At 37.0% G+C, this 72089-nt stretch overlaps 1 protein-coding gene across 1 annotated transcript; it reads left to right on the forward strand.

Moving 5' to 3' along the window:
• Positions 1–15905: 15905 nt before the first annotated feature.
• LOC118854943 (leucine zipper protein 2-like) lies at positions 15906–50879 on the forward strand. Its single transcript, XM_036765118.1, has 6 exons — positions 15906–16008; positions 21028–21203; positions 24886–24956; positions 31076–31157; positions 49790–49852; positions 50820–50879. Exons 1-6 carry the CDS (start codon positions 15906–15908, stop codon positions 50877–50879), a joined length of 555 nt encoding a protein of 184 aa, XP_036621013.1.
• Positions 50880–72089: the final 21210 nt, after the last annotated feature.

The raw sequence follows: 72089 nt of genomic DNA on the forward strand, positions 1-72089 counted from the left end.
TTCTAACCATATTACTTCTCTGATCCCAACCTCTGTGGCTCCCTGCCTATAAGAAGACACATAGACTGCTTAACCTGAAACTTTAAGTTCTTAAAGAAGGCTCTAACCAGTCTTATAGATTTATAAAATGTTATTTGCTTTCACTCCCTCTTATTTCCAGCCCAATTGACCTGGTAGCTGTTTTCTCCCTTCTGACCATTCCTTCCCTCACCACCATGTTTCCCTACAGGCTGCATCCCATTCTTGGAATATGTTCCTTCCTCCTCCTGTCTCCCAAAGGACCATTATCTTTAATACTTGGCTCAGTTGCTCTCTCTTTCATGCATCCTACACTAATCCTCTAACTCTGTAAACATTCTTGACTTTTTTTTTAACCTTTCCCTTGAACTCTTCATTCTTTACTGTGCTTTTCAAGTATCTCTGTAAATTTTGTAGTTATTCAGAGGAGGCCAAACTCCTTGAGTATAGGGACTATTTTATTTATGTCTTGATATCCCTGTCATATAATAAATTGCCTTGCTGGTAATAGTAAATAGGTTGGGAGAGAAGGGAATGAGCATTTGTACATAACCTGACTTAATGCCTGGCCTTAGGCTAAGTACTTTGCAAACAGTATCTCATTTGATAGTCAAGATAAACCTGCAGTTCTGGTGTTCTGGTGTTGCTCCTGTTGATGAGTTCATTCAATAATGTCCAACTTCCTGTGACCCCATTTCAGATTTTCTTGGTAAAGATGCTGGAGTGGTTTGCTATTTCCTTCTCCAGCTCATTTTACAGATGAGGAAACTGAGGCAAATAGGGTTACGTGACATGCCCAGGGTCATACAGCTAGTAAGTGCCTGAAGTCAGATTTGAACTCAGAAAGATGAGTCTTGCTCATTCCAGGCCACAATGTCAACTAGCTGCCCAGTCAGGTAGGTCCTCTTATTATCCCCATTTTACAGTTGAGAAAACTGAGTCAAATAGTGGTTAAGTCATTTTCTCAAGATCATGCCTCTTTTTGGTCTTGGAGGCCAGATTTGAACTCAAGTCAGCCTGACTCCAGGTCTAGCACCTCACTACCTCCATTTCAGTGAATGGAACTGAGGGTCATCTCCTGAGTCCTAAAAGAATTGGTATCTGCATTGGGGAAAGGACTATTCAAACAAAGAGAAAAGATGAGATGGTAGGAAATATATTTGCTATGCCAAAAAAAAACCCAAACAAACAAACAAAGCTGCAGAAGTTCCTGCTTGTATTTGCAGACACCTCTCATTAAGTCCCAATTAGACTACCCCTAAATATCAAAATAATTACCTTAAAGAAGGCATATTTAAGTAAAACTATAAAGAGCCACCATTTTGATAGGGTTAAGGAGACATTATCCCATTGAGATATAGGTTATCTTTTTGTTAAATTGTGGACTTGGCCTAAGCAAATTCTAGCTAATATCCTAGCATCATGTAGATTTGCACAGCTAGGGCTAGAAAATAGTCTGACCTTGTATCACCTTGCAAGGCATATAGCCACAGCACAGTTAGCTTATCCAGCTTATAAGTGGTTGTGAAATGCAAGAATGTCGAAATAGGTGAGGAAGATCAATAGCTTCCAAAAAGTGACATCATAACATCTATGAATAAACCAACAAGCATCTATCAAGCAGTCTGATACACACACAAACACACACACACACACACACACACACACACACGTTATAGATATAAAGACAAACATGAAACTGAATCTGCATTCAATAAGCTTATATCCTATTGGAAAGGACAAAAAGTACATAGTAAAACACATTCAAAATAGAGAGAAAGTGAGTAAAAGGTCATTTCTGGTGGGGATTTAGATCAGCTAGGATGATCAAGAACACCTTAATGCATCAGGTAGTATTTGAATTGAGACTTGAAGATACTCGGGATTCTGAAAGGGAGAATCAAGGAGGCAGTATATTTTTAGGTATGGAGACAACATGTCCAAATAAAGAGAGATGGGAAATGAAGTGTTGTGTGTAATGAGCAGCAAAAAGGCTAGGATGCTTGTGAAGTCATGTGAAGTCTGTGAAGGAGAGAAATGTATAACGTTGAAAAGGTAGGTTGGAGCCAGGTCATGAAGGACATTAAATGCCCAACAAGAGTTTTATTTGGTCCTAAATGTAATTGGTAGCCACCTCATTTTATTGAGAGGCAGATGATTTAGGGACAGAGTCATAGATTCAGAGCACAAGGCCAAGCTAGTCCATCCCCCTCTTATAACAGCTGAAAAGAAATTTGATATCTAGAGACATTCAGTGGCATATATCCATGGTCATAGAATTAAGTGGTAGGAATAATTTGAGTTTGTGAAAATGAATCCACTAAAATTTTATTGTAAGATATGGAGGTTGGGAAGGGAAGATGAAAATGTTTGTTTCTGTGTGGTCACAGCCACTCAAACATATACACTATAACCCATTATGTACCTTATCCAAATATTTGCCTCACCCCAAATTCATGAAATCTCATCTATGGAGCCACCATATTTCATGCAATGTTAATTCATATATGATATATTTAAAAACACTCTCCACTGTCAAATTTTCTTTAAAGAGAAGTGTTTTTTTTTTCACAAGAAGAACTAATTATAGAAAAAGTGATTAAGAATTATAATGAATCTTTCATATTAAGAGAGAAAGAGACAGGGAGGGAAAAAGGGGGAGAGAGAGATCAGAAACGAAATAGGAGAGAAAGATAGAAGAAGAGAGAGAAAGGCAGAAGGAAGGGGAGAGGAGAGGGAGAGATGGAAGGAGAGAAAGATGGAAAAAGACAGAGACAAAGAAAAGGAGGGGCAGAGGCAAAGGATTCATGCATCACACTTGTTGCTCAGGTACTGAGCAGATTCTCAGTAAATGTTTACTGAATAGAACTGAGAGAGATTCTTATGACTCTCAAAAATAAGTGATTAAGTGTCCACTATTGGGCAGACACTGTACTGAACACTAAGGATGCATTTATAAAGGATGAGATAGTACCTATTCACAGTATGCTTAAATTCTAATGTAAAAAGCAGGAAATACAGATAAAATATAGCCATTTGTGTATATGCATATATACTATATATACATGTATGTATATACACATATGTGTATGCATATATATGTCATTCAGTTTTTTCAGTCCTGTCTGACTCTTCATGACTCCATTTGGGATTTTCTTGATAAAGATAATGGAGTAGTTTATCATTTCTTTCACCTCATATTATAGCTGAAGAAACAGAGGCATACACGATTAAGTGACTTGCCCAGTGTCACACAGCTAGTAAATATCTGATATCAGATGTGAAATCAGGTCTTCCTGATTCCAGGCCCAGTGTTCTAACCATTGCACCACTTAGCTACTATCTATCTGTCTATTTATATCTATCTATGTATCTGTCTATCTATCTATCTATCCATCTATGTCTATGTCTGTCTCTATATTTATATCAATTACATATGTATGTGTATAGATACAGATACATATATATGTATGTTTATGTATATATATACACACACATTGACAAATATATTCAAAGTACTTAAATACAAGAATACAAGTTAGTTTGGATTGGACAGCACTAGTAGCTGAGGAGATCAGGGAAAAGCTCCATATCAGAGTATGCCTGAGCAACATCTTAAAAGAGAAATTGGATTCTCTGAGACTGAGGAAATTGGGGTAGAAAATTTCACTCCAAGCAAGAGAGATGGACCATGCAAAAGAATGGGGGCAGAAGAGAGAAGAGGAAAATTTGGCCGGTTTGCACAGAGTGTAGAATGGAGACTAATTTAATGAAATTGGAAGGATAGCTTGGGGGTACATTGTGTAGGGCTTTAAAAGTTAAACAGAGGCCAATATCAAAGTTACCACTGAGGGTGGAATATGTTTTTTAAGGTGGCTTTGTTGATTGCCTAGTGTGAGTAAAGTCCCTAATGTCGAGGGTAGCCAGTGCTTATATATTATATTTGCAGTTGATGGTATTTCAATGACTTTATAATCTCATACATAAATGATTTTATAATCTCATACATATCAGAAATCTCTCTGTTAATGTTGCTCACCAGCTCACCATGCCTCCTCATACTGATTTTCATTCTTTGTTTGTCCAATGAGCCTCAATGAAAAATCAATCTAAAATGTTGGACACCTCCTTCTAGTGTGTTTTACCTTCCATGGGTATCAGTGTGGTAGTCAGGCTGTCCATGTGTTATCCTTCACTCTTGTTGCAAATCTGCCCATCTCTTCTTTTTAGCATGCGTGGATTGATTGAAATCTGTTTTTCTACTTCTTACCCTTGGTTCACCTTTGAAAGTATGTTATGCTTATATCACTCAAGCCTATCATTGTCCATCTGTGGTGCTTATCCCAAATATATGTATTATACTCACTAGATGGACCTTTTAACTGCAGAGCATCATCTGGTCATTGGTCACTTATGTTCATTTGTTTTTTCTATATAGATTGTTATGCTGATCTCTTTTGAATAGTCATGGATTTCAGTGCAGAAGCCCTTTAATATTCTGGGACTTCATCCAATTTTTCCACTGTCATTCATGAAAAGGAATATGTGGAGAAGCTTGCAATATAATAAATAATATTCAATATAATGTCCCATAATTTATTCCTCCTACTACTATTTGGAACTTTTCACAGAGAAATCTTAAAGATGAATTTTAGCTTTGATCCAGGGTGGTTCCCAATTACTCCAATTTATTTTTTAGGATTGGTTACATCATAAATAGTTTTTTTAATCTAAAAATAGTTAAGTTGCCTTGGCCAGTTTGGCAGAAGCCTTGGTTTTTTGGCTCTCTTTCTTCTTTTCCTGGCCTTAACATTTCCAGAGAGAGAACTTGGAAGACACATGGATAGACCTCTGAGGCTTAGGGACTATTGACATCCTGGCTATTTCCTCAAAAGAGCAAAGCTGCCTGAGGTAGAAAACTAGAATATGCGTTAGTAGGAAGACAATAAAGAAAAATGCATGTTAGGAAGAAGTCAGTAAACTTGGTTGGGGAGGGCAGATTCTAGCAGTTCCTTGGAATGAATGGCTGCAGAGAGACTAGGGGAAGCTGGCAGGGAAGAACCCCAAATTCCCAGGAATAGCAAGGCTTTCTTCCTTCATCCTAAATCTCATTGTTTTTGTCTCTGAATGTTACTGTCTAATTTCACAAATATACCAGATTTTAATAGAAGCACAAACATATGAAATTCTCAAATGGTGATACCGATCAAAGTTGTAGTGGTCTGTGCTGGTTCTTAAGAGAGAGAATACATTCCATTCCTATGATTCCATTAGGCTGCCTAATATTACAGGCAAAAATATAAAGAAACCTTTGGTCTATGAGAATTAAGGTAAAATTTGGACACCACTTCAGGTAAAACATATTTTGGACTGATGAAAAAAATTATACGCAAGTTTAAAAAGGTATAATTTTATCTCTTTCAAGTCAAATTAGTAGTAAAATGATGTAAATAAGATATATTTTAGGGACCTGCTTTAAGGAAAAGATAAAAATAAGTCATTATCATCATGGGATTTATTAGTATTTATATAATATAGAAACTGATCCCCCCTAAGAAGTTTAAATTTTAGAATTCAGTATTGTATCTGCATTCAGACAAGTATCATCAATTTGTTGCTTTATTTAAAATAATCTATCTGGATCTAGATATTTATATCTGTCTATAGCAACATAGATATGTCTGTCTATCTATCTTTCTGTCCATCTCTCTCTCTCTCTCTCTCTCTCTCTCTCTCTCTCTCTCTCTCTCTCCCCCCCCCCCCCCCCCCCCCCCCCTCTCTCTCTCTCTCTCTCTCTCTCTCTCTCTCTCTCTCACCATTCTTTCCCCAGCTCATAGTACTAGGGTAGAATTGTAAACTGCTGGATTTCAAACTTATTAGTGCACAAGTGCCATCTTTTGGCAAAGGAGGGTAACTGCAGAGTGACTCAGTGGAGGACTATGTTCTAACTCCTAGTGGGGGAAATAAAGAATCTTGGAACATCTTGGTTTGCCATTGAGTTAATACAATATGGAATTCGATGATTGCAAATACCATTTTGTTTATTTGTTTCTAAGAAAACCAGTATTTCAAATATGTTGGATGGAATTGAGCACAACTTGGAGTTAGAAGAACTTGGAGATCATAGGATTGTGGATCTAGCATTATAACATAAATTACTTGCTGTTTTGTCCAGCTCTCTTATTCTGTACTAAAGGTGGGAAAAGAAAAAAGAATTTATATTTATAAAGACCTTTCAAATCCATTTTGTTATTGGCTTATTTCAGTAACTTTAATATATAGCTATGGAAATTTTTGTTTTTATTTTTATCATTATTTTTAATTAGGTAACTAAGGCTCTGAGATTTTATTTAATTTTGCATGGGCACACAACCAATAAGTATCAGAAGCAGGATTTGAACCCGTTTTGTTCTGAATCTCCCTCTGGTACTCTATACTACATGATATATTTGCTATACACCATCAATAGAAGGCAGAAAGAAAGAATTAGAAGAGGTGTAATTTTCATCTCAACTCTGCTGCTACTTAGTTTTATCATTTTGGTCAATTCACTGAATTTCTTCTAAGCACTTTGTCTTTCTTATCTGTAAAATAGGAGTAATGAAAACTTGTACCCCAGAGACCATTTGTGAGGAAAGCATTTTGTAAATTCTAAAATGCTGTCTATTATTGAACTCTTATTGTCATTTACAAGTGTCATTGTCATTGGCCTTCAGGAAGAAGCATTTTGGGAGGGGCAGTGCTGTGGAGCAACAAGAGGACTTACTGATTCAGGACTGCAGAGTATGAATCCTGACTCTGCCTCTTACTGTGTATATGACCTTGAACAAGTCACCCTGACCCTAAGGTCTTGAAATATCCTCATGGTTAAAATGAGGACGGTTGAACAAGCTGATTTCTAGCGTCTCTTCCAACTCTGTAGTCTAGTCAAGAGTTTTGGGTCAGAATTGTATTCTTTAAATCCAGCAACAAATTAAATTCACTTTTGTCACTTGCCTTTCTTGGCTGCTGCTGCTGCTGGAGTGTTCAGATTCTTGGAACATCACACTATTCAGTAACCATGCTCTAGTATCCAATTCCTTTCTTAAATGTTCAAACGTTGGGAAGAAATGGAAATGCAGGCATCTGAAAAAGACCATTTCAGCCAGATAACTAGGTTTATCATTTGCTGGAACCCTCCACACTTAACATTTTAATAGGCTCCTGTCCCTGTCTTAGCGGGATACAGTGAGGATAAGTGAGATAGCAAATGTGAACCACTTTGCACTCTTGAAACTAAAGGATTTCTGTAAATGCAAGTTGTTGTTTTTTATTATTCTAAAGGTTTCTCTGCTGTTTCTCTCCTGCTGAAGCATAAGGATCATGCAGGCCTTTTATATTGCTTTCTTATTCTGTTTAAGGCTTTTGCCATTGACTCCAGATACTATTCAAAAGATGACAGGAGCTGAAGTCATGGAGCAGAGCAGAATTGTGAAATCAATAGAACTCTCATCAGTCAGTCACCTAGCCCAAGATTCATTTCATGAATCAAACAAAATGCAAAGGCAAGGGCCTCTCTCTTTTCCCTCAATTGTGTCTTTGTCTGGACAAATTGAGTTAATCAGAGACTTAACAAATGGATCGGGTATTGGCATGGCATTTTTTTTATCTTTGGGATCCATTCCATTAACTATTGAAACTCCTTTCAGAAATTCCCATGTTCTGTTTTGAAACCAAGTCAGGGCTTCCTTTTCCACTAGATTCCTACAGGAAGGTGGGTTTAGTGTTTACCCTTGGCTCTGAATTGTGTGAATGACATTGCATGAGGTGCCACACTTATTTTTTCTTTCACTGGAATTGGCTTTCTGTTACCTGTTAATGGACTTTTATTGCTATCCCCTCTGCCCTCAACACCAGATTCACCACTGTTGTCTTTTGGAGCATACGGTAGGAGAGGAAAGGGTGAGAATATAGTAACTGCTGCATAAGTGTTAGCTATTATTATCATCATCATTATTATTTTCATTTTTCCAGTCCTCTTAAGGTAATGTGAGACAGTTCTTACAATATATAAAGAAGCTTGGAGTTCATTTTGAAATGTTCACATTACAGGTCATCAAATCAGAGATAATGGATCATGGAATCAAGGTCAGAGATTGAGTCCATCCCTCAAATTATAGAAATGAGGAAATTGTATCTGAAGAAGGCAAAATGACTTGGTCAAAATTACAAAAGTTGTAGGTAGAAGAGGAAATCGAGGAGCTGGGTGGGACTGGATTGAGCCCTCTTTGCTTCAGTTTCCTCAGCTGTAAAATGAGCTGGAGAAGGAAATAGCAAACCACTCCAATATCTCCACCAAGAAAACCCCTCATGGGATCACAAAGACTCAGATACAACTGAAACAACTGAACAACAACAGAAGAGAAAAGGGACAAAGCATTTAATGCCTACTCTGTGCCAGGCACTATGCTAAGCACTTCATGATTGTTATCTCGTTTGATTATCACAACACTGAGAGGTAGGTGTTATCATTATTTCCATTTGACAGATGAGGAAACTGAGGCAGGTGAGGCTAAGTGACTTGCCCAGGAACACACAGCTAGTAAGTGTCTGAGACTAGATTTAAACTCAGGTCTTCCTGACTCCAGGCCCAGTGCTCTATCCACTGTATTACCTAGCTGCTTAGGACTGAGGTTTGAACTCATTTCCAGACTCCATATTCAGTGATCTTTCTGCTATACCTTGTAAACGTGATAGGGAAGTAACACTTTTTTTTAATCTGCCCCTTATTTCTACCCCATCTTCTCTTCCCCATTACAAACTCCCAAGCCTGGTACTCATTTCTAATGTTCCACTCCTCCCTCACCTTCTCTCCTGAGACAGACCATCATATAACCCAGGAGTGCTAGTCTGAGCTGCTTCCACTGGGGACACTGCCTTCCTACCACACCCCCCCAACCAATCCTCCCTCCTTCTCTCAGGCTGCCTAACATCTCTCAGAGATTGGATGAGAAGGAAGTCAACAACTCTCTTCCTTCTTATGATCAAGAGGACTACCACACTTGATTCGCTTCTCTGCCATTGCTTCCTAAGCTCCTCCAGGATTTAGCATTTGCCTTGCTTCTGTGCTCTACAATTCCACAGCATTGTCATCTGACCTACTCCAGTACTCAGTGTTTGATGATTGATGAAGCAATCAAAGAACCCCACATAGTAGCTGAACCCTCAGGAATTCTGCACTTGTGCATCTGTCCTGCCACTGAACTTGCTTTTGTGTGTTGTCTCTTATAATTAAAGCGTAACCTCTTTTAGATCAGAGGGATAGATATGTATTCCTAGTGGAGAAAGATGCTGAATGGGGACATTTGCTTAGGTATTGGAGAAATGCCAGAGACTATATTTATGATATCAGGTTTGAAAATTGGGAGGGATTGGATCAGGCATAGAAAATGGATTGAACTACCATTAGGTCATTCATAACCAAGTCTGCCCACTATGGTCATATCAGACATCTTTAGGGCCAAAACAAGAGGCAGTTCCCATGTTGCTGAGCTCCTCTCTTCCCACATGCTTTGAGAAACAGTGATATCCTGCCTTTTCTTTCCTGGATTGTAAAAAAAATAATGTAAAGTTTTCCTACTCTTTAAAGTTATGTTTATTATAGATTTAGATTCACTAACTAGTTAAATAATGGGTCCTAAATAAACTGTTTCATTAGTTTTAAAGGAGCTGAAAAACAAATTAAAAACTGGATGAATAAATGAACATAGATTTATTATTGTCATTATTATTATTTTTAAATACATGACTTGAAATGAATGAGAAATGAAGGTACAGAGATTTAAAACTTCTGGCCAAGTCATCAGAATTCTAACTGGTCTGGGGACTTCTAAGCTAAATAAGATAGTGTCTTATATATTATGGTATTTTATAATCTTTGTAAAGTAATGATAACTGGGATTTCTCCTTATTAAAAACCTGAGTCATAATAAAGAAAGAAAGAAAGAAAGAAGTAAATGAATGAATGAATAAATGAATAAAAGAAAAAGAAAAAGAAAAGAAGAAATAAAAAACCTGAGTCATGTGTAAGAAAATTTGAGTGGTAGAAGGGAGACTGGGTGAGTACAAAACAGAAAGTTATTAACTCAAAGAAAAGTGCTTCCCCTAGTTTACTCGATTCCATTTTTTCTCATAACCTGATGTGCTCAGGAATGAGGAAGGGAATTAAGGCCTTGAATAAAGGAACCAATTCTGTGGGGCATAGCTGAAAAGAGAACTTGAGGAAAAGTGGTGGCTCCTTCCCAACAAAGTAGGGGGCAGTTAAGGGCAGGATTACCTAGTTTTCCTGTTAAACTTGCCACCTCTTATCCTCCATCTTTGTCTACATTAGTTTTGTGGTTGTTTGATTTTAATCATATGATTTTTTTAGTGTCATCCCAATGACTCATGGGAAAAGTTCCTCAAAGCACAGTAAAAGATGCCAGTGCCTGGAAACCATTGCAGGGCAGTTACTTTTCTCATACCTTCGCCTCCAGCCATGGCCCTTTTTTTTCTGGGCTTCATATACTCTTACATGACAAGGTGGTTTCTAAGAATAGAGACTAGCTCCATGATTTCATTTGCTCAGGCTACTTAAACTTTTTCCCCTCCTGCCCCTTTTTCCTGGTTCAGCAGCATTGCACAGCTTGAGGGCATGCACATTGCAAAGTACACATGCTTTCTGATCAAAACTAGGGTTGCAGTGAAGTTGAGCAAGTCAATACAAGCATGTGCTACCAGAAATACCTTGTATTCATTACAGGTTTGATTTTCATTTAATTTTTGGTCATTGGTCAGAAACGTTTTACTGTTGCTAAATTTTTCATGACCCCATATGGAGTCACAATGCACAGTTTAAGAAGCACTGGATAGTTAACCCCTGATCGAAGAAACTACCCCCTGTCCATGCTAGGTAACACTTTGAACCCAAAAGGAACTTCTGTGCACGTGAGTAGACTGTTATATAATAATAAGAGATAATCCATTCATGTGCTCCTCCTCCTCTTTACTGTCATCTTCCTCCTTCTCCTTCTCTTCCTCCTATAAGGGATAGAGTCAGAGGTGTCCTGGAGCCAGCTTGAATCAGATGAGCTAGCTCATTAAATTTTCGGTATGAACATTTGTACCTTTGTAATTGGAAAACAGTAAAAGTCAGGTCTTGATTTCTTGTTTTACTGATTGTCTAGACTTTAGAAAGTATTGGTGAAAATGTGAATAATTCAGATTAAACTTAAATTTAAGCGTGCTACACATACTTTTTTTTGGGGGAGGGGCTAATTATTGCATATTTCCCATTATACCACTAGACTAATTGATCAATAGAGAAACATTTAACAAGCACCTACTATGTGCTTGGCATTGTAATAAGAACTGGGTATAGAAAAAGAGGCAAAAGATGGTGCCTGCTCTGAAGGAACTTACAATCTAATGCAAATCTAGCATTGGTAGTCCTATGCTTTTCCCTGATTTCAGGAATTCCTAGATGAGGAAACTCCATTGTACCATTGTAGGTTACACCACTCCCCTGTTGCTCCAGAGGTAACAACTCTTAGAAATATTCATTCTTCTTCTGTGAAATATTTTCTCAGTTCTCTGCTTGTCTGCCTGAAGGCACTTTACCTAGACAAGATTACTGTGTCTGGTTTTGCCCTTTGTGATGAAATTGAATCATCCCATTGCCATCCTATATTAACATAGTGTGAGCATCTTATCTATATGTACAGAGTAGCATTTTACCCCAGTGGGGGCAATACTCGTCTTCCAGAGAAATCCCATCCCCCTCCCATTTTCTGGCACTGTTACACAGAATGGAAACAGCACCGTTCCCATTCTGAATCCCTTTGTTAAGGACCTCTCCCAAAGTGGACATCATTAAGCTATATGACTCAATGTATAGAGTGGTAGGATATGGGCTCCAGAACACTCGAGTTCAAAACCTGCCTCTGACACAATACAGAATAAGTTATGTAACCTATCCCGGACTCAGTTTTCTTATATGTAAAAGCTGATAATATCATCTAACTCAAAGGGTGGTTGAGAAAATCAGTTGGGATATTTGATGGAAAAAGCTTAAAAACGTAGAAATCTTAGCTATCTTCATCCTTATCACCACTGTCACTGTCATTGATGTTGTCATCATCATCATCATCATCATCATCCTTGTTATTGTTATTATTATGATTAGTTCCATGAATCTGCGACAAATACTAGATGATAGTGTATGTGTGTGTGTGTGTTTCTTTTTCTGTATTTAACTTTCAATTATTCACCAAATATCTAACTAAGGAGGTCCCATGCCCAATCATAGTATGACCCTGACCTTGGTGTCTAAAGTGCTATGCCAGAAGACTACAGATTCTGGCAAGTCTTAGATTTGGACAAAACAGAACAAAGTTGTTAGAATCTTTCATTTTTTAAGGTTTTAGTTTCTTCAGCTATAAAACAAAAATAAAAATATTTACCTTCCCTAATTCGAAGGTCTATTGTGAAAAAAATAACATTATAAAATGGATGCGGTATGTGCATGTGATTTTTTATTATCATTATAGTTATTGATATTACAATTGTTACTATTGTAAACATTCTAGAAGGACAAAGTATTAAATGTCTATTTCATGCTAGACATTGTAATAAGCATTGTACAAATATTAACTCATTGGAGTTACAGCCCTGAGTATCAAGTGGTATTATTATCCCCATTTTATAGTTGAGGGAATTCAGGTCAATTCAGTAAACAATATTAAGCACCTACCATGTGCCTGGCACTGTGATAAGCACTGGAAACTAAGGCTGACAGAGTTTAAATGACTTCCTCAGGATCACATGGCTAGTAAGTGCCTGAGGTTGGATTTAAACTTGGGTCTTCCTAAATACAGACCCCGTGCTCTACCCACTGTGCCACATGGCTGCTAGATTGTACATCTGCTTGAGGGATGGCTAAATTAAGCACAGAATTTCAAGACTAGAAGGTTGGGAACAACTGATAACTTATTTTGGCCATAGCTCCTCCCGCATTCTCAAGAGGTTATGTCCTCCCAAAATGTAGGGACCAATGAAACCACTGACTTTTTGACATCTCAAAATAAATCTCTGAGCAGGATGCAGAGAAAAACTAAATATATAAAATGGTCACATCTCTCCAGAACTATCCTATTTCTTTCCTTTTTTTCTTTTTTTTCTTGGATAAGACTCATCTGGCAATCAGTAGAATGTTGTGCTATAAGGGTGCTTAGAAATTGTCAAAGCATAGAGCCTTAAGTGACTTGCCAATGGTCATAAAGCTGAAACTAGAAAACCGAAGGTGAGATTAGAACCCAGATCTCCGGACTGCTAGTCCAAAATCTTTCCCCTGAAAAACACTTGTAAATACATTTGTCTTTTTTTAAAGTCTTACTTTACTCTAGTATTTTTTCTCTTATTTTAGAGATAGTGAAGTGTAGTGGAAATACTATAGAACAGGAGTTAAAAGAGACTAGACCAGGGGTGGGTAATCCATGGCCTCAAGGCCACATGTGGCCTTCTAGGTCCTTGCATGCAGCCTTTTTACTGAGTCCCAGTTTTACAGAACAAATTCTTTTTATTAAAGGGATTCATTCTGTGAAGTCTGGATTCAAAGGGCCATATTTGAGGACCTAGAGAGACACATGTGGCCTCAAGGCCACAGTTTCCTCACCCTTGGACAAGACTTTGAAGGCCACCTCTACTCCTGACTGCAAATGACAATAGGATTACCTTTTACTTAGATATTTATTGTAGATATGCTTACGTGTGATTGTACATGTAAGTAACCCAGCTCATGGAGGAAGAGGACAGGGAATCAAATGGTAAAATGGTAGGAATGTAGAGAACACAAAGAAGAAGAGAATTTTTGGAGAAGAGGCTTTATTTGGGCTTAATATGAGATAGTAATTCTGTATAGGAAAACAGAGGGAGAAAGCAGAAAAATTGTACCTTCATATTCAGAGGCTATTTGAAAAGAAAAACAAAGAGGGGCGTATATATTCTTCACATCTTTGTAAACTCCAGGGTCTCCCAGTTACCTCCAAGATCAAAATAGAAAATCCTTTGTTTGACTTTCAAAATCCTTCATAACCTATCATCACCCCGCCTTTCTCATGTTCACATACCTTACTGCCTCCCTCCTCTCCCACACACTTTGAGATCCAAACACACTGATGTCCTTGCTCTTTGATTCTCAAGACACTCCCTCCCCTCTCAACATTGGCCATTTTCACTTGCTTTACCCCATGCTTGGAACTTTATCTTTTCTCATCTCTGCCTCCTGGCTTCCCTAGACTCCTTCAAGCCTCAGATAAAAGCCCACGTTCTACCAACAACCTTTCCTGATGCTCTTTAACATTAGTGCTTCCCCTCTCTTGCTCATCTCCAATTCATCTTGCATAGATTTAATTGATGCAGAGAAATTTACATGCTTTCTCTCTTTTAGACTGAGCTCCTTGAGATCAGGGATTGTATTTTACCTTTCTTTGCATCTTTGGCGCTTGGCATGTTACCCAGGTGCAGTAGGCACTTAATATTTTTATTGGCTAAATAATACCATCTAAGCTTTATAAGCCATATTAAGGATTAAAAGTGATTTATATGTGTTTTTGCATTTGATTGGCCCAATGCTCCTGTGAAATAGATATCATAAGTGGAAAGATCCCTACATTTATAGATGAAAACTGAAATTCGCTAAAGATAGATAACTTTACCACAGCTACACAGATAGTAAATGTAAGTTTGCTCTAAAACCCTAGTCCTCTCTGATTTCAATACTTTTCTACTTTCCTTGGCTGGTTCAGAGATAATGGGAAAACTTTATTTCTATTGGTACTCATGGAAATGAAAGTTCATTGTATTTCTTGGTGTGGACATATCTGGGCAGTTGTATTTTACATGATGAGAGTTAGCAAGTGGCCAACCATGCCACTCACCCATGGAAAATGATAGGTGGGCTTTGTGACCACATTTGCTGAAATGAATTTAATATTATAGATGTCCTGAGTTTCATTTAGGATGGATAAGAATTGCAAATACTTTTAGGCTGATAACTCCCTGTGGTTACAGTTGAAATATTGCTTCCCATCCATTAGATAAAAAAGATACCATTGCTAAATTTCTTTGCTTATGAATAAATGAGAGTGATTTGACACTTGGAAATAACCTGGACAGGCTGGGGGAGATCAATTTATTCTTTTGCTTCCTTGACTATTTTCTTTAAGGTGGATATTTTTCCTCTCAAAAACCAGGGCAATATTTATCCAACTTTGCACTGAACCTGTATATTGAATGTGATTCTGCATTGAAAATTCTAGTCATTGTCCTATTCAAGACTGCAGGTATCACAACAAACATATATCCATTTACCTTGACCTGATACACCTAAGTGTCAAGGTCTATGGAGCTCTTACTGTCAAGGAGATATTTACTGTTGTGGTAGGGAGAAAAAAGAACAATAAAAGTTTCGGGCCTTACCACAGATACAGTTTTTGCTCAACTTGGTATAGCTTAGTCACTACCAAAGGGTTTGGTTGTAATCTGGCCTTAGCCATGAGGCTACTCAGAAGCATGGCCTGACGTATAAGATATTTTGTAGGGAATGCACATATTATGAGTGAGTACACTCTCAGGGAGAGGGTAGTAAAACCTCAGTCATTGTAGCCATGCATCAATGAGATCCTCCCTTTTTTTTGGCCTTCAATAATGTTTCATCTGAATTACTAAGGTTAGTCTATACACCAATAGGGAAACTCTGCTTTTACCTATTTATATAGTTGGTTGGTTGGTTGGTTGGTTGTTGTCCTTCCTTCTGGAAGAGGACCAAAGTGACATCACTATGCTTGAGTCAAGATTCAACGTGTCCGACTATGGGTGATCAGGCCAGTACACGCTCGGAGTGCTCCACTACAGGTTTGGCACAAATAGTTTGTGTGAACATTCGAGGTGGATATTCCAAGTGGGAGAGAAGAGGTATTAGACTGATTACTAAACTGAAGGTGTACAGAGCTATGGTGTTGACTTCATTGTTGTATGCTGGTGAAACCTGGATAGTCTTCGAGTGCCATACCAGGAAATTGTCTTAGGAAGATTCTGAAGATCACCTGGCAGGATCAGGTACCAGACACTGAGATCCTTACTCTAGCTAAACTGCCAAACATTCAAACTCTGCTTCAGTGAGCACAACTCTGATGGGCTGGCCATGTTGTTTGAATGTAAAATATATACTTGCCAAAAAGACTATTTTATGGGGAATGCACACAGGGCAAGGATTCACCTATTTATATAAACACCCCAGGAAAGGGTGGTGCTTTCCTTAAGGATATTAACTTGGCTATTATCATTTAGGCTTCCAGATCATGCCCATATTTAGGCCACCATGCCTCCAGGTTGCACTAATACCAAGACTGAAATTTCTTGGAAGGAATTGCTTCATAGCTCATAAATTGAAGTGGAAATACATTGAAATTATATCATTACTGCAGTAGAATTACAAATATGAAAGTCCCTGTTGAATTGTCAGTGGTAAAGAAACTCTATTGTTCAAGGTTTCACAATTTTCTTTTTCTGTACAAAACAGTCCTAGAGAAGGAACTCATAATCCTTTATCTACTTAGATCAAGGGAATACAGGGGATTGTGTTTTTTCTTTGTCTAACAGTAGTGGGGCTTAAGCTATAGCTCCTTCTTTAGGAACTCAGGCCTGCCAGGTGTCTCACAGAAGCCTGGATCTACTTAGCTCCTTCTCTTCAAATCTCCTGGCTCATAAATACAACTTCAGGGTTAGAAAAAATTCAAAAACTTAGAGGTAGAGTCTAGATATTAGGGAGAATGAAGACACAGACTCTTCCAACTAATGTTATCATAAAGAACCTGGTGATGATTTTCATTCAAGAAGTGGAATTAAAGGTACCATTCAAGAAATGTGTAATTATACAAGGAAGTAAACTGGCTAACTCACAAAAAATATGTAACGGATAGCCTAAGTTCTCTATTGGTGTTTACAGAGTATTAAAAGGAATACTGGAGGGAACAGGGTAGCTCCTCTTTTAGGGCTTTATGGAAGTATGGAGCATTTTTATGGAGTTTGGATGCATGGAGTAGGGAGTTTGATGATTGTCAAGCAGAAAGGAAGAATATGGCTGGCCTGTGATCTGCCCAACTAGAAGAAATAATAATTATAATGATGATGATGATGATGATGATACAACTAACATTTTCATAGCACTTCCTATGTATTAGGCACTGCATGAAGCACTTTACAATTATTCCATTTGACCCTCACTACAACCTGGGGGTCAGCTGCTATTTTTAATCCCCATTTTACAGATGAGAAAACTAAGGGAAATATGGATACATTGACATGGCTAAGATGCCATATCTATTGAAGGGTGCTTTCCTAACCACCCCTGATCCCAGGAGATCTAGACAGCTATGTACTTCTGGGATTGGATGCGTCTTTAATTCTGCTTTGCAACTACTGTTCTTGTTTGGTGGGAAAAGCAAACATTTTTGAGGTTTGTAAAGCACATACTCTGGAGTCTTGATTTTTATGGGGTTTAAATCCAGAGTCATCTCATATGCTCTTGTGACACATTTTGATAAAGCAAGCAACCGTGGGAATGTAATGAAAACAGTAAACAATTTCCCCGGGATAAGCAACATTGATTTTCAGCAGCCTGAGTTAAAAGCCCTACTGTTCCTAGTCAGAACCAACATACATTGCATTTAATGGCAGGAAGGCTCAGTGGGCTAAGCAATACACACCCCACCCATCTACAGGTAATAATTATATGCCTGTTTATCCTGGTTTCAAGAAACCTCCTCTCGTTGGGGAAATAAGATATGTTAACACACAGGAATGAAGAGACATACAAAATCCTCTATAACTGAATTCTAAATTGTGTTCCAGATTTTGCAGGCTACAAAAGGAAGGTTTGTGTTGCTTTATTTGGTTCTGTTTTTGGTCCCATCTGTGATTTCACTCATTTTCAAAGTGAAATCACTCCATTAGATTGTAAACTCATTGAGGGCAGGGTCTGTCTTTTGCCTCTTTTTTTTATATCCCCAGTGCTTAGCACTGTGCCTGGAACATAGTAAATACTTAATAAATGTTGATTGAAGATTAATATCGGTTAATTGATTTAGGAAACTCCCAGTGAGTAAACCCCTTGCACCAACAGAGGATTACACTTATTACAGTATTTATAGTCTAAGCAAATTTTTGGAGCAGTGAGAATGTAAGTCTTTGAAAACAGAAATGACTTCATTTTTACCTCTGTAGCTGCAATGCTTTCACAGAATAGCTATGACCTATTAGATACTTAATAAGAACTCCTTGATTCATTGTTGGTTTTTTGTTGAACTTTGTTCTTAAAGAGGACCAAAATGACATCACTACATTGGAGTCAAGGTACAACGTGTCCAGCTGTGGCTGATCATTAAGAACTCAGAAGTCTCTACCACAGGTCAGGCACAAATATTCCACAATGAACATTTGGAATAGAGATTCATTGTAAAGTTAAATGATTTACCCAAGGTGGTAAAACTAAGATAAAAGAGAGGATTTGAACCTAAGTTTTCCTAACTCTTCCACCAACTCTCTTATCTACATTAAAGGAGTGTGTATGTGTGTGTGTGTGTGTGTGTGTGTGTGTGTGTGTGTGTGTGAAATATATACTTATGATATGGGGACTCGAGGAGATGAGGCAAGAAGGCATACATAAAGGTGGAATAGTTAAAAGCAAAAGGGATGAAAACTCATAGTTCTGAAATTTTCCCTTGCTTCCACGGTTCTGCCAGTAAGAATAAGAGGAAATCAGGGGACATTAATAACAGTCTGATTGCCAGCTAATGCACTGTTCGGCAGGGTAAATTACAAGGTCAGACAGAAGTGCTATTTTCCTTTGTAGGAAACTATCCTCATTCACCACAAAGAAAGAGAGAGAAAGAGGGCGGAAGGCTTTAGTATCCTTCTGCATAAAAAATGGGCTAAGGAAAGAATCATCAAAGAAACTCATTCTGGACAGAAGCCACTTGCTAATAGTACTAAAGATTTTGCATGTGGGAAATACAGCTTCTTTACTTTTCTTCGGTCTGGCTCAAAGGCTCCTCAAACTTTGTAATTATTCATGCTATTTAGATTTATTCAAGTATGTTTTTTTTTCCTCCCAGGGAAAGGATTGAATAGGCAAATCTGTCTGGGAGACCCTCAGATAGACAAACAGAAGCAATGGGTTTGAATGGACAAAGGATCCAAAGGATCAGGGTCTGTCAGAAGGTGCCACAGGTGGAAAAGAGGAAGAAAATGAAGCAAAAATGTTTACTTATCACTGCACATACAATAGGAATTTACTTAGAAAAATAGGGATTTGTCTTGTGATTTGATTGGTATGGAGAATTTCAAGGTGAGGAAACATCATCTTACCAAAGGAGGACTGCATCTTCTAAGAAACATAATCTTACTTGCCTAGAGCACAGGTGTCAAATATGTTGGCTTAAGGAGTTGGGGTACAATACTCCAGAGTGATGCTGGAACCAGACTAAAAGTCTGATTAGGAAATATTTAACAGAATAAATACAAATACAATTGTTCAGTTGTTTTTGAGTCATGTCTGACTCTTTGTGACCCCATTTGGATTTTTTTTGGCAAAGATACTACAGTGGTTTGTCATTGCCTTCTCCAGTTCATTTTGCAGGTGAGGAGACTGATGTGAACAGGGTTAATTGACTTGCTCAGGGTCACACAGATGACAAGCACCTAAGGTTGTATTTGAACCCAGAAAGATGAGACTTCCTGACTGCAGGCCCAGAAAGCTATACATTGCATCTCCGAGGTGCCCCAAATACAATAGAACCTAGATAATAATGTGTGGTTTTCTAAGTCAATATGAAGCCTACAGAGATCATTAAGTATAGTTTAATCCCCCTCCCTCAACTTCTATTTGAGTTTGACATCACTGGACTAAGAGCCCTGTGAGGGATTAAGATCTTCCAGGGCCAAGGTCAGTGTCCTATCCATTTTGCTATGTTGCCTCTCTGGAAAAATGAAAGAATGAATGAACAAAGTCTTTAATAAATATGGATGAATAATTAAATAAATAAATCTTAGCTATGAACTGGATATTTATTTTCTTTTCCCAGGGTGGAGGAAGAGGGAGAGTAGGCTGTAGAAAGAGTATTAACTGTGAATCAAGCACTTGTTATTTCAGAATTGGGGGAAATACCTCTAGCAAGACAGATTGAAAGCAACTGTCACTTAAAGTCTTACCAGAAGTGGGGAACCCATGGCCTCAAGACCATATGTGGCCCTCTAGGTCCTTGGATACAGCTTTTTGACTGATTCCAAGTTTTATAGAACAAATCTGTGCCCTTTAGGTCCTCAAGTGCGGCCCTTTGACTGAATCCAAACTTCACAGAACAAATCCCCTTGATAAAAGGATTTGTTCTGTCAAACTTGGAGTCAGTCAAAAAGCTGTACCCAAGGATCTGAAGTGTCACCTGTGGCCTGGAGGCAAGTTCCCCACCCCTGTGAGTGCTCCCTAAGGTTCAGAGACATTAATTGACTTGAGTGAGATCACAAAGCTTTTCATTATTGAAGTAGGGGACTTTCTATGGCCAATTCCAGAGTTCTGCCCACCACACCTTGCTGCCTCTGTGAGTAAAGAATACTGGTTTTGGCTTCAGAGGAATAGTGTTTGAAACCTTGTGTGACATTGAATATATTCAGTTCACCCCTTTTAGCCTTAGTTTCCACATCTGCAAAATATAGGGGTCAGAGTAGGTGACCTCTAAGTTTTCTGTTAACATCAGAAAAGGCGCAGGTGGCTTTTTTGTTATTGTTTTTGTTTCTTGTTTTAATGAGGATCCTAGGATGTATTTCAGATTAGTACAGATTTTACTGACATAATAATTACCCAATGCAGGTGAAGTTAGATGCTTCATTGGGGAGTGATGAAAAATTTGTCGGAACCAAGCCTCTGATTCCTATCAGCCTCAATGCACTGGGGCGGCATTGTGAGAAGACTTCATGCCTGCTCTTTCTGTGTTAGACAGGGCTATGAAGAGCTGGAGAGACAACTGAAAGAAGTCTTCAAGGAAAGAAGCAATATCCTCCGACAGCTGTCAAAGACTTCCAGGGAACTTGATGGAATTAAAGTAAACCTTCAGGTAACATTAATATTCATATCCCCAGTGACTGCAGGCCATTCACCAAATTACCCACTATTCATTCTGATAACAATATAGATAGATACTTTCTGTTTTGTTTTGCTTTGGTTTTGCATCCCCAGTGTCTAGACCAGTGCCTTGCACATAGCATCTTTTTATACATAGTAGGTCCTTTAATAAACATCTGTGAAATCAAGTTTATTTGAATTTTAGGCTGCATTAAAAAGGTGCCTATTCTTGAATATAATAAAATGTTATTTATTACAATGTGAGGTTTGCAAGGAAATGCCATTTGAACAGGCAGCCTGGGAATTTGCAGTTTGCAAATGGATAGAATGAGAAAATTTTGTGATTTGCAAAGCCATCAGTCCCTCAGAGCTCCCAAGACAAATTTGACTCCACTGTTTTTCCTATTACAAAATAATGAAAAGCAATAACGAGAAGCAGAGAAAATGAATACAGGAGTTATCTAAAAGAGAACATTTTAAATTCCCACTGGCCTAGGGTCTGAAAATTTTCTGACAAACCCTGAATCAGGGAAAGGCTGAAGGGAGGAGAATTATTCCTGTGTAACCATAATTTCTATCTTGAGAGTATTTGAACAAGAATCTGATGAGGGGTCTGATCAGAGGAAGACTTTGTCTAATATCTTCAGGAATATGATGTACCATGTCTACTGATCTCAGAGGGAAATGTAGAGGAGCCTACCCTATGACATCTCTCCAACCTTTAAGTCAAGAATGAAGTTTGTACTTTAGAAGGGGCAAGAAAATGGGCTATGATCTTCTATCAGGCCTTTAAGAAAATGTCATAGCGAGAGATGGGCCCAAGACTTGAGGCTATGATTTCCTTCCAAAAGAATTTCATTGCCTACCTAGGTGTTATAGAGTGTTTTTGTTTGTTTGTTTTGGTTTTGATACAAAACTAAAAGCTGAGGGAAATTGAGATGTCCTTTAGTTCAATATCCTCTTTTTACAAATTAGGAAACATATCTTTGGTGAATTAAATAATTTACCCAAGATCACATAGTGAGTTCATAGTAGAGCTTGGCTAGACATAAGGACTATAGGCATTCAGTCCAAAATTTGTTGGTTTATGCATTTTCTTCTACTAGACAATTCTGTTTTATGACAAGGGGAATGTAATTCAATTCAGTGAATATGTATTAATTACTTCTTAATAGGCATGCAGGTACTCTGGATTAAAAAAATGGAAAAACCTGTGGATGTACATTCTAATGGGTTGCATAAACTAGAACCTGCTATTAATACTATAGCAAAAATTAAAGCATCTGACTAGCTACACAGAGACCAAGGCCTTGAGGAAATGTAATTCACCATGGAGAATTTTGATTGGTTGGCGAAGAGAGGCATTAGAAGAATTGGAGAGTGAGGAGAAGTAACTAGAACAAAAGACTAGCTTGGGGATGAGAGGAGTTCCACAAGATAGTGAGAAAAGTAACTGGTAGAAAATGAAGGCCCAGTGAAGTGTGTACATGGGAACTCTGAATGAAGATTATCTTTCATGATATTGAATAATATAATTCACTACATCCCCTAATGGGGCAGCTAGGTGATACAGTTGATAGAGTTAGGGGCCTGGAGTCAAGAAGACTCATCTTCCTGAGTTCAAATCTGGCCTCAGACACTTACTTCCTGTATGACCTTGGGCAAGTATTTTAACCCTGTTTGCTTCAATTTGCTTATCTATAAAATGAGCTGGAGAAGGATGTGGCAAACCGCTCTAGTATTTTTTCCAAGAAAATCCCAAATAGAGATGAGAAGAGTTGGACATGACTGAAACCACTGGATAATAACGACACGTCCCCTTGTCATAGAAAACTATTGATCTGGCACAAGACTTATCCTAGATAGAGACTGTCATTGTGAACACTAATTATTGCATTGTGTTATAATATAAAGATGAAAGGAATTAACTTATCTTTCCTCTAAGGTCACTTCTTAATTTAAAATATTAGAGTCCATGATCTGGGATGAACTTAGGATCCCATGACATGCATACACGTTGTAGATTAAAAAAAATCTTTATACGTTTTTATAGTTTTTTTTTTTCTTTTTCTTAAATCTCCTTCCATCCTGAAAGGATTTTAGCTCTCTTCTCCTCTTAGGCAATGCATCTGCCATCAGTAACATTCTTGTCCAGGGGCAGGGAACCTGGGGCCACATGTGTCCTGGAAGCCACAGATTCCCTACCCTTGGTCTTGTCTTCCCAACTTTGAATCTATTGCTTTTCCTCCATAGAGGGATGGAAGTTCATAGGATTAATGATGAAAAGGAGAAAGAGACATTAGAGATACTTAAATTAAAATGCGCCCCCCCACACAATTTATAGAAGAAAGTAAATCCCATAGATATCAAGTGAATGAATGGATTGTTCAAGGTCACACAGTAAATGACAGAGCTGGGATTTGAACCAAGCTCCTCACCCTCCAATTCAGTATCCTATTTAGTGCACTGTTATACCCTTAAGCTTGTTAGAATGATTTCATAATTAAGAATTAATGGGCTCGCAATGAAGATCTCTGGAGGTCTCCTGCAAATTTATGTTCAGTATATGGATTGTGCTCTATCTATGGTGACATCTCATGGGTGTTTTTACGTCTTTCTTGGTGTTTGCTTGTGTTCTAGATGGATGAGTTGGCTGCCTCAAATCCTGTTTGAAACAGATGGAATATACATTATACATTCAAAAGAAGTTCAACAAAGTAGTTGAGTTTGGTGGATAAGGGATTTTCCTAGAACCCGAGATAAGTGGGGACACCCTGCACTTGTCATTGCAATATTAAAATATTTTCCCCTGCATTACACAGTCATCTTTACAGAGCATGGGAGCTTAGGGTTTTATATTCCTTGATTCGTTAAGATGAATAATGATTTTAGGGGGCCAATCTTCTCTTGTTCTTTGGCTGCTTCAATTTCAGGACAATGGTTTGGTGGGACACTGTGTTTGTTCCTTCCCTTCCTTTCTCTCTCCCCTCTTGCAAGGCAAATAGGGTATATATGCTGAGGGCTGTGAACAAATTGACAGCCTAGAAACAGAAGAAAGGGATGGGCCTTTCTGTCCTTTTCTATGGAGAGACCTCAAGTTTGGGCAGCACTCTCTGTTTCCATTGTACCTACAAAGATTAGCTCTTTCTTTCTGAACAATTTGGGTGCTCCAGTTTGGAACTCTTTCTCCTTACTTCACTTTTCCTGTTGTTCAGTCATTTTTCAGTCATATCCAACTCTTCATGACCCCATTGGAGGTTTTCTTTGCTAAGATACAGTTGTGGTTTTCCATTTCTCCAGCTCATTTTACAGATGAGGAAACTAAGGCAAATAGTGGTAAGTCACTTGGGCAGGGTCATACAGTTAGTAAGCTTGTGAGTCCACATTTGAACTTATGAAAATGAGTCTTCCTGACTCCAGGTCCAGCACTCTATACACTGTACCACCTAGATACTTGTTTCTTTAATATACACTTAAAGCCATCCAAAGGCAGTATGACTTCATTAGAATCCTTCATTGGAATCCCATGCTACTTACTGAGTGTTCCTGCATGTAAGTGGCAAAATTTGGTGTTCTATGGAAAGAGGAATCAAAGGAGTCTCTGATCACAATCTCATAGCCAAGTAACACTGATAAGATCTTCCCCCACCCTTTTCTTTGCCTTTCCTCACCAGTCTTTGAAAAATGATGAAGCATCAGCCAAGAGTGATGTTCAGAAACTTCTGGAATTGGGCAAAAAACAAAGGTAAGACTACTCTGCTTTTTTTTTTGTTTTGTTTACTTTTCCTCTTTTGGTCATTCCCTCTTGAATAGCCCAATTCTGAAACTGTGACAATCCATTATGGTAAGGCTCGAGTTGGCAAGGTGGAAAGAGGTAATTATGTAGAGACACTATCAACAGTGACAATTCGGGGTGGAAGAAGCTGTTTTGTTTCAGCTACACGTGAAGTGCTAGCTGATAGACGCCATCTTTCATGTAGCAGCTGGAACTTGGCAAGATTAACTAAAGATAAGCATTTAGATTGTACAGCGTCTATTAATGTTATTGAATGTGGTTCAACCCCATCAATTAATACATTTTAAAAGCAATTCCATAGCATTTTAGTTAAAGAGACCCTGATAAATGGCTACAGTAAGAAGTGAACGTGACAATGGGTTTCTCAAAGCACAATGCACTTAATCATAATCCAAATTATCCATTGTGAGGGGAACCTGTTGTTACAGGCAGCATCCCTAGAGTGAACGTTCAGTGGTAGAGTTTTGGTGTTCTTTGTTTCTTTTCCCCCACTATTATGTTGTTTAATACCTTTAACTTGTGACCACAAGTTAGATATGAAATCTTTTCAACAGAGCTTGGAGAATAGAAGGTCATATCCTAAATGATCAAACTAGAGACTGTTAGAATGCTTGATAGCAAATCTGTGATTGAGAAGGGATAATGTGTTAATTAATCTCATTGTCTTAACTATGCAACATCAACCATGTCTAAGACAGACTGAGGCTTTGCACCAAGGTGCCAAATGGAGAAAGCACCTACAACACTTATGGCTTTTCAGTCAAAAAAAAAATCAGCTTAATATCTTGATCACAAGAGGAATTCATTAAAATGGAAAGCTTTAGATGGAAGCTTCCATTCCTATTCAACACATTCCAATTGAGCTCTGCCCCATTTCTGGCTTTGTGATGGACTCTGTCCTTCCATACCAGTAGCCATCCCAGAATTGGCCTCATAGTCTCCTCCCACACAGACTTGTGTTGTTGTCCTGATATCACTAATATCTCAGTCACTGAAGGTGCAATTATATAAGTCCCTGATCTGTGCTATATCATACTGGGTGCCAGGGATAAAGAGATTTTTTAAATGAAACACTTTCTTAAAGTGCTTATATTCTAGCTAAAGGTACATTGTAGACATGCAATATATGCAATATATATTATTATATATGTGCGATCTATATACAATGTGCTATTACGTACATATATGCAATATATATTATATATGCAATCTATATGTAATGAATTATTATATGCATATATACAATCTATATTATATTATACATATATATACTATATATAATTATATACATGTATAACGATTATGTATAATTATATATGTGCATATTATATACATGCATATATATAGATTATATATACATAGACACACACGTACGTTTATTCAAAATAAACATGAGATAATTAGGGAAGGATGACCCTAGGCTGGGAGATTTGGAGAGGTTAATGGGCAAGGGATTTCTCTTCAAGTAAGGCCTTGTTGTCTATAAATTTCTGAGGTCTCCTAACAAGTCCTAATTACTTACTACTTACCAAAGGTATTAAAACTGCTAGTTGTAGCTCTGACCATTTAATCAGAATTATCCATAATAAACTTGCCATTTGCCAACTGTTAATTAATGGTATGCTTTAACTGGAGTTTAAATGTTCACAACCAAAATGAAAATTTATATATGCATATTGAGGCCAAGGAGGAACTTGGGCTACCTCCAAGGAGCTAGGATCAGCCAACTCAAAATTTAAAGTTGCTTTTGGTCACTACCATCATCAGTTAACACCCCCTACTACTTTTGTTTACACATAGTGCTCTTTAGTTTACAGTAGTCTTTCACCATTTTTTACCATAGTCACAGTGGATAAAAAACTGGCTTTTAAGTCAGAAAGAACTGTATGTGTTTAAGTCCTCATCTGAAATTTCCTCCCTAGGATGCCACTCAGCCTTTTAGTACCCCAGGCAGTATTATCTGACTCTCTGTTACAGAGCACGTGTTTGTGTCTGCATAGAGGTGCTTTCCTGATCAGGGCTAATCTAAACTGATGAAAAACAAACTAAGCAAAATTCTGGTTGATGAACATGATGAAATGTGTTTTAAGTATTTTAGCATAAATTTGACTCAGTCCCATCCCCTCTACACATACTATCACCCCTCCCATCTATCCATCCATCCATCCATCCATCCATCCATCCATCCATCCATCCATCCATAATGCGATATTCCGGACACTGCCTCTCCCTCTCCCTCTTTAAATATACCTTCCCATCCAGTGAGTCCCTGGTGTTCCAGATCAGGACTTCTTAAACTTTTTCCAATCAAGACTCCTTAATCACTTCTTAAATTGTGGGTCATGTCCCCATATGGGTTCTAGATCAAGCCAGGACTGGAATGTTGACTTCAGCAGAAGACAGCTAATCCAGCACGAAAGAGCTGAGCAGCAGTGTTCTGGTAAATTTTAACAGTCACCTCTCAAAAAAAGCCTAAATGACCTAATTTTCAGTTTGATCAGCATTATTAGTATTTTCTCCATCACTTTCTTAAATCAAGGCAAACAACAAAACAATGAGGTAAGCCCTGATTTGTAGCTTTTGTTGATTTCCTGGATGTAAATGTTCACACTGAAAATTTAACAACTGGCTCTCAGGAGCATATATGATTGGCTCCATCACACCCCCTAATCCTAAGCACCTATAGGGAATAGGGAGAAAAGATATTGCAGGAGTGGGTTTGATTTATCCTTAATAGAAGTTAAGGGATTGAGAAGATCAGCCTCGAACTTTACAGTTCAACCAAGGCAGGCCCTGTTGCTTCTAATTATAAAGCAAGGAAAAAGTATAATCTACCTTTGTTATATCTCTTTTATGGATTCTGTAGACCTCCTGTTCCTTGGGCTTATTTCCAGGAGCTGTAATGAGCAACAGCACAGGGGTTTGGTTGGGAAACTATTAAGAGGGCTTTTTGTCTACTATTTGAAAAGTAACCAAAACAAAATAAAAAAGCAATAAATGTAACATGTATTAACACGAATGAGCCTGGTGGGAATTTGGTAAATTGTTTATGCTTGTTTTCTTTCTCCCAAGTCACTAAGTAACATCTTATCTTGTTGACAACTCAGTTGTGAGAAAATATCACTTAAAATACCATTTCCCAAGGGATGCAAGAAATTAAAAAAAATAAAATAAAATAAAACACATATTTCAAAAATTCCAAGCAATACAGTAATTCTAAGGAATAAGTTTTCTACTGATGTCCTAGAAGTTTTCATTCAGTTCACTAAAACCAGCATTTTCTCCACAGTCAGAAGACCTGGCTCTAAGGCCTACTATATATGCAACCTTGGATAAGTCACTTAACTTCTCTCAGCCTCAGTTTCCTGATCTGTAAAATGAAGAGGTTAGATGAGAAGGCATCTGAGACCTCTTTCAGCTTAGATCTTTGATAATGGAAACCAGTCCTGGAGTTAATAAAGTGATTGTGGATTACCTACTGATTCAGGAAAAGCATTAGTAATTCAAATTTTAGACAATCATAGATGAAATTGAACCTGGTTCATAAATGGTATTTGGGGTACCAAAATTTGACTGTCGTAAATATTTACCAGATACATAGAGGTTCAAAGCCAGAACATTCTGGTTAGGTGTTCCACCAAAAGAATACGAGATTTTTGTTATCATCATCATCACCCCCACCACATGCATTTCTATAATTTGCATAATACTTTTAATCTTTTAAAAGAGACTTTCCTTAGTGACTTTGTGCTATAGAGAACAAGTAGCCTTTTCATTCTGAACATGAGGGAACAGAAAACCAAAGTGTTTAAATGGCTAACCCAAGGTCACACAGCAAGTTAGTGGCCAAGACATTTTAGTCACTCTATAGTTTACTGTGATTTATTGTTTACTTTTCCTAATCATAAGCACAGAAATGATTGCCGCCATCAAGTATAATAGAATCTCATGATTCTTTGACCCTATAAGACTGATAATATGCTTTCTCTATGTTGGTGGGGGAGGGCATAAGCATTTATAGAGTACCTACTATGTGCCAGAATCTATGTTAAGCACTTTTTAACAAATATTATCATTCCATCCCTACAAGGTCAGTAGTATAGGTGTTATTACCCAATTTTATAGGTGAGGAAACTGAAATTTCAAAGCTGTAACTTGTTCCTGATGATATGCCAAGAGTGTGACAAAGGATTTCAATTCAGGTGGCTCCTGGTTTTAACTTTAGTTTTCTTCCTACAACACCACACTTCAACACTAATTCAGTTTTTGTCTTTTTAACCAAGTCAATTCAATTTAACAAACTTTTATTAAATGCTTCTTGAGTGCCAGCCATGATACAAGGATGTGGAAATACAAAGGTTAAAATAAAACAATCCCTGCCTTCAGGCTTACAGTCTACTGGAGTGAGGACAAAAGGTGAACACCATTTTAGGTTCATTTGGTGGGGGGTGGGGCAAGTGGAGTCAAGCATTTGAGGAATATGATAGGGCAGTCACATTCAAAGTGAGAAGGCACCATCTAAAGACCTTGATACCCATATCTGCCAAATTGGAGAATTCTGGGAGTTTGATTCTCTCCTCTCTAGTGTTGGGGACATGAGGGGATACACCTGAGAATACAGCTCTCCTTTCCACAGGACGTTAATCATAACTAGTGAGCAGGAAATATTTATCTGCTGTAAATAGGATGGATGTATTGGTGAGGTGGAAAGAATTAACTGCCTCCAGTCTCCTCAGAATGAGGTGAAAGAAATGTAGGCTGAGGGGAATCACCAGACCCTTAGTCACACATTTAATGCTTCCTTAACAATTACTTAGCCCCGGTGAGTGTCTCTTACATTTGAAAATCACTTGATTTTTTTATATTTGATTTTTTTATATTTTTATATTTTCATTTTTATTTATATTTGTTTTATATATTTTATTTATTATATATTTTATATATATATATAATATATATTTATATTTTCATATTAACTCTTTTTGATTACTAGAATACCAGAATGCTTTGTAGAAAGAGCACTGAGAGAGATTTCTGATTTCTTATCTTCATTTTACTGACTAGTTTTGTTACTTTGGCCAAATCCCTCTTCCTCTCTCAGCCCCATTTTTCTCATCTGTAAAGACAGGTAATTAGAAAAAGATCTCTCCAGTCTCTTTGAGCTAGGAATTTCTAAGCTTAAGCTATTTTGGTGGTTAATAGAAGTGTGTATGGGAGGAGCACAGTCTAAAAAAATTACTTCCACAATAATTTTTAAAATGTCTACAGTGATAATTAGGTCTTGGTCTTATAAATATGGCTTATGTGATTAAAAAGAAAACCAAGAAGAATTTAACATTCTAGAAAAAAAAGCATAATAAGAAATCATTGATTTTTAAAATGCCATGTGACAGATGGATAAGTTCAAGAAGGGTGCATTGACATTTTTGAGAATCTTTGCATTTCCACTAGTTTAAGAAGGATTCATGTTAAGTGCCTAGGTTAAGTATTATTCATGAAGTATGTGTGTGTGTGTTTGTGTGTGTTTTCCTTTTTATCTCAAAATGATGAGGTTATCCTTTAAGCAGAACTTTCCACTGAAAAACACTTCAGAAAAGCTCAGATCTCTGAAGCATTGTGGATAGCATGATGATATTAACCAAGGGGAGTCACTTAAGAGGTACAGAAAGAAGTTGGAAAATCTGGAGTAACTTTCTGTAAGTGGTGGGTTCCCACACTTCCATATTTTTCTTAGTAGAATTAGCTTACTGGTTTGCATTATTATATTAATTTGATTTGCTACCCATTACACAACTTGCAGATGTTTTACACAGTGGGATCCTATGCTAGATATGATGGCAAGGCAATTTCTTTTAAATTCAATTTACTTTTTACATTTGCATCCGGAGACAAAGACCTCTGTTAAGGGGACCCTTAGATAGACGCTGACTGCTTCAGGTTGGCCCTACATAGTTCAAGTTGTCTATTTTCTAAACACAAGTAAACAAACAAGCAACCTCTTTCCTCATGGGCAGAAGGGACTGAAGAAATTGTATTATGTCTTTTTTTTTTTCCTTGTACTAAACTAGGGAAGAAATGAAGTCTCTCCAGGAGGCCTTTCAAAAGCAACTTAATGAGGCAGCTGAGAAAGCAGAAAAGCAGCAGGCTACAGTGAGTGTGTTTCTTGTTTTCTCCCTTGTCTTGAGGGCTGGGAAATAGTAATTCATTACAAAGTTGCTATGGAACCTTTGTGAACTGACTTAACATAGAGTCATTCCAGTATCTCTTACCAGCCACAGCCATGATTAGGTCCCATTGCATTATAAATGCTGCTGCTATTACTAATCACCTACCACCACCACCACTCCTCCCACCACCAGCCCTACTACTTCTACCACTCTCTCTACCACTATCACTACTACCACCCTTACCACCACCACTACCACCACTACTACTACTATTACTGCTGCTGCTGCTAGTGCTGGTACTACTACTATTCTCATGCCACCACTTAACCTGAAACCCAGTGCTTATTTCTCTTATGATAAAGATATGGATGGGTTGGGACTCTGGCATCTTTCACGGTTTACTTCAAGTGTTACCTCCTACATTCTTTCCTGATCCCCCTAGCTCTTAATGTGCATTCCTTCCTCTTCAATTTATTATGTATATGATTATATATTTACATGTTACATCCTTTCTCTAGAAAGTTAGCACCTCGAGGGAAGGGACTGTTTCTTATTTTGTTTTTGCTAGAGTATTTTGCATAGGTACTAAATAATTGCTTAGATTGGGTTGGGTTGGACTCTAAAGGCCCAAGAATTTATTTTGGTTAAGACATTCACTTTTGAACCCTGAACCTTGGGAGTTAATATATTAATTCTAGCGTAGATGATTTTTTTTTTAACAATCTAATGTTTTGTTTTGTTTTGTTTTTTGATCATAGTAATTTCCCACTGTATTCCACACCTCTACTGAACCCCACCTGGTTACAAAGAATACCATTTAGACAAAACAAGCAAATGAAATCACTTAATCTGAAAATATGTGCAATAATTTGTTAGCTCCTTTCCTTCTGTGCTACAATGAAATGTTTGATTACCTGTTTTCTTCTACAAGACCATTGCAGATCATCTGAGTTTGGCTGCTTTGTAGCATTTTAATTTGCAGGTTTTTAAATGTTATAAGCATCGGTGTCACATATAATTCTGCTTTCTTTTTTGTGCATCAACTGACATAAATCTTCGCATGTTTTTCTGATTTCCTCATAACTTTCATATCTTAAGGATAATTAACAATCTATTATATTCATATGCTATAATTTGTTCAAACATTCTCCACTTGATAAGGAATCATTTTGATTCCATTTATTTGTTGTGAGGTTGTTGTTGTTTTAAGAGTATGACTATCCTCTTGGGGAAAAACCTAGGATCTATGTTGGGAGCTCAGGATATAATGTCTCCTTATCATTTAGTTGCATCATTTAAAAACAAAACCAACAAAAAAATTTGTACCTGTGATTCCACTGATTTGAGGAACTCCTATGTGGATATTGCTTTCACCAGTACAGATTAGCAATGCATCTAAAACATAGATTCTTAAAGAGTTTCCTTGTTCTCTAAGAGTCTCATGACTCATTTATGGCCACACAGTATGTGACAGTAGCAAGAATTAAGCCCACATGTTTATGTCTCCTCTACTTGGCTGTGGTATCTCTTAGCTACAATGTCATGTGATAAAATCAACAAGAGGACATGGCAAGATCAGACCAGAAGAACAACTCAATATCTTATGTATCTCCTTTTCTCTTATGGGTGAGGCATCAGCATTAGAACATCTGGACAACCAGTAACATCACCCTTTATTTCTCAACGTTCCAATGAATAGAGGTCACACCATAGTTGTCGATGATTTTTTTTTTGCTTTCTGTGGATGGAAAGACACAGGTTCTCCTGCCTTTCATGCCCAGGATCCAAGTCCTGTGCCATCTCTGAGTGGAAGACTCTGTTGCTTTCCAAACAATTACATTGGATGGCTCTGAGATCTACAGCTGAAGGTGGAATTTTAGTCACTTCTATGTATCCGCATTTAATTGTGATGTCCCGAAAGCCCTAAAAGCTTCATAGGATTTTATAGAGTTTGGCATCAAGTTAAAATACTCCAAAAATGCTACACTTTTTCTAGGCACATAGAGAATTCCATTAAGCTTGAGTCCCCTCCCAAAAGAAAAGGAATCTGAGAATCATGCAAAAGGGAATGGAGAGGAGCATGGTGACTGTGAGTGAGCAGGCAGTAATATATTATAAATGAGGAATTTTGATGGAGAACTGGGCAAATATATGCAAGACCTCATCAAAGTAATGAAAAACTAGGAAAAAAGAAATGGACAAAGGAGTCACATAGAAAGAGGTAGGCCCAGCTAAGTGGTGGATAGACCCCATATGTCATTGGTATTCACACAATGTGAAGTGAATGTCAGGAAGGCTCTCGGGATTATAAAATATATTCTCTGCAGCAAATTTAGGGAAGGGTATATATGGATAAGTGGCACAAATAATAGACCAGCATGAAGTAGCAGCAATCTGAATTATAGGAGAGAATTCCCTCATCGGTGAGATTACAAATCCACTGGTATAGTTGTCATAAAATACTGGGACTGTTAAAACTTTAATTCACTTCAACAAATGTTAAAAAGATCTCCCTAATCTTCCACCTTGTTATAAAAAAAAGGATTCAAGCAGATAAAGCTCAGGATGGTTATTTTCCTCTATCTATCTATCTACCTATCTATCTATCTATCCATCTATCCATCTGTCTATCCATCCATCCATCCATTCATCTCTTTAAATATCTACTCACTTATTTGGGATTCTATAAACATAAGAGAGACATAGTTTACAAAAACGGGGAGAGGAGGAAGGAACAAGCTTTGATATCCCTTCCCATGCCTAGTGATCATACTCTTAGTTCTACACAATTTATGAGGGCAGCATCATGCTTTGATATAACGTGTCTTCATGTATTTTCTTTCTAGACAGTTAATTGTTAGAAAAGAGTAGAACAGGGATAGCTCTCTCCTCTGAGCTGGCAGCTGCTTATGGAGAGGCAGCTTGCTGACCTAGTTGAGCTCATCAAATGAGGGACATTGTGGAAACCCACAGAGGAACATTCTTGAGATTCAGGCTTCCAATAGACTGGTCTCCTGGGACACTAGGAAAGAACACGATTTTTGAGAAGAGAAGGAGGAAGACATTAGCAATGGCTTTCTCAGCATCCTCTCTCTTCAATATCACTCCGTCTCTATGCCAGATACCTAGCATTTTGCAATTATAACTTTATTATTATTATTATTTTATTCTTAGAGAAGCCTTTTAGTATTCAAGTTCCCTCTTCATTTGCAAGGGAGGCAATAGGTGGATAACTGGGCTTGGAGTCAGAAGATCTGCGTTCAAATGTGACATCAGATATTTAGTAAATATATGACCCTGGGTAAGTCACTTAACCTCTACTTGTTTCAGTTCCTCATCAGTTAAAATGGGCACACCCTGCAGGAGGAAATGGCCAACAACTCCAGTTATCTTGGCCAAGAAAAACCCTATGGACAAATATCCATGATGTCACATAGATTTGGAACCATTAAACAACAGTTCACTTGCAAATAATCTCTCTTGACTTTAAGTTGGACAATAGAAAGAATACGGTATTTGGTATTAGATTACTCAAGTTCAAATCCAAGCTGTGATCTTTACTAACTTTATGGCCATGAGCAAATGTCTGAATATCCAGTTGGAATATTGGATAGAGCACTGGACTTGGGGGTCAAAAAGACCTGAGTTCAAATTCTTATTCACTTGTTAGCACCTGTCACTAGCAAGCCATTAACTTCTCTGAGCCTTAATTTCTTCCTTTCTGAGATGAGGTCATCTGAGTTGATTACCTCTAAGGTCCCTTCCAGCTCTAAAGCTATGATCCCCTGTTTTTTCACTTTTGTAAAACAGGCATCAAAATATCTGAAATAACTACCTCAGGGGCTTGTAAATAGCCAATGAAAATATTTTTGTGAATAAATTTGTGGTTACATTGCACTATCATTCACATTTATAAGATGTCTTGAATTCTTTTTAATTGATACTGGAGTAGGAATTGACAATGATAGGGCAAGTATATGGTGGAGACAGAAGAAGAGTAGGCTGCGACAAAGGGCAGGAAGGATCTGAAAAGGATCTGAAATGTCATAGATAAATTCTCTCTACCTCACAATTGTGTTTGTTTGTTTATTTTGTTTTCTTTTGTTTTCCCCAGTTAGACCCTGTAACCCACAACCATAGACTTGAATATAAAGTTCCATGAGAAAGAGCTTTCCAGCCATCATTGGGTTTTCCATTTCCAACCACTGTTCAGAAAAGTTGATTTTAAGTTTTTAGAGCTCTGTTTATATTTCCTCAGGGGAGACAAAAGTGTTGTGCTCTTATGGGGAAAATGAGCTTTTTGTTTGTCTCTGGAGATTTCTAAGCTAAACATGGCCTTCTTGTGGCCCCCTTATGACTAATAACAAATTGTATATTTGGATGCTTCTCTGGTAATTGGACCCCATTCCCAAGAATACGGGCAGGTTGGCAGTGTTTGTGTTTTCATTTAGAATCAACAGTGATTGCAGGCATAATGAATCCTTAGGAGGAAAAAAAAAACAAGTAGCAAATCAAATTTGGACCTGACATCTACCAGGATGTTGTCACAAAAAGGAAAATTATACGGGATTGAAAAAAGAAAATGATATATAACAAAGAGATTTGCAATTAATGGTGGTATCTGTATCTAAGATATGTTAGATTTGCATAAAGGAAGAAAACAAGAAAAAGTAGAACCTATGATTTGATGACCAGGGATTGTACACAGCCCCTTAATCTGCCTCACTGTGAGAATCTGCTCATTGCTTTTGTTTTTTTGCGGTCACATTTATTTCTGCCGAATCTAAATTCCCTTCCTTGTTTAGCTGAAGAAATATGAAAATCATGCAGAACATTGGACATGCTTTACATTTTTGATATCAGCTGTTTCCTAAAACCATGTATCATCTATGAGTTGGTAATGTAAGTGAATATGTTTCTCTGCTTGCCTTCTGTTCTAGACTCTTAGAAAGAACAATGAATGGGGGAGTCATAAGAACTAAGTTGAAAACCTGACTGTCATTATATGTCTTGTGTAATCTCAGGTTAGACAATTAACATTTGGAGCCTTTTTTCCTACATCTCTAAAATTAAGTAACAAAATTAAATGTCCATTTCGACTCTAAATCATTGATCTTATATGTATATATGTGTATATTTGAGGAAGGAGCAGATTTTAATTTAAACCTTTTTCCTGACTTATTCTTTTCCAGTGTTTTCTTTCTTTACTTTTGTTCCTTGCTTTCTTTCTTTTCTTTCTTTCACTTTCTTAATTACTTTTTGTTTTTTTTGGTGAGGGACTAGCCAAATAAGGAATGAGGTGTAATCTAATCTTTAATTTCCAATACATTCTACACAAAAGACCTTCCTAATTGAGCAATTTGTGTACACATAGAGCATTAAAAGCAAACCCAGCATGGTTGTACTATTCCCATAGAGCTGAGCATAATAATGCAATCACATCCCAAATTATTCCATATTAGTTGATTGGCAAATTATCCCTGGAATTTTATATGTAGTAAACAAAGAGCACCTGTACATGAAGTGATGATTCCCCATATTAACCTATTTTTATATCTATGAATTTAAAGCAATTAAGAAAATGAAATCATATTTTAAAAACCCACTCTAGTTTGATCTAGGATAAAGCTAAGTTTGGCCCTAAAAGAACATTAATTATAAAGGGTGAATAGTATTTGATCATCTTATTGGAAAAAATGAGTAAAACAATTTTTAGTTTTATAAGTAAAATCTACCACAGAAGATAGCATGCATATGTTTTTAAGAAGCATAAATTGTATGTTTTATTTGTGTGAATCATTGGAGTCTTAGGACCTTCAGAAGTAATCATATCTCATTGATCATTCCAAATCTGCTGAGAAGCACCAAACATTCAATTGATGTGATGAGATGTGGGTTTAGACTTGGTCCTCCAATTTCAGTTTCCACATTTATAAAGTACAGGAGTTGGATTAGCTGTCCCTTTCAATTCTAAATCAATGATCTTATATTAAGTGTGGGATGTCCTGTTCCATACCTGCAAGATATGGGACCCTGGGCAAGTCATATTAACTTAAGCTCCAGTCCACTCATTTGTAAACTGGGGACAGTAGTATTTGACTTCAAGGAGCTTACATTTTGGGGTATGTATGGATATGGCATTAATATTCACTGTACAATGCTTAGAATGGTGCAAGAGTGATGGAAGGTGGACAAATATTATAAGTTTCAAAGAAATGGGAAATCCAGATATCATGGTGTAGTACATGGATATCTGGTCTTAGAACCATGTGTAATACCAATTAAGTTGGGATGTTTTTACTGTTTTAGAATGATAAATTAAGTGTCCTCGATTGAGCCTTACTAGGTGCAAAGCCCCAGGCCCAAACCCCTATCTACTAGTTGCTAAGCCTATGTGGGGGTGAAGCCCTCAGGGTTCTGAGGGGAGTTGCTAAGACCAGAGCAAATAGTAGGAGCCTAAGTTCTGGTCGCTTAGATGACATTTGATGACAGCTAAACAGTGTATAAAAAGAGAAAACAGAGCTATTTGCAGGGGGCTCTCACTCTTGGAGGAGCATTGATACAGAGACTCTGGGCAGCTGTAGTTAAGAGCCCTCCAGCTGGTAACCCCAGACGTTTTCCTGGTAACTATGAATTTTATTTGGTCTGTTTATAAAGTATGTTTGTAATTTGTGTTTGCTCTGAAGTTCAGGGTGCTGGCTTTTTCCCCTGAACTAAGTGAATGATATTTGTATGTTGGATTGAAGTAAGATTATTAACTCCTTATCATTACTTTTCTTAGTAAAGCAGATCAAAAGATCCTGCGCTGGCAGTTTTCTTGTTGGTTTGTGTTGGTCTTTCACCCCCACAGCAGCTGCTAGGTGAATTGTTGCTACACCATGGAACATGGGTTCTTGTTCCACCTGTAGCATATACTGATTGTGTCACCCTGGATGATTTCCAATCATTCTGAACTATATATTGCCCCTGGACCAAGATGGCTCTGGAGGAGAGAGTGAGGCTGGTGATTTTGCCCTTGCTCACTTAAATTCAATTCAATTGGCCTTCAAATCATGGAGTCACCATCCTGATGCTATGGTCCCCTTTGAGAACAAAAGACAAGCAACAATCTGGAAGTAGTAGGAGCTGCCCTACTGGAGACCCAACTGACCAGTTCCAGTTAAGCAACACAGCTTTTTCCTTCCTTCCTTCCTTCCTTCCTTCCTTCCTTCCTTCCTTCCTTCCTTCCTTCCTTCCTTCCTTCCTTCCTTCCTTCCTTCCTTTCTTCCTTCCTTCCTTCCTTCCTTCCTTCCTTCCTTCCTTCCTTCCTTCCTTCCTCCCTCTTCTTTCCCTCCCTTCCTCCCTTTCTCCTTCCCTCCCTCCCTCTTCCTTCCTTCCTTGCTCCCACCTCTCCCTCTGTCCACATAGGGTATCATACCCTTACTTGTGGGGGCTCTGCTCAAAGGAATATGAATTTTGATCCCTGAAATTTCATAATATATCTTGGGGCTTACTGGCTAGATTTCTGGCTGGGAACCTTTGTTGGCCAATCAACAAGAGCTGGGTTTAAGGCATGGCCAACAATGTGTCCCAACCCATTCCCCACTTGGTCATTGTTAGCTCAGAGTGAATGTAAATAACAATTATTTCTGTTTTGGCCAGAAGACCTGAGCATCTTCCATTCCCAGATTGATCTTTTTTCCACTAGGTAAAAGAGGCCATTCTTTGTCTCAGTTCTTACCTAGCCTGAAAGGGCATTGCCTCAGTTAAATTGAGACTTGGGAAAGACCTTAACTTAAAAAGACCAAGGCCTCCTACCACATCCAGGACCATCTCCAGTCACTCTTGTCTATATCTTGCCACTGGACCCAGATGGCTCGAGAGGAGGGAGTGAGGGTGGTGACTTTGAACAGCCTTCTTTCACTTAAATCCAATTCACTTGCAAGTCATGGCATCACCCTCCCGATGCGCTGGTCCTATTTGAGAACAAAGGACAAACAACACCAATAGCATATACTGGTTATGTGACCCTGGACCCATCACAATCTCTCTATGCCCTAGATGCATATCTGAAACGATAAATTGTAGAGGGAATGCTGGCATGCATTACTAGAGGGAGCTGATTAGGACCTGATGAATGCCAAGCCCATCCTGTCATCTACTAGAACTGGCCTAACTGGGGTATTCTATATTCTATCTCAGCAGTTAAGTTGATAAAGTGAAAATTACCTGTGGCCTGTTTCTTCTTTAGGGCAATCCTCAATATAATGATCATACTCTCTGGTATATAACTGCTAAGTGTCTAAATTCTTTGTACTTGAAGTCACTCTCAGATCTCCTTCTCTTTTCTCACCTACATGAGGTGAGTACCCAATTCCACTCCCCACGAAGCATCGCTAGTGATAAACATATAAAAGGAGCATTTAGTGAGATAGGGAGAGATCCAGAATTAGGAGCCTGCTCAACATGTTTGCTAAAGTGGTACTAGATTCAGGAAGGTTGGTGTATGAATTCTGCCTCTGACAATTACTAGCTGTTTGAACATGATGTTTTCTCATTCATAAAATGGACATAAGAATATGTTTAGCACCAGACTCACAGGCTTGTTCTGAGGATCCCACAAAAGTCCATACATAAAGCAATTGGTAAACTTTAGAGTGCTTTGTAAATGTCTATTATTTATACAGGATAACTCACTGATATCCACAGCCATCTATGACTCATAATACACCTATATTTTCCTTCATTGCTCCTGGGAACACCAATTTTCTCAACATCTTTATTAGCTCCTCTTTGTACAAAAATAATATATCCACATTTCTTTCAAAAGGTCAATAATGAGGTATGTTCCTAAGCTACATTTTTTAGATGGTAAAACTTTTCAGTAATATTCATATGACAAGAGATGATTTAACTAGAGCACATGGCTTCATCCCTTTTGGAGTTATTAACATTATGCTCAAATAGACCTCAGAATTTATCTTGACTAGGTCGCTGATCACTATGTCTTTCCTACCAAAGGGAAGAAAAGATACATATTTTCTGCAGGAGGCGATAAATTTTTATGGAAGTCCTCAAGGCATCAAGTTGAGTACATAATAAAATGTATTTTTACAAGTAAAGTCACTTTGAGTTTCAATATCACCCAAAGTGAAAAGGGGCAGGTTAAAAAAAAAGACACATTACTTTTAAAAGCAGTAAACTGCTTTTAGTCTAATTTTATTTAAAAATGTTCATTTCTGATATTTGCATATTCTTATTTTTTTCACCTGAGGCAAATTATCAGTGCCACAGCTTGTGAAAGCAGAACTCCTAATGGAGAACCCTGATAGCTTACTAAAGCAGGACTGAGCACTCAGGTATGGCACAGTAATTAAAGATATTAATGTGGATTTGATGCATTTCACTACCCTGGTTAATTTTTATGGCTTAACTTGCCCTAAGTGAGACATAATCAGTATAAAAGTAAGAAACAGCTGCAAGCTTTGATTCCGCACCAAGGATTTTGTGCCAGTGGGCTCATCCATCCTTTATATCAGGTAAATAACTAAATGTCACCTGCCTCTCAGAATTAGGCATGGGCTTCTGCTAGGGGCAGCAGTTATTTCAGTGGGGAAAATACAGTTCAGTCATTTCAAAGTCACGGATAGCAGGAGGTTATTGGCATTGGCTTGAATATTTTGGTGGAACTATTGTCATCATATTAGGAAAGAAACAGCACAGGCCATCCTCTGCCTCCTCATCACAGTGCCCTTGTGTGACATTGAAAAGCTTCCAGTCTTTCATTCTAATCTATTTTCATTATAATTTAATTATAGTTGTTGTTAATTATGAACAACAGATATTAAACAGCAGAAGGATTTAAGGATGTGGGGGGAACTGTGTAACCATCACTGATTAAGCAGGTTTATTCAGATATGCAAGGAAGCTCCTCATTCTTTTGTATCTTTTAGCAAGGGAAGTTCTGGAGCAAATTCTTAGGAAACACATTTTGGATCAATGTGGAGAGCAACTTGGTCACAGTTAATGCTCCCCTAGACAGAACCTGCTCATGTAGTTTGGGGATCTAGGATCTGATTAGAGACTTTTGATTCCATCTTATCCTGCTCAGGACCCACCCAACCACTTAGCTGTCTCTAAACTATGCTGCCTGCATAACAAAACTCCTTCTCCCAGAATTTAATCAGTGTCAGGCTGTTGAGGACCAATGTGAAGCTTCCTGACTGACACTAAGCTAGGCCACCTACTTTTTGACTTCCTGCTTTGCTTGTTCTCTGCTTTGCCCCACCCTTCTATTTGCTTATTCAGGCTCCCCTATACATGTGGTCCCTTTTCTTAGCATGTAAGTCCCTTACAGGTATTTACTTATGATCAGTACTAAATATAAGGTCTTAATAATTCCCCCCCACACTAATTCAGCCATCATAACATGGCAGCATTGACAGGTGGCATGTTTCTTGGGAAATTGGGTATTCAGTTCCTTTTCATTCACTCATCGAGGTTATCAGGCCTTAGGTAGACAGGACTAGGAGTAATAGGCTGAAGTTGCAAAGGGGTTAGACTTAGGTTTGATGGAAGGAAACTTTTCCTGACAACTGGAGCTATGCCAAAGTGACATAGAATATCTTGGGAGGTGGTGGATTTTCCGCACTGCAGGTCTTTAAGTAAAAATGGTATGGCCACCTGCTTGTCAAGTAGAGGAGCATCATGTTCAGGTGTCATTTGGGCGATTCAGAAACTCATTCAGTGGATTAGACTTGGGATCCACTGAAACTCCTTTCAATTTTGAGGCCATGTGCTTCTGAGGGTTCCACTTAACAAAGACAAGCAGATTGGTGGCATTAAATCAAGATGGGTTTGTATCTTATCTCACATTTCAGTGGTTATTGTGCTAAATTAAGCCTAAGCATCTTCGCCAAAGTAATCCCACCTCTGAATTATTCACTACATGTGTGATATTGGCCAAGATACTTAACTTCTCTGAGCGTCTTTTAAAAAGAGAAGGATTAGATTAGATGATGTCTAAGTCTCCAGTCAGCTCTTAATCTGCCTTCTGTTTTTCTGCTACCTATGACTATATGGGTGATCAATGAAATTTTTGAGTCTTAATTTCCTTACCTGTACAGTTGATAAATATATGCGTTACCTACTCCACTGGATTGTTGAGTTAGAATGGAGAATAAATGATATAATTTATGTAAATCACTTCTTAAATCTGCCATATAAAATGATGCTTTCTATATGTCTCTAAAATTGAGTTGTTGTTTTTATTTTTAAACAGTGCTCTTGGGGGAGAAAAAGGTCAATAATGGTGGTATACACTTATAATCCTTGCTGCTAGAGAGGCTAAGGATGACAGATCATTGGAGCTTAGGAGTTCTCAACAATAGTGTCAAATTTCATGAATATATGTGTGTGTGTGTGTGTGTGTGTGTGTATACACACTCAGATATATACATATATCTATATCGATAGATTTGTATATGTACGTATACATGATGTGTATGTATATACATGAGTATATACATACATATACACATATGTATGTATGTATGTACACATAGAGTCCAGCACCAATATGTTGATCTTCCAGGAGCTGAGGACCACCAGACTACCTAAGAAGGAACAGAGTTCCAATCTAAGAGAAATAAGAAAATGAGAGAAAGACAGGAAGATGGAGACAGACAACAGGAGAGAGGGAGCGAGGAAAGAGGAAGGATGGAGGGAGAGTGGGTGGGACATCATGAGTAAGACTGAAAATGACTATATACCTCACAATTCAGTAGTTCCAAGAATCATTTTGAATTTAACTTGGTGTGATCAGTTGATTTGAGTGGTATCCTTGGTGATACTATTAGAAGTTCTTCTAAATCTCTCTCAACACTTATACCTTGAAATTAATGTATTACCCTATAGCTGATATGGTTTGGGGTTGCAAGGACCCCAAAATTCTGAGGTTGACAGTGGAGTTGTCTGAAAAGAATTCATGGACTCAAGCAGTTTTCTGGTCAGGTGGCAAAAAGTTTATTATGACATTAATAAATAGGTAGAACTCCTTTAGGGAATTCACAACCTGACAAGAGTGATGCTAAAGCACAGTGAATTGTGTGGCAAACATGCTAATTAGGTAGGGAACATACAGCTTCTGTACCTTGGTCACAGAAGTCATTCACTACTGGAATCCCTGGGTTGGGGGGAGGCTTCTAATATGTATGTCTGTACATCTATGTCTGTAATGAGATAGCCTTGGGAGTTGACATCTGGCTCAAGTCTGAATTGTATATATAATAACTGTGGGCATCAGTACCTGATAATTCTACTGGTATAAGACCATCGTGTTCATACAAGGGAAATTCTACAGAAGTCAGCTTGTTCTTGTAACAGGGAGATAGAGTTTGCCTTGCCGGGGCCCACTCATGAGTTATTGCCAGAAATAGGGTGTTTGGGCTGGGGAGAGGTATGGTCCTAAGGCTTGTGTCCAAGCACAAGCACCCCATCATAACCATCACCAGAAAATCTATCAGAATGCTATTACCTCATTGTGTGTAGCTTCAACTTTTAAAGAAAGGAGGGTTTGTACAGGCTTCCTAGAATGAAGGCTGAATAAGATTTTACATCTAAAAGCAGCTACCTTTTACTACATCAAAACTATAAGAAATTTGAAAAATGAAATAAGAAAGCAAGGAGTAAGAGAAGAGGAAGAAAAATGGTCACAAGCTAAACAAATTAAAATTTTTAAATAAAAAAGATATTGAAAACAAATTGAAATGAAAGAAGGAAAATTATCAAAAATCATTATGGCTAGTTAAAGGCCAACAAAACTAAAGCATAAATAGAATGAATCAAGAAAAAAAAAAAGTAAAATCCCAAGATTAACAAAACAGAAACTAAAACAATTTAAGCAACTCAAACTGAGAAAAAGAAGTTAATCAGTCCATAAATGAATTTTCAAAGACAGGGAGAGGAATAGATTTCCCAAAGGATTTATAAGTATAATTCATATTTAACTACTGGCTTTCTAAATATAAACATGGTTCACTTTTTAGTTTGACCTGCATATTTAACATTTTTCCCTATTTCTTTCATAAGTCTAGACAAGTAACAAAAAATGATTACTCCTTTATTTGTAACATTTGCTATTTTCCAGAGTTATAAATGATCACACCAAAAATTTAATAGTTGGCTCTCCTGAGCTAGTTTGATCTGGCTCCAGCGTGGCAATGAATTTATCAAATATTAAGGAGCAAATAACCTCTATGCTTCAAATATATTTCACAAAAAGGGAAAAATACCTCATATTCTTTCTACAAGATAAACATTGTCTTGATACTCAACTAGTGGGGAAAAGATGATATGCTGAAGACTATAAAACAATATATTAGTAAAATTTGATACATTATTAAAATACATTTTAAAAAACTATATCAATGCATTCACTGTCAGGTGGTAGAATTTATACAATGATGGGAAAGATAGTTTTTAGCATTTGGAAAGTTCAAACATAAAACAGAAACTACAAAATTTTATCAATATAAACAAAATATTTTCTAAAAATGCAGCATTTATTGTACTGTTGGTGGAGTTGTGAACTGATCCACCCATAGTTTGCAACTATGCCCAAAGGGTTATAAAACTATGCATACCCTTTGATCCAGCAGTAAAACTATTAGGTCTGTATCCCAAAGAGATTATAAAAAAAGGAAAAAGATCTACATATGCAAAAATATTTATAGCAGCTCTTTTTTATGGTGGCAAAGAATTGGAAATTGAGGGAATGCCCATAAATTGGAGAATAGTTGAATGGGGAATATAATGGAATACTATTGATCTATAAGAAATGCCAAGTGGAGAGATTTCTGAAAAACCTGGAAACACTTGCATAAACTGATGCAAAATGAAATGAGCAGAACCCGGTGAAGATTGTACATAGTAACAACAACATTGTGCAAGGATCAGCTATGATTGACTTAGCTCTTCTAAGCAATGCAATGATCCAGGAAAGTTTCAAAAACCTCATGATGGAAAATAGCATCCCATATCCAAAGAAAGAAATGATGGAGTCTGAATGCAGATCAAATCATACAATTTTAACTTTCTTAATTTTTTGTACTTTTTTTTCCTTTTATTCTGTTTCTTCTTTGCACAATTGTACATTTATAACCTTTATCAAATTGCTAATCATCTTAGGGAGGAAGGAGAGGAAGAAGGGAGAAGAATATTTGGAACTAAAAATTTTATTTTAAAAAAAGAATGCTAAAATTGCCTTAACCTGTAATTTGAAAAAAAAAATATTATTTAAAAGAAAAAAATCTAGTACTTATGTAATGTAAAAAAAAAAAACATAAAGCAGGAATAACAGGTTTTTTCTTTACTGTAAAAGAAAGTACATATCTACAAAAACAAATCCTTGTATTATTTGTAATGGAGAAACAATGGAAGGTTTCTGAGTAAGAACAGAGGTAAATCAAAGATATCCATCGTCCCTGTTATTATTTGTTTATAGTGATAGAAGGGAAGCTAGGTGATGTACTGGTTAGAATGCTAAGCATGAATTCAGGAAGACTCATCTTTCTTAGTTCAAATCTGGCCTCAGAGACTTATTAGCTGTGTGATCCTGGGCAAGTCACTTAACCCTGTTTGCCTCAGTTTCCTCATCTGTAAACTTAGCTTAGATGGAAATGGAAAACTACTCCACATCTTTGCAGGAAAACCCCAGATGGGGTCTCAAAGAATCAGACATGACTGAGATGACTGAACAACAGTAGTGATAGAAATAGTTAATACAACAGCCCCCCCCCACCAAAACAATCTTAAGTACTCATAGGCGGAGAAGAGACCACATTATCATTATTTATAGATGGTATAGTTATATTTTGAGACAACGAAAAACTTCTGTAAAGTATTTAGATACAACATAAATTAACAAAGGAAATTTGCCTTTCTCCACATCATTAACAACCTAGTAAGAAGTGAAAATTTACTAAATATATAACAAAAAATGTATCAAATATCTAGAAATTGAACTACAAAGAATGCAACTGATAGTTTGATCAATGCTGTATATTTTTAAGAAATAAAAGAACAAAATAATTAGAAAGATGGTGAGTTTTCATGGTTGGATTGTGCTATCTTATCAGAAATGGTTAAACTAATTTGATTTTCATAATAGCAGATTTAATTTCATATCAATCAAATTTCTAAAAGATATTTTAGAAGGGTTATTTAAAAATTATTTGTGGGAATACATTGTCAATTAAAATAGCAAGGAAAGATATAATGGGACAAAGAAAGAAATGGGGAGAGTAAGGGGCTTTGTTCCATGAGATCTCAAATCATAAAACAAAAAAGTGAAAATCAAAAATATATGGTACTGGACAGATGTAAAATTTATCAGTGGAATACAAGATAAATAGGTTTCTGAAATAAATAATAATGGCAACCTTGTTTTTAATAAGTTCACGAACAGACAGTGCTGACAAAGGAATGCTCTATTTAACAGAGAGTTGATAGGAAATTTAAAATAGATCAAAATGTAAATAAACAAACAAAAATGAAAAGTATTTATCTGTAAGTTTGTGGTACACCCCTGAAAATTCAATGCAAATGAATTAGTTAAATATTAAAAATAATAGCTACAAAAATTATATGAGAATGAAAAGTTTTATCTTTCACTGTTATGCCTAAAGGGCCCATAGTGACTTCCTATCATGGAGCTGAAACCTGCCATGTGTGCTTTCTTCCCTTATTGGAATTAGAATGAGAGCTCCTTGAAACAGAAAGTTCTGGCCTTTTCTCTTCATATCCCCAGTCTTTGGCACATAATAGGAACTTTAGTTATTTTTCTTCTTCCTTCCCTCCCTACCTCCCACCCTCCTTCTTTCTCTCCCTTCCTCCCTCCCTTCCTCCATCCCTCTCTCCCTCCAGCTTGCTCTTCCTCTCTCACTTCCTTCCTTCCTTTCTTCTTAGATATAACAGCAAACTACAGCACTCGAGGGAGTTTCCACATCAGGAGTTTTGCACCCTGATGAAAGCACAAGTTCACAGCAACGCACATGCGTGCACACATGCAACACACAAGCTACTAATTTTTTTCATGTGAGCCAGGGATCCCAATAAGAATGTAACACACATGCATGTGTATGTGTGTATATATAAACACATGTGTGCATGTATACATAAATACACATATGTGTAAATACATATATATGCACCGCATATGTATGTGTGCATATGCATATGCACATATACATATACATATGTGTATAAGTGTGTGCGTATATATGTATATAGTTCAGTCATTTCAGTTGTTTCTGATTCTTTGTGACCTCATTTGTATTTTTGTTTGTTTGTTTTTGGCAAAGCAACGAGAGTAGTTTGCCATTACCTTCTCCAGCTCATTTAGTACATGGGGAAATGGAAGCACACAGGGGTAAATGATTTGCCCAGTGTCACATAGCTAGTAAGGGTCTGAGGTTAAATTTGAACTCAAGTCTTCCTTACTTTATTCCCAGCACTCTGTGCCACCTAACTGCATGCACACACATATACATAAATAAATACATACATTATATATATATGCACATATCCATATACATGCTTTTGGATAAAACTATTTTTTTCTCTATGAGCATGACTTGGGGCTATAGTTGTCTCAGATACTCTGATCCTAGCTTAGACTCCAATTAAACTATTTTGAGGCCGGGCTACTTACTGAATGAATTTCCCAACATTATGTGATAGTTCACACGTACACACCCAATATACAAAGATATGCCATGTCTAGAATGTATTCCTTCCTCCCTTCCACAAAATAAAACACCTTGTTTCAAAAACAACAACAAAAAACCTAAAACAAACAAGGAAAATAAAAAAATAAACCTTCTCAGGGACTACTCTAAACACAAAGCCATTCTTGACCACACCAATTATACTTCATCTCACTTGAAATTACTTCTGCAAACTCTGTATTTCCTCACCTATCTATCTATCTATCTATCTGTCTGTCTGTCTGTCTGTCTGTCTGTCTGTCTATCTATCTATTGTATTGCAACAGAGAAATAGTAGTTCCACAAGATTAAGGCCTTTTATGCTATTATCTTTGCAGCCTCATGAAAAGCAAGTGGTTTCTTATACAAGGTAGACATTTAATAAATGATTGCTCTTTAAAAGTGTATTGAACTTTATTTGTCTTTTCTATAAACATAGATCAAGGAGTGGTTTAATTTTAATGTTACTTTATTCCCAAGTTATTAATAAGTCATTGGGAAATTTATAATTCTCTAGGTGGTATGTATGTGTGTATGTAGAGGGTTACCATTATCTGACTTTGGTTCTGTGTGCCATCTATCTTTCATTATTGCATAAAAAAGGGGATTATTTGACCCATGAGGCACCTGATTCTTTGTTGAATAATGTCTTGTGTTTTTAGCTCTTTGATAGATCCTATTCTCTCTGCAACTTTTTGTATGTGTCTCACAATATTGGTAAACAACATGTTAAATTATTCCACATTATTCCTTTGCCACATGAGGATTTCAGCACTGTTTGAAGAGAAACATTTTACATATGACATTTTATAATGCCTCCTTAGTTGAGATGCTCTAGCTTGAACTTCCAAACTGCTTTTGAAGAGTAAGAGCAGAGTTGGTGTTGTTATATTTTCATGTTTTCACCTTTATTTCCTTTATGAATCTTTACTCTCATGGCTGAGGAGGTTCATAAGTAACTGATCAAAAATGAGGGGAAAGAATAGAGAAATAGCAAGGAACCAAAAAAAAATATCCAAGTAGAGTTTGGGATGCAAATCTGTGTTTTCTTTTTAGTATAGAAGAAAACTTTTCTTTTTGTAGCTCTTTGTACATTTCAAGGCTCTGTTGTATCTATTATGTCATTTAATCTTCGAGAGAATACTGTTACATGGATAGGGCAAGAAGTAGCCCATATTTTTACAGATATAGAAATAGATTGAGTGACTTACCTAGGTGCACAGAGAGTAGTTTCTGAGCTACCTTGGTAGCACAAAAGCTGGAATACTGGACTAGATTCAGGAAGACTTGAATTCAATTTCTGCCTCAGATATTTACTTGCCATGTTACTGAATCAATTAATTACTTAAACTATGTCAACCTCAGTTTCCACATTAGTGAAAATGGGGGGAAAATTGCACTCTCGTCATTGGATCATTGTGAAAAGCAAATAAAATGACATGCAAAGTGCTTTATCAAACTTATCATTATATATAAATTCTAGGTATCATTGTTATCATAGACATTTCACTTAGAACTTTTTGAACTATACCAGACTTTCATCTAGGAAAGCAAACTATTGAGGCCTGGGGTATTATTTCCTGCAACAAATCTTTATTTCAACCATAAATGTCTTTTAATTGAGTACAGTAACAATCTCCCATTAAATATAAAAAAGAACATTTTCACATTAATTAGAGGTGTGTTTATGGGTACATTAATGATCTCTTTGGTTAATAAAAATTTCCATCCCTTTTTACTTTCTCAGTATTTTATTGATAACTGCAGAGGTAATTGCTTAATTATACATTGAAATCACGAATGGTGAGTTAGAAAATGTGGGGATAATTTTGAAATGTGTCTACATAATTAATATTCTGTTCATTTACAGATTAATTTTTTAAAGACTGAAATGGAAAGAAAGAGCAAAATGATCCGAGATCTCCAAAATGAGGTAAGAATCACTTTAAGGAAAATTTTATATTAAAACCAAAGAAAATGTATATCCAACAGCATTATGCCTGAGTCATGGATGCCATGCCATTTTGCCTTCCATTTATCTTCTGGCATAGAATAACAAATATATCATGGATAATTTCCTTCTGGATAGCTGAGAAATGCAATGTAAATTCAGTCTTCAGCCACATTATTTATAGTATCTCCTATTTAAGATTGTTTACTTTGCCCCATCCTTTTCCATGTCCCTCTTTTTGAGTAGCCATCTTTATTTTCCACAGTGGTCCTACCCTCTGCTCCTTTGCTTCTATTTTTCAGCCATTTTTATTGACTTTTTATAACACCAGAGGAGAAGGCAAGTCCCCTGTCTAATTTAGAAGGAGCATCTTGTGAGACACACACAAAGAAAGCCTACAAAGGCATTGCAGCTACCTCCTAATGAATAAATATGCTATTTACCTGGATTAGACAGCAGATGTACCTTAAGCACTTATTCTCTTTGCCACTTAAAATAAATGGATGAGTTAGCTATTAACTAGATTACCATTCTTTGTGCCTATAAATTCAGAATGCACTGTGTACTAGCCAATATATAATCATATTAAATTATTCCCCTAATCTGAATGAAGAAAAAAAATTACACCACAAATTTTCTTACATTTAGCACCATTTACTTGGTTTGAGAAAAGAAAATTGGGGAAAGGGAGGGAGGGAGAGAGAGAGAGAGAGAGAGAGAGAGAGAGAGAGAATACATTAAACACTTTGTTGTTCAAGACATAAATCAGAACAAATGCATGTGAGACATAGAGAAAGAGAGAGAGAATTTACAACAGAATTTGGCAGGAGGGACTTCTTTCTTGTGTTTCATCTTAATGATTTTCTTTTCGATCCATTTAAAGAATTGTACTGAACTTGATTGTTTAGATTTGTTACTGAAATACTTCTGGTCATAATTGTCATTTTAGAAAACTTTAGCAAGGATATGTTTGAGAGTGAATGATCTCGTTGATTCTCTGACAAAGTGATGGTTGGCTATTTTTAGGGTCATGTGGAGTAGAGAGCTAAACATATTCTGCACCTTTTAGCCCATCATTTATCATACAAATGAAATCATGTCACATTGGATGTCATTTGACAATTTTAATGTAGAAGAGAAGTTACCAAAGTGCTACCAGCAAGGGAAAGGATGGGGATCTTCCAGGCTGATTGCTTATTTGGATCCTGTCATTCTATGTCTAAGGATATGGGCTGTTAACTAATATAGATGTTCAGAATTCACTTATTAATTTAGATTTAAGAAAGATATATACAGAAGATGGAAGCAAAGATAGTTGACATGATGAATGCAAAAGCATGATACATCCTATAAGAGTAGGTTGAGTAGTGCCAAAGTTCACTGGAGAGAGGTTTTGAAAGTGAACCACTAAAAAGGATGTCATTGCTATTGGGAGAAGGGGTTGGGAATAAAAAAAAAAGAGCTAGAAGTTCTACACAGAAGAAAACAAGATGGTGATAACTTTTGACGGAGAAGACAAAGCTGCGTAATTGTTCTTTTGCATTTTCTTTCTGCCAAAGAGAATAATCTCTCAACCTGTGAGGACAGATTCAATATAACTAATCTGACTTTGGTACTTAAGTAAGAGAACACTTAACCGACCTAGATTAGTACAAATGCATTAGTTCAAATGGACTATATCTTTGCCAGGATGGAACAGACATATTAAAAGCGCTCATTATGTTTTGGGCACTGTGCCGAACACTTTACAGACGTTATTTTATTTGATTCTCACATAAACCCTATGAGGTAGGTGGTATTATTGTCCCCATTTTACAGTTGGGGAAATTAAAACAGAAAGCTATAAAGTGACTTGCTGAGGGTCATACAACTAGTAAGTGTCAGAGGCTGAATTTGAACTTGGGTTTTTCCTGATTCCAAGCCCAGCGCTCTAGTTAAGATGCCTTAAATATTAAGTGAACTAACAGGCATGCTAGCTAAGTCAAATTTGGTTGTGATTGGTGAGGGGTCTTTCAAATATTATGAAGAGTGAAAGAAGGGCAGAAGAATGCAAGAAAATATTAAGGAGAAATTGAACAAGGGCAAATGTCCTGATTTAAAAAAAAAAGGAAAGAGACTAGTCTGCAAAGCATAGTTTGTAGTGAATTGTAGCCAAGGGACTTTGACTTTGATTCCTGGGAAAATTCTACAATTTATTATTTAAAGTCATGGTGGGTGAACATAAAGAAAAGGAAACTGTTTTCACCAAGATCAATATCTTGATGCCCCCCTGGAAAGAGAAATCCATTAGAGGGCCCCAGGTATCTGTACTTTACTCTGTGCAATTTAACATTTTTATTGGCGTACTTAACTAAAGGCAAAGAGACTTTCACATAAGATTTGGGCACAGGCTGAGCACTTTAAAGATATCATCTCATTTGATTCTCACACAACCCCTATGAAATAGATTTGTAGAAGACACAAATCAGACGATAGAGGTAGGATTCAAGAACACATCAATAGGCCATGGAATTAAGACAAACAGACCAAGATGGAATTGAATAGAATAGTTTACAATCTTGAATTTCCTTTAGAAGTTCAAGATGGATAAGCATAGCTTGATAGGAGCTCATTGGAAAAACAAAACAAAACAAAAAAAAAAAACACCTGGAGAATTTCAAGCTCTTTGTTGATCATTGTAGTAATATGACAAATAAAACACTAATGCAGGAATTCTTTTTCATTTGGCTGAACTTTATGGTCTTTCTTTTACTTTCCCATTACAAAATTCTGTGAATTAGTGACTTTTCCATAGATTTTCTTTCTTTTAATCTAAGATATATAATTAGGGACAGGCAGATTTCCAGATAATTCATACCATGAATCATTTTTAACAAATTATCTTAGGGAAACTCTCAGATGGTTACTAAATACTTCATCAGCTATTGCCCTTTATTCTTACTTTGTGCTTTGTCTTTCCTGCTAGGCCATATTGCTGCAAAATAAATTAGCTCCAAAAAAAACCCCGAACTAAAAAAGTGAATAAACTTAACCTTGGAGTCCACCGTATTGAACTTATTTATGTTCATTGGAGCCAAATGACAAGACTGATTTAAAAGAAAATTGCAGGCAATTATATTTTTGTCTTGTTTTGTTTTTCAACTTGGCTATGAGGCTGATTAGATTGTTCATTATTCCTAATATTTTTTAATGGTTGAATTCTCTCAAATGCCTCCCACTTTCATAACATAAATATGTGATTTTTTCTACCAAAATAATATCTGAAGGGCAAAGTAAAACTATAGCAGGCTTTTAAGGTGTGTTATATCCATTAAAGATTCTTCCTCTCCACACTCACAACTTGGGATTTAGAGGTCTACTTTTTGATGTAAAAATTGAGAATCATTGTTACAGGATCACAGTATTTAGACCTGGGGATGATCATAAATGTTATCCATCTAAACACTCATACTTTATTATTGAGGAAATTGGAACACAGAACAAAGAGATAGACTTCCAAGTCTCACTGATGCTAAGCAGAAAAGTTCTGATTTAAACCCACACCTCTCAAACATAAAGTAAATTTAATCTTTGAGAGAACATACATCACATAGCGGACACTAAGGCATTCCTCAAGAAATTCCTCTTGGATGAATTCTTCCTATACTTTCTCCCTTGGTTAGTTCATTCTTTCAGTGACCTCAAATTTCACTACTGTAGTGATACTACCAAACCTGTCTTTCCAGCAAGACCTTAGTGCTGAATTCTGGAATAACATGTATAACCAGGTGTCTCCCCTTTGATACTCTACCCAGCCTCCAAAATTCCTTGGTAAGTTAGCTCTTCCTCTTGACTTACATATGTTTGTCTATTTTATTATCAGTTATATCCTTCATTTGGGATGAAAATCTGATGATACAGTTTTACTCCTCCCTTATTCCCCATATCTTTTTTTTAATAAATTTCTTTATTTATTTTTAGTTTACCACACATGGTTCTACATAGTTTTGAGTTCAAGTTCATCTCCCCTCCCTCCCCAAGATGGCATGAAGTCTCATATAACTGTCATGTATAACTTCGCATTAAATTAATTTATGCACTAGTCAAGTCGTGGAGAAGAATTTTGACCAATGGAATGAATCATGAGAAAGAAGAAACAGAACCAAAAAAAAAAAACCCCAAAAACAAAAACAAAAGAGAAGCAGAAAAGGCGAGCATGTAGTGTGCCTCAGTCTGTATTCAAACTTTGCAGTTCTTTGTCTCGATGAAGATAGCATTCTCCATTGTGAGTCCCCTGAAGTTGTCCTTGCCCCTTAGGTTGCTGAGAAAAGCGCAGTATGTCAGGGTTGGTCCTCACGGAATCCATATATCTGTGGCTGTGCACAGCGTTCTCCTGGCTCTGCTCCGTTCACTCAGCATTATGTCGTGTAGGTTTATCCAGGTTGTTATGAAGTCTGCATCATCCCCATTTCTTATGGCACAGTAGTATTCCATCACCTTCATATACCACAGCTTTTTCAGCCATTCCCCAATTGATGGGCATCCCTTTGATTTCCAATTCTTGGCTACCACAAAGAGAGCCGCTATAAATATTCTTGTACATATGGGTCCTTTTCCCGCTTGCGTGATTTCTTTGGGATACAACCCTAGAAGTGGTATTGCTGGGACAAAGGGTATGAACATTTCTATAGCCCTTTGGGCATAGTTCCAAACCGCCCTCCAAAATGGCTGGATCAGCTCACAGCTCCACCAGCAATGCAACAATGTTCCAATTTCCCCACATCCTTTCCAGCATTTATCATTCTCCTGATTTGTTATTTTAGCCAATCTGACAGGAGAGATGTGGTATCTAAGAGTTGTTTTGATTTGCATTTCTCTAATCAGCAGGGATCCAGAGCATTTTTCCATATGCCTGTAGATAGCTTTAATTTCTTCCTCTGAAAACTGCCTGTTCATATCCTTTGACCATTTCTCAATTGGGGAATGGCTTGTATTCCTATATATTTGGCTCAGCTCCCTGTATATTTTAGAGATGAGGCCTTTATCAGAGATACTAGCTGCAAAGATTTTCTCCCAATTTTCTGCTTCCCTCCTAATTCTTGTTGCATTGGCTTTTTTTGTACAAAAACATTTCAATTTGACATAATCAAAATTATCCATTTTGCATTTTGTAATGCTCTCTGTCTCTTGTTGGGTCATGAATTCTTTACTTTTCCACAAATCTGATAAGTAAACTATTCCTTGCTTTCCCAAATTACTTAGAGTATCAACTTTTACTCCTAAATCATGAACCCATTTTGACTTTATTTTGGTATATGGTGTAAGATATTGGTCTATGCCCAGTTTTTTCCCTACCATTTTCCAATTTTCCCAACAGTTTTTGTGAAATAGTGCATTATTAGCCCAGAAACTGGCCTCTTTGGGTTTATCAAAGAGTAGATTGCTAAACTTGTTGATTTCACCTACTTGTGTACCTATCCTATTCCACTGATCCACACCCCTGTTTCTTAACCAGTACCAGGCAGTTTTGATGACTGCTGCTGTGTAGTACAGTTTAATATCTGGTGTGGCTAAGCCACCATCTCTAGCATATCTTTTCATTAATATCCTAGATACTCTAGACCTCTTGTTTTTCCAAATGAATTTTGTTATTATTTTGTCCAGCTCAGTAAAAAAAAATTTTGGTAGTTCGATTGGTATGGCACTGAATAGATAGATTAATTTAGGTAGAATTGTCATTTTTATTATATTAGCTCTGCCTAACCATGAGCAACTGATATTTCTCCATTTATTTAGATATGATTTTATTCACGTGAAAAGTGTTTCATAGTTATGTTCATATAGGCCCTGGGTTTGTCTTGGCAAATAGACTCCCAAATATTTTATAGTGCCTTCAGTAACTTTGAATGGAATTTCTCTTTCTATCTCTTGCTGTTGGGCTTTGTCAGTAATGTATAGGAATGCTGAGGATTTATGTGGGTTTATTTTATATCCTGCAACTTTGCTAAAGTTGTTTATTATTTCAAGTAGTTTTTTACTTGATTCTCTAGGATTCTCTAGATAAATCATCATATCATCTGCAAAAAGTGATAATTTAGTTTCTTCTTTTCCTATTCTAATTCCTTCAATTTCTTTTTCTTCTCTTATTGCTACAGCTAATGTTTCTAGTACCAAATTGAATAATAGGGGTGATAATGGACATCCTTGTTTCACCCCTGATCTTATTGGGAATGCATCTAGTTTATCCCCATTACAAATAATGCTTGTTGATGGTTTTAGGTAGATGCTATTTATAATTTTGAGGAAGGTTCCACTTATTCCCATGCTTTCTAGTGTTTTTAATAGGAATGGGTGTTGTACTTTGTCAGAGGCTTTTTCTGCATCTATTGAGATGATCATATGGTTTCTGCTGGTTTTGTTGTTGATATGGTCAATTATGCTAATAGTTTTCCTAATAGTGAACCAGCCTTGCATTCCTGGAATAAATCCTACCTGGTCATAGTGTATTATTCTTGTAAAGAGTTGCTGCAATCTTTTTTGCTAATATTTTATTTAAAATTTTTGCATCAATATTCATTAGAGAAATTGGTCTATAATTTTCTTTCTCTGTTTTAACTCTACCTGGTTTGGGTATTAGTACCATATTTGTGTCATAAAAAGAATTTGGTAGGACTCCTTCTTCACCTATTTTCCCAAATAGTCTACAAAGTATTGGAATTAGTTGTTCTTTAAATGTTTGATAGAATTCACATGTAAAACCATCTGGCCCTGGAGATTTTTTCCTAGGGAGTTCATTGATGGCCTGCTCAATTTCTTTTTCTGATATGGGGTCATTAAGAAATTTCACTTCCTTCTCTGTTAGTCTGGGCAGTTTATGTTTTTGTAGATATTCATCCATATCTCTAAGGTTGTCAAATTTATGGGCATACAGTTGGGCAAAATAATTCCTAATTACTGTTTTGATTTCCTCTTCATTAGAGGTGACCTCACCCTTTTCATTTTTGATACTGGTAATTTGATTTTCTTCTTTCTTTTTTTTAATCAAATTGGCCAAAGGTTTGTCAATTTTATTGTTTTTTTCATAAAACCAGCTCTTTGTTTTATTTATTAATTCAATAGTTTTCTTGGTTTCAATTTTATTAATCTCTCCTTTGATTTTCAGTATTTCTAATTTGGTATTTAATTGGGGGATTTTCAATTTGCTCTTTTTCTAGCTTTTTCAGCTGTATGCCCAGATCATTGATCTCCTCTTTCCCTATTTTATTCATGTAGGCATTTAGAGATATAAAACTTCCCCTAAGAACTGCTTTTGCTGCATCCCACAAGTTTTGGTATGTTGTTTCATTATTGTCATTCTCTTGAATGAAATTATTAATTGTTTCTCTGATTTGTTCTTTGGCCCACTCACTCTTTAGAATTTAATTCTTTAGTTTCCAATTAGTTTTTAGCTTATTTTTCCATGGTACTTTATTAAAAATGATTCTTATTGCATCATGATCTGAAAAGGATGCATTGACTACGTCTGCTTTTCTGCACTAGATTGTGAGGTTTTTATGCCCTAGTACATGGTCAATTTTTGAGTATGTGCCATGTACTTTTGAGAAGAAAGTATATTCCTTTTTATCCCCATTCAGTTTTCTCCAGAGGTCTATCATATGTGCCTTTTTCTAAAATTCTGTTTACCTCCTTAACTTTTTTCTTATTTATTTTGAGGTTAGATTTATCAAGTTCAGAAAGGGGGAGGTTGAGGTCTCCCAATATTATAGTTTTGCTGTCTATTTCTTCCTGTAACTCCCTTAACCTCTCCTCTAAGAATTTGTATGCCTTACCACTTGGTGCATATATGTTAAGCAATGATATTGCTTCATTGTTTATGGTGCCTTTTAGCAGGATATAATGTCCTTCCTTATCTCTTTTAATTAGATCTATCTTTACTTTTGCTTTGTCTGAGATTAGGATTGCTACACCTGCTTTTTTTACTTTAGCTGAGGCACAATATATTTTACTCCAGCCTTTTACCTTAACCCTATGTGTATCCCCCTGTTTCAGATGCGTTTCTTGTAAACAGCATATTGTAGGATTATGGTTTTTAATCCATTCTGCTATCTGCTTCTGTTTCGTGAGAATGTTCATCCCCTGCATGTTCAGGGTTATGATTTCTATCTGTGTCTTTTTCTCCATCCTAATTCCCCCTGTTTATGCTTTTATTTCTCCCTTTCCCCTTCTCCTCCTCAACAAAGTTTTGCTTTTGACCACCGCTTTCCTCAGTTAACCCTCCCTCTTTATTCCCCTCCCTTATCTTACAGTTACCTACTTGCTACTTCTCCTCTTCCTTCTGCCCTCCCCACTCCCTTTTTCCCCCCTTCCCCTCCTATTTCCTGTAGGACAAGTTAGATTTCTAAACTTATCAGAGTATGTTATTCCCTTCTTGAACTAGATCAGATGACAGTAAAGCTCAAATACTGCTCTTCTCCCTCCCTTCTTTCCCTCTATTATAATATGTTTTTTTGCCACTTCCTTTGGTATAATTTACCTTTTTCTACTACCTCCTTACCACTTCCCTCATAGCCCTCCCTTTATATCTCTTATTTATATTTTATATCTTTACATCAGTTACTTTATACAGGCATTCACAACCTATGTATATCCCTTTCATTTGTCATAATAGTTGTACCATTCACAAGAATGACTTATATATGTATATGTATATGTATATATATATATATATATAGATATATATATGTATATATACATAAAAAACATACATAAGAAGATATAATCCCACATAAAGATGTAAACAACCTAAGCTTATTGGTTAATGAGGTTTGTGGGGTTTTTCCCTCTGGTTACCTTTTTATGTCTCTCTTGAGTTTTGTATTTGGAGATCAAATTTTCCATTGAGTTCTGGCCTTTTCATCAGGAAGGTCTGGAATTCCCTTATTTCATTGAATGTCCATCGCCTTGCCTGGAAAATTTTGCTTAGTTTTGCTGGGTAGTTGATCCTTGGTTGTAGTCCCAGCTCCTTTGCCCTTCGGAATATCATATTCCAATTTCTCCTGTCTTTTAATGTGGAAGCTGAGAGATCCTGCGTGATCCTGACTGTAGTTCCACGATATTTGAATTGCTTCTTTTTGGCTGCTTGCAGTATTTTCTCCTTGAGTTTATAGCTCTGAAATTTGGCTATAATATTTCTTGGTGTTTTCAGTTTGGGATCTCTTTCAGGGGGTGATCGGTGAATTCTTTCAATGACTATTTTGCCCTCTGGTTCTAGGATCTCTGGGCAGTTGTCTTTGATAATTTCTTCGAAGATACTGTCAAGGCTCCTTTTTTCATCGTGGATTTCCGGTAGACCAATAACTCTCAAATTGTCTCTCCTGGATCTATTTTCCAGGTCAGTTGTTTTGCCAATCAGATATTTCACATTTTTTTCTATTTTTTCATTCTTTATATTTTGTTTTATTACTTCTTGATGCCTCATAGATTCATTAGCTTCCACTTGCTCAAGTCTAATTTTAAATGAGTTAGTGTTTACATTTTGCTTTTGAGCCTCCATTTTCAATTGGTTGATTTCACCTCTCCGGGTGTCCTTTTCTCTCTCTAGATTCTGAATCGCCGTAGCCATTTCACCAATTTTATTCTTTAGGGACTTGATTTCATCAGTGGATTTTTTCTCCCTTTTTTCCATTTTTTCCATATTTTCTTTTAGCTCCCTAATTTGGTTTTTAAAATCCTCCTTTAGCTCTTCCAGCAGTGCTTTTTGGGCTGGAGACCAGTTCATATTAGCTTTTGAGGTATCTGATTTATCTACCGTGTCATTGCCGCCCTCCTCCATATCGATATTTTGATCCTGCCTGTCTCCATAAAAAGAATCTATTGTCCTCGGTTTTTTTGGATTCTTCTTCATGTTTGTTGTTTTCCCTTTTCCTGGCGTTACAACGAATTTCTATCTTTGGGCTCTCTGTCCCAGCTTTCTTATTCTGGGGGTTGTGAGTCTAGAATTATAACCTTCAATTTCCTGAGGTGTGGGGGAGGGTTCTGGCTCCCTGGCGTCTCACTCCCTGTAGGTGCTCTCCAGCACTTGCTTTTCAGCAATGGTCTCAGCTGTTTGTTGTTTGAGCTGATGTCTGGCACTTCCCCTGGGGGAGCAAGGTTACTCTGGGCTCCTGGTGTTGACCCCTGCCGACTCTGCCCCTCTGGGACTAATGAGCTTCTAGTATTTGTCCTGTGAGGCCCCACTACTCTCTCCTCTGTTTCAGTTCTCTCTTTTTTTTTTTTTTCCCGAGGAATTCTCTGGGTGAGGGGGGGAGGGAATAGAGCCTTTTACCTGGCCATTGAGTCTTCCAGAAGTTCAAGAGGCCGAGTTCCTGGGTTTTGCAAGCGTCAGGAGTGGGTGTTTTCATGACCAGTGGCGTTGCGCTGCCTCTGGTCGCTCCCACAGACTGCCGTCCTGCGTTGGGAGTCCTGGGCATCTCCGCCGGTTTCGGGCGCCCAGCTTTCTCCCAGCCCATCTCCCACGTGGATTTCCCGGCCAGCCGCTTCCGCCTTGGTCTGGAGCAGCTCTGCACCGAGCACTCTCCGAGCCTGCAGGTTCATTCCTCCGGCCTTTCAGACTCTCCCAGCTCGGAAATTTGCCCCATGCAGACTGCTCGCGGTTTATGACTCTCTCAAATCTGCTCAAATTCACTTTTTTATAGGAATCTGACAGACCTTGTGAGAGAGCTCCGGTAAGACGCTGCTTTCATGCGGCTATCTTGGCTCCGCCCCGTATTCCCCATATCTAATCTATCTTCAGCTTTGGATGACTTGAGGTCGTACTTTAGGTCTTCAAGTGTATTAGATGCTTCATGACTTTGCTGAATTAGGTTGGACACCCCCCCACCCAAACTACTGTATGGCAAATAGTAAATACTTAATAAATGTTCATTGTTGACATTTAGATGCAGAATAAGTAGAGGAGTGGACCAAATAGTCACTGACGTAGCCTAGATATGTTGTAATTTTTTAAAAAACATATCCTTCTTGTCTTATTTTCTTCAGTTTTGGCTCTTTTAAATGTTGGGTTCAGTAAAGATACATTTATCTAGCTGAAGTATATGGTTAGTTTCCAGTCAAATAGCTGAGAAGTCATAATGCTGTATCCCTGGTTGAATATTTCTCATTTTAACGTATATACTTTTTAATAGACAAAAAGGAAAAGCAGAATAATTAGTAAAGAAGATTTGTTCAGATAAACGTCAGGATCACCTTCCATATTTCACATGAGCAACCAGCTAATATTCCTTCCTTTTCCTTCCTTTTTGCCTTTCTCTCTTCTTCTCTCTCCTTTCTCCCTTCTCTTTTTCCTCACATCACTCTTTTCTGCCTCCATTCTTTCCCTTCTACTCCTTTTCACAAATACTTGTTAAAGACAAATTAAACACTGAGAGGAAGGGAAGAATAAGTATGGTTCCTACTCTCTAGCATCTTGATATCTAGTTAGGAGGATAAGACAGGGAAAGAAATCATCAGAACGGGGGACTTGTGTGATAAATCCTGTTGGAGAAGTATGCAGAACAAGTAGGTCAAAGTTTGATGAGAAATATATCATTTCGTATGGATATTGAATGACTCGCTGTTATAAGAAACTCCCAGACATGGAAATTCCCTCTATCAATGAAGCTTGACAGTTTCTCTGCCACTGAAAGAGTTGCCTGGAGCCCAGCGGCAACCACTTCTCTATCTTTCACAAGAGAACTCCAGATGAGATCATGAGGAATCCAGCATGTCTGAAAAAATGACTGAGTAACACACTGATGGTATCTATCAGAAGGAAAATTTGAACTGAGGTCTTCTTGGCTTCGAGGCAGACAATGCACTATACCTTCACTGCTGCTTTTCATACCACTTAATAATGCCCACTGTTTTTATAAGAATCTCCTATTTCGAAAGTGCTTTAACCACCAGTCTTCTTTGTTCCATCCCACTAGACAAAAAGCAAGCACCTTGAGGCCAAGGTCTGCTTGAATGTTAGAGCTGTGACACCTATTGTGACCTAACAGATACAGAGTATGGATTCAGTGAATGATTATTTAATTGAAATTGGCGAAGTGAATCTCCCTATCAGCTCTCAGAGAGATCAAACAGTTTGCCAAAGAGCAAACAGATAATATGGAGAGACAGAACTAAAATGCAGGGTTTGTGACTGCAAATACACCATCTTCTTTCCATCCTGGGTGAGGAGGGAAGCCACCTTGTAGAGAATCATAGGCCCAAAGATTTAGAGCTGAAATGTATTTGAGATATTGTCTAGTCTCACCCTCTCATTTTGTAGATGTAGAGATAAGAATCTTACAATGAAACAACTTTCCCAAGGTCACACAAGGAGTGAGTAACAAAGCTTGAATTCAAGTTCAAGTCTTCACCGTTCCAATCCCTTATCCATTTTACTATGCTGCGGCTCAATTGTCATAAAATGTGACAAAATTTCAAATATCCACCCCCATCTAATAAATCATTTTTGTACTAACAAATCTAGATTTAATTTATTCTGAAGATATATTACTTGTCTCTTAAAATGTAGGAGTCAGTAACTTTTAATAGTCTATGGTAACAAAATCTAGCTTCTGTTCAGCATCCTTGCGGAGACCTTTGAATCTGTGCCAAATCAGGTCCATGAGTTCCCATTCAGAGTAAGAAAGCCATTTGAGAGTCCTTTCCTTCCTAAATGTATCCCATCCAGAGTCATAAACCCCAGAACTACTCCCATCCAGTATGGCAGCAGAAGGTTAAGTAAGCTCTGTTTTACAAGGACAAAGAAGCTTTTCTTTGTATTTCAGAAAGTCATGATGGTTTTAATGGATTGGAACACTATCAAAGCAGGTGTATTTTGTGTCTGCTGCTGAATTTCATCTTTTCTAGTTTAGAAAAAAATTGTCAAAGAAATAGAGTCTAATCAGCACCAGAGTGTATTAAAATCTAACTCCCTTTCTCAGTCACTTTCCTGGAATTGCAAAGAGGGGCTCAAAAAAAAAATAATACCATTGAGATGATTATTAGCAGCAGCAGCAGCAGTACTTGAACATTTCCTATCTACCTTTCTATAATTCACCAAAATCAATCAACGAGGCAGAGAGAATATTGATGAGAGTTCACATTTATGGAGCTCTTCGGAATTTTATATGATACTTTTTCTCATAATACCCTTGTGAGATCAGTATGCATATGAGTCTGATTATTCCAGTTTTACAGATGAGATAACTGAGGCTTAGAGATGTGCAGGAAGTGTGGTTACCTGAAATTACCTGATCAAGTTGGGTTGCCTGAGGTTACCCCATTAACACATGCCAGAACAAGTGCTCCCACAGCAATCTGCTGACTCTAAAGATTTGATTCTACATCACCATGCTGCCCCATGAAGTGAATATATTGGCATTCAAATTGTCACACTGATTTGTTAGAGCACTTCTGTCTGCATGGAAATTTCTGCCATATTGCTGAATGGTAAGCTCCATGATGCTAAAACAGAGCCATCTCTTAGTTATATATCTCCCACATCTCCTATATCAGAGTTAGGCAAAGAGTAAGGGCTTAATGAATAGATGGATGTTTCTATGATTGAATTCCTGCTGAATGATATGTCTTAGATTTAGAACTGGAGAGGGCCTTAAATGTCATTTAGTACAACCCCTTCATTTTACAGATGAAGAAACTGAAGCCCCATAATTGGCTGAAAGTCCCACAATAAACTGCAGAGCAGAGATTTGAACTCAGATTCCATGATTCTAAAGCCAATACTCTTATTTTGGCATTCTTTCCACTGCATGCATCACAACGCATCCTTTCTGCTTGGCTTTCAAAATCTTCAAAATCTGGCCTCACTTTCATCTTTTTGCTAAAATGTCCACAGAATGTTTATTCTGCTTTAAGCATCTTTTCTCATTTAAACATACATAGATTAGCACATTTTTCACTTTCTGATTTTATTTCTTTCCCCTTTTCTATAATTTCCACCACTTTCACCTCCTTTCCAACTCTTTAAGTTTCCACTCCAGTTCTTCCTCTTTCATCCAGATTTCCAGGAAGACTTCCACCCTCCTTGATGCTCACCTTTTCTGAACTTCTGTCATGGATTTTGATAGAAATATCCAGTCATAAAGCCAGAGGATTGGAAGGAACACCAAGGTTATCTAGCATAATCTTTACTTGAAACTTGATATAGCATGATATAAACCCTAACAATGTAGATGGTGCTAAGAATATTTCATTGAAAATAACACGTATGTGATAAGAAGTCAGATGTAAAAAATAGACAACTATTCTCAGAGTTATGGAAAGCTTTTACATTTCTCATTTCTGAACTATACTGGCTAGATATTTTCTCAGTGACCAAATGTAATTAGAAGCTTCTGATAAGCTAGAAAATAGTGGTTGATAATAAATATTTATCAAAGACCTATTCTACTATCATTTCTTATGAAAATGAAGCTTTGGGGGAAAAGTCTTTATTTTTTTATCATGTTTCCAACTTAAAACCAACAGTTATGTTGATTTAATACAGATGTAACAACAATGTTGCTAGCAGCTGCTGTGGGGGCATAAGGCCAATGACACCAGCACACATGTGCACTGCCAACACAGGTTCTTTGATCTGCTTTTCTAAGGAAAGCAACCTTAAGGGATTAACAATCTCACTTTAATCAAACACACATATATCATTCACCTAGTTCAGGGGGAAAAGCCAGCACCCTGAATTTCAGAGCAAATAAAAGCAGAAATTACAAAAAGAAAATATCAACAGATCAAATAACAAAAACGAGTAGACAGGCTTCTAGCTTTCTGTCCAACATCTCTGTACATAGTTAACAGGGAAGCACCAACAACTGGGTTTTCAAACTAACCCCTGAGTTTCTACACCCTTCTAAGGTTCCAAAGGCTCCAAACCTAATCAGCAAAAGGATGTGGGTCTGCGGCTTTATACCTAGTTAGAAAAAGTGTGTGGATCTGGGGCTTTGCACCTAGCAAGACTTAATGAAAGACACTTGATTACTTTAGCATTCTAAAACGGAAAATAGTAAAAAAAAAAAAAAAGTCCCACCTTAATTAACGGTACAACAAAGCCATTTATATGTACTAAACCTTATGTCATTTTATTTTTTTACAATAACCTTGTAAAGCAAACAAAACAGATGTTATATGTATTTTCAAGATGAGGAAAAAGAGGTTTCTCGAGGTTCATTGATTTATTGAAGATCTTATGTAATAAAGGCAACTAGGTGGCACAATGAATAGAGTGCCAGGCCTGGGTCAGAAAGACTCATCTTTGTGAGTTTAAATCCATTCTCAGACATTTACTACCTATATGACCCTGGGCAATTCAGTTAATCCCATTTGCCTCAGTTTCCCTACCTGTAAAATGAGCTGGAGAAGGAAATGGCAGTATCTTTGCCAAGAGAACCAAAATGAGGTCTTGAAATGTCTGACACAACTGAAACAATTGAACAAAAAATGGCTGATAAATGAAATCATATGGTCTGTCTCCACTTAAAGGAGAATATAGTACATTAGCAAGAACACTGGGCAAGAAATCAAAGTACATGGGTTAAAATTCTTTTTCTAATTATTAGTTATGTCACATTGGGAAGGTAGCAATTTCTCTGGGCCATGGTTCTTCCTGCGAAGTAAAATAATTGATCTGAATTATCTCAAGGGTCCCTTCTAGCTCTAGGTCTATGCTTATGATACCTGACATTCTATGAAATATGTTACGTTGTGCTGCTTTTGTCCTCCTGTATCTTTCTGGCCTTTAGACTCCTCACTGATTAGGGAGATATTTGAAATGTTTCAAATGCATTTTTGAGACAGGAGCAAGATGAGGCAGAGAGGACAGGTGGGGTGGCAACTTTATTAAACAGCCTCAGTTTTGACTCATGGATGTGTCTGTTGATTTCAGCAGCTGGACAGCACTTTGGGATTCTGCCTACCAACAGAATGGTTTCTGGTCATTGAGTTTTGTCAAGTTGAATCGTGATAAATATTGAAAAGATGTTTTTAACGAGTATAAATATTGCCTTATGCCAATGTCATGTATTCCTTTATGAACCTATATAAGGAACCAATTAAAATAGGGAAAATAAATGTGTAACTATGTCAGAAAGGGTTGGAAGTTCAGTCGTTTTGAATCTTTGTAAAACTGTGGAACCCAAAACACTGGAAGAAAAACTGTTTGAAGTGATATAGAAGCACACTTCCCAATAATTATTTTCTGTTTCTAATTCCTGTAGTTTTACTCAATTGATGATGTACCTATTAGATTTTAAGTTGTTTTATTCAGGGACTCTTTTTATCCCTAGTGTTCAACTTAAACTTGAGAGGAATGAATTAAGATACATAAATGTTGAAGTTATGAAAGATTCATTCATTCTATTAGACATTCATGTGTAGCTATTTCATTGCATGCATTCAATATAAGAATTAATGAATCGCAGTAGTGATTCATGTTTTCTTTTTTATTCTTTCTTCACTTTTAATGGTAATTTTCTAATGTTGTTAATAAGTTGAAATTTTCCTTTTTTGTGTGTCTCTTCCCCTTCTATGGTTTTTCTCATCTTCTTTAGGAGCCTGGTGCTCTCTTCATCTTCCCAATTCTAAGGAAGGAATATGCTACCACTTATTTATACATTTGGGTGACTACAAAAGTAGTTTCTCATAGTGTCTAGATAGAGGGCCTAAAACAGGAAAGTCTGGGTCCAAATCCAGTTTCTTAAAATGATTTGCTGTCAAACCCTAGGCAAGTCACTTAATCTTTCTGTAACTCAGGGTTGAGGGGAAAAAAAACAGCAACACTTATTGACTTGACTTAACCTAAGCAATTCCTTAAAACTGATTTGTGAAATTGTAGAAAAGTTGAAATCTCCACTGCTGTACCAGGAGATCCAATATATATGAGGAGTTAGTGCTTCCCTGTTCCCTACATTAATGATACACAGGTAGTTGACCTCCTACTAATGGCTACAAGTCAGAGAACAAATGTGTCCCAACCCCAAACTACTTCTGACCCTCCTTCTGAAAGAACAGTGTGATTCTGGCAATTGTAGACATTGAAGTGGTCTAATGCTGCCAGGACTGTTCTACATAGCCTAATATGAACCTTTTGAAGTGTAGTTGTCCTATGTGGGAGAACATTCCAATCTTTGATAAGAAGATAAATGCAAATTGAATCAAACATGGGTTTTTGCCTCAACAGATTAGCAAAGATGATAAAAGAAGGGAAAAATCAATGTTAGATGGGGTTGTGACAGAAGAGGCACACTAATTCATTTTTTGTGGAGTTGTGGATTACTATAACCATTCTGGAAATCACATTTGAATTATGCAAACAAAGTAGTTAATATGGCCATACCCTTTAGCCCAGAGATTCTACCATTCTACTCAAGGAGCTCAAAGACAAAAAGAAGGGCTTCCTATAACTAAAATGTTTGATTATACCAGTGATTTTTGTGGTAGGAACAAATAGGAAAAAATGCCTATCCGTTGCCGAATGGCAAACGGAATTGTGGTACATGAAGATAATGTGATATTAACTGTCCTGTAAGAAATAACTGACATGATTAGTTCAGAGAAGCATGAACTGATGCAAAGTGAAGTAAGCAGAGTCAAGAAGATAATATACATGACAAGAATGATATAAACAGAAAGAAAAATAATCACAAAATAATAAAAACAGGAATGTTGAAAGATATCAAGGAATACTCTTTTCCCCAAACAAGAAATGTGACGTTTGACCCCACTCCTTTACAGAGCTGGAGATGGTGGTGGGAGGTCATTCAGAGATGTGAAATCTTCCATATAAAATGTCAGATTTTTATGCTATATTGATTGGCTTTAATTCTATTTTTTTTTACTTCTGCCTCTTTTTTCTTTCCTAAAAAGTGTTCTTTCTTACAAGGGACTGCTCTCTGGGAAGAGGAAGTTTAGAATAAAAAGAGAAAATTTAGTCAATATGAAACAAAAAGACTCCAATAAAATATATTTTAAATATATGCTTATTAACATTATATGATTCCTTTAGGCAGCTATGAACTGTAGTTACTCTTTCCATAGATATGAACAAGAGAAAATCTGAAGTACTTATTAAATAATCAAGCATAATTCTCCTTACTGAAGCACCAACATAAATAATACTATAAACATACTTTATAAAGTATATAGGATCATAAATTTAGAGTTCAAAGGAACCTGGGGTCATCTAATCTAACCTATTCATTTTACAAATGATTAAATTAGAATGCTGAAAGATGTAAAATGATTTCCCGAACATCCCAAAGTAGTATGGAAGATAGTAAAAATTTTACTCAAGTTGCTTTGCTTCCAAGGATGTTTATTAGAGAATTGTGTGAATAGGGTAGTTAAGCCAGGGTTGGAGTGAAGTTAGAACAGAGAATAGGACAGGCACATAGCAAGAAGAATGCATAACTAATGGACATCCTATGTACTCTAACACAGCAGAGCATCAAGAGAATAAGAAGAAGGTCTCCAGAATGCTAGGTAAAATTTCTTTGGCAGGTGTTAACACATGGTGAAGAATTACAGAAACATCATGAATTTGTACGTGATAAACTTATAGCAAAAAAAATTAAAGAAAAATGTGTTCTAATCCAATAAAGCATTCTACTGGTTCTGGCTGAGCTTCATAGAATTAGAAGTCATCTCGTGATTTCTTCTGAAGGTTTTCACAAACCATGAACTGTTTGAAACCTCCCAGCCTTTGACAGATTACAATTTAATAATTTGGTGTGCTTTCCCATATCCCTTGGCAACCATTGTGACTCAAAGCAAATTGCTGTCCAGTAGTTGATAAATTTAATTGTCTTATTTGCTACACAGGGTGTTGGCACAGTCCCTGGTACACAGCAAGTGCTTAATAAGTGTTTTATTTCCTTTTAAAATACTTAACTCGACACGGACCTCTGACTCCATGCCATTCATACTGTAGATGTAGGAACCACAAACCTCTAAAACTGAAATCATGAGATCTGCTTTTTGGTGGCTTGGACTACACACATTCACAAGGCACTAGGGGACTATTTAGAGACCATATAGTTCAGTCCTTTTATATAATAGATGAGGGAAGGTAGGCTCAGAGTAAAGTAAGTTGTCCAAAGTAACACAAGTAATAAATCAAAGAACCAAATAGGAACGCACATTCTTTGGCATGTTCCTAAATTCACAGCTTTTTCCACTTTACCTTTACTCAGGACAACAAATTTTCTTCTACTCAAGATTAAATTTTTATCTCTCACCATGGTTAATAATTAGTGCCTGCATGTTTGGGTACCTACTTCTTACATTGGTGTACCGCAGTTAAATTTTAATTTTTCAGTCGTGGTCTTTCTAAGTAAAATCTTTTTTAAAGGAACCCAATCCCTCTTGCAGAATTTTGAGATAATCTGGAACCTAACACACAATTTCAAAAACATAAGTGGAAACAATATTCTCTCCAGTGGCAAGTGCATAGAACAAATTTACTATTCATAGCCCCTTTTTGAGGCTGTTTCAAAAATAAAGGTCATTAATCCTTGAGATGTACATCTTAATTTTAAGTATTAAGATAGCTATTAGTTCTTAATTGAACTTCTTATTACTTTGTAATATGAAGCTTTTCTAATTTTCTTGAAGAATCTATTTGTTGAGCAAAAAAATATGTTGTAAGCAGTGACCTTATTGAGATAATATTTGTAAAACACTTAGCATAGGTGCATGACACACAGCAAACACTTAATATAACTACTTTTTTCCATACCCTTCCCTCTCCTTGTTTCTCTTCTGTTTTTTGGCTACACGCTATTCTTCATTATCACAAAAGTCTATTCGTTCTTCTACACAGATATTTTGGGGAGGGGGGTATCACTAAATATAAACCTTGCCTTTCCAAGGCAAGTTGAAGATAATATTTTGGAGAGAGGAACAAAAAAATGAGCCAAAAACATTGAGTCTGTGGTTGTGAGAGTCCTTCTGTTTTCATCCTCTAAGAATATTGCCTGGAGAAGAAAACCTTCACCTTTTCCCTGCATCCATGGACAACACCATCATTATGCAAAAATACAGAGATAATCTGGCTCTGCAGAGTGAAGGAACTGCTTCTAAATTTTCAGTCTTCTTAGATTTCACATATGCAGTTAAGTCTTCGATATGAATATGTATTGGTCAATTGTAGAGGATAAGCAGTGTCCTGCTAATTTAAGAATTCTATTGATGGGTAAATTACAATTTTTGTCTCCATTTTTGAAGATATCTACTTTAAGGGTATATAGCAATACATGACCTACTACTCCACTCCTACCTTTCCTGTGGGAAGAATTCAATTTTGAAGGATGAACATTTGTTTTTATTATAGTAACAAAAGTTCATGTTTAATAAAGCATTTTACAGTTTATAAAATACTTTTCATATATAAAGATATGGATATATATGCCTGTACATATGACTGTATGCACATGTATGCATGTGTATATGCATGTGTGTGCATATATGTGTGTCTATATACATATATATGTATGTGTGTATATGCACACACATACACATATATTTCTCCCCCTCTGCAGATGGGGAAAGGATCTCAGAGGGGTAAAATTAAATTTCTTGCTCAGAGTGACAGAGGCAAAATAAATCTCATAATTGAGACTCATACATTGACCTTCTACTATGCCATCTGGTATTTCAAGAGGATCTGGCATGTTCATTTTAAGGGATATTGTGTGAACATATTGATTCAGAATTCGTTTTTGAATATACTTGTAAGACTACATGATATCATGCATGTGACTTTCACAAATATTATTTTTCCTTTACTGATAGGGACTGATAACTGCCCTGGAGGCAGATCAACTTATATATGTCAAATTTGCAGCACTGCAGAGGATCCCAGGTATCAGGTTATGACCCCATTTGGGATTTTCTTGGCAGAGATAATGGAATGGTTTGTCATTTCTTTCTCCACCTCATTTAGCAGATAAGGAAACTGAGACAAATAGGGTCAAGTGACTTGCCTGGGATCATGCAGTAAATGCCTGAGGCTGGATTTGAACTCATGAAGATGAATCTTCTTGACTCCAGGCCTGGCACTTTATCCACTGTGCCACCCAGCTGCCCAACAGCTAATAGACATTGTATGAATTTGCTCATCGATCAGAACCACTGATATGTTTGTTCTGGCTTGGCTATCAGATTGTGAGATGAGAATGTAATGCAGTGAAGAGAGCAGTGGGTATGGAGTTTGAGGACCTGGGTTCAAGTCTTTAGTTCTGATACTTATTACCTGTGTGACATGGGGCATGAGCTCAATCTACCTTCAAATTTTAAAAGGCCGAAATGGTTGGCTTGCTAGGCTAGAGCTAGATAGAGCATATGAGTGGATAGAGTGCTGGCTGTGGAGTCAGGTAGTCCTGACTTCAAATTCTCCATCAGACAATTAGTCGTAACCTTGGGCTAGTCAAACTCTGAGCCTCAAACCTCTAATCAACAAAATGAAGGTAGTTTGACTTAATAACCTCTAAGGTCCCTTGCACCTCTGTATCTGTGGTCTTGCAATTTAAGTCATTTAAACTTTCCTGACCTCATTTTCCCCATTTGTTCAATGAGATTTTGCATTCGAGGATTCTTAGGTCCCTTCTACCTCTAAATCTATAACTCCATAGCTTCTCCTTTCACATCCATGCAGGCTTTAACAAGAAAGCTCTATTCTGGTGAATGCTTTCAGAGACTTGAAATTTCACTCTGCTCTATTGCTTCCCACTCACAAATATGCTTTAGGTTGCAATACTTCAGATAAAGCAAAGTGCTCTGACCTTCCCCACACCTTCATATTAGTTTGTATTAGCTCAGTGGGAGCAGTTTTCATCTACTGGCATCTAGGAATGGATTTCATTTCTCACCCTTTCTTTTACAGATCTCCCAGGGCTACTAACAGTTCTTAGTGGGTATCTCTTTGAGAACCAAGTAGCAGAAACATATTTTTGTCCTTATAAGAAAAACAAAGTAAAAGAAATTTCAACTATATTTTTAAATAAAAACTGTACTAAACTTATAAAGTAAATTACTGTCCATTATCAAACAGTGTGTGAACAGTATTTGTCAACGTCATGCATCAGTGGCACAGTTACATGGTAAAGCCTCAATTAATTGAAACACTTGGGAAACAGTTCTAGTTAATTGAATTTTCTGAGGAAATAATTGGCAGTAATTCAAAGTTAACCAGAAAACTCCC

This window comes from Trichosurus vulpecula, chromosome 6, assembly GCF_011100635.1.
Source record: "Trichosurus vulpecula isolate mTriVul1 chromosome 6, mTriVul1.pri, whole genome shotgun sequence".
NCBI classification, from domain to species: domain Eukaryota; kingdom Metazoa; phylum Chordata; class Mammalia; order Diprotodontia; family Phalangeridae; genus Trichosurus; species Trichosurus vulpecula.

What these genes read in the sequence shown, in the direction of transcription:
- LOC118854943 (XM_036765118.1), top strand. Translation starts at nt 15,906, where the DNA reads ATGGGTGATCAGGCCAGTACACGCTCGGAGTGCTCCACTACAGGTTTG. An exon ending in GAATTGGGCAAAAAACAAAG is followed by an intron (nt 24,957 to 31,075) that starts GTAAGACTACTC and finishes GTACTAAACTAG; the next exon opens with GGAAGAAATGAAGTCTCTCC. An exon ending in TCCGAGATCTCCAAAATGAG is followed by an intron (nt 49,853 to 50,819) that starts GTAAGAATCACT and finishes TTGTCATTTTAG; the next exon opens with AAAACTTTAGCAAGGATATG.